Genomic DNA, 72,089 nt, shown 5'->3' with positions numbered 1-72,089 from the left:
GTCTAATGATATGTAAATTGTTCTTTTTAGGAGAAGGCTTCAAGGAACTTGGGATGAATTTTTAACTTTGTTATCTGCATTGAATGAAAAAATATTCAGTTTTCACTCAGCAGCATCCTACAAATTTGTACTCATACTTATCAACAGGTTTTTTATAGATTTAAAACAAGTTCCAGTTTGACAAACTTTTATGGAATATGATAGACATTTTGTTACAAATGAAGAAATGGTCATATTTTACATTTTTACTAGTTGAAAAGGAAAAACACATCGAAAGCGACGAATAAAATTGCTTTATCAGTTCGTGTTGCACAACAGTGGTTAGAGGGATTTAATTCTGTTGTAGTGGATGTGAATGATGTGCCACGTACTGGCAGGCCTGTCGTCGAAAATGTCAATAAAATCATGGAAAATATCGAGATAGACCGTGATGTTAGAAGTCACAGCATCGCCCAGGAGCTGAACATCGATTTAAAAACCGTTTTGAACCATTTGCCGAAAGCTGGATTCAAAAAGTAACTCGAATAGGAGATTAAATGTGTTTCATCAAGAAAACGCTAGACCGCACACAACTTTGATGACGGGTCAGAAGCTCCGGAAGCTCGGAGGGAAGTTCTTAAGTACTGAAGCTTTATTCTGTACCTGGCACCAAGTGAGTACAACCTGTTCCTGTCTATGACCAATGTCCTTGGGTTACAAATTCGGCCTCAATTGAAACATGTGAATATTGGTTGGCTTACCCTTTTTACTCTTGAAAAATTGAAAAAAGTATATAGTATATAACATTAGATATGATCAACCCAGTATTGTGACTTGAGCTTCTAGTATAAGTATTTTTCCCCAGCTCTACTATAAAAAAAATTTGAACTTTTTTCATTTTTCGTAGGGAAAGTTTAAAAAATCAGTAAGGATGAATAATAATTTATGGATGATAGATTTTAAAAGAAAATTGAAAGGGCGATGTTGTCCTTGGAATATATAAATGTTGTAAAAATTAAAATAGTTCGAAAGATTATTTTTTTTTATATAAATTGTATTTACTTTTACTGTAAAAATTCTTATGTAGGGATGTCTTTACTTCAAAAAGCATAAGAAAGTTTATAATGCTACGTGATTCAATTTCGAAATTTATATTTGTTGTATATAGTCATCTGTATATACTTGCACATACATATTAATACAGTTTGTGTGTGTTCTTTATGAGTGTCTACAACGTTGGGCCGAGAAGGGCGTAAGTGCTATTTTTGAACCTAGTCAAACTAAAACACTGTGCCATTTTTTTTTCTTTTTCTGGGGGCTTATTCTATAACCAAAATAAAACAAATATTGAATCTCAAGGAGACTAAGCAGACTAGATAAAGGAATGAGCAATAAATAAAAAAGTGACTGCCGTCTTCAAAACATTGGATTACAGCATATGGAGCGTTGTAGAGAAAGAAGCCTGTCTAACCTCCCACAGGAATGTGGATGATCTGGAGGCTTCCATCAATGCAGCCAGATAAAAATGGATTAGGCCTACACAAAGAAACTTCCTTTGTCCGTATGACCCGTTGCGAGGCTGTTGTGCCAGCTAATTTGAAACTTTTTGAATAAATTATAACTTAATTAAATGATATTTAAGAAATAAAATTTCAAGTTTCTTTCAGTTCTTGTTCCTGAGATACATGATCAAATATTGGTTTACTAACATTTGTTCAGATATATGTTACGCACACGAGTGAATGTACTCAAAAGTGATTATTTAACTACAATCCGGAGTACAATATGACATTGTTTAGTGATGTAAATCCTGTGTATTTTTTTTCTTTTTTCAGGTTGGTTTTTTGGATAGTGTATTCTAAAGAATGAATTTTCTATTCTTTAGTTGTTGTCATTATTATTTAACTCCTGAGTAATGAAATTATTTTTCTGCTAAATTTAATTATATTCAAAACTTGATTAAACATTCGTGTGTACTCATACACCACAGTAAGTAACCTTGACGATTTGTTTTATAGATAAAATTGTAGGTCGTTATCGGACTCATAGTAGAGTTGAGGATCCACCTCGGAGTAATTCTTGCCAATGTCCTTGTTTTTTTCCTTCTCCCTTGTCACAGCTGATTGTAGCTGATACAAAACATTGTTAAGTTGCTTTTTTTTAACATGCTCAAAATAAAGACGATTTTCATCGAAAACAATATTTATCCACCGATAAGTTTTGCTCATGCTGCTCCAAACGAATTTGTATGGGCAAAGTTAGTGAAGAGGAGAGAAGAAGATAGAGGAAGAGGAAGATAGGGTGAAAACTGAGAAAGAGAAAATAAAATTAAAAACAGTTTGAAAACTTAAAGCTAAAGTTCAAAGATAAAAATGTATTTTTGTCTAAGCGTCGGATTCAAAAACTGGATTATCTCATCTCCCCTTCTTCGTTCACTTCTCGTATGAGAACAAAGTTCAAAGTATCATCATAAATTATGTTATAACAAAACATTTTTTTTTTTTTTTCATAGTATTCATTTCTTACTTCAGAGTATTATCTAATAATTGAGTGTGATTATTGTTATTATTAAGATAGTAAATTTATGTATTGCCATATTTTAATAGAAAATAAAGAATTTGTATTTAAAAAAATATATATATATTAAATTGTTTCATTTGTTGTCCAATATAAGGATGAATAGGTACTTAAATTCTGGCTCGTCATGTCCTAAATTATATTAATAAGGATTATAAATTCGATACATCATGGGGTTATATCAAAATACTTCTTGATCCGTTATTTTACAAATGAACGATTTCTATATCATCTTTATGAATGATTCCGATTCGTTTTTAAGTATAATGGAATTACATAAACAATCAACAAAGTTGTTTACTTTTCTTAATGCTTAACTTTTTATTAATTACGGATAGGAAACAAAATATATGAATTTATCAATCATAATTAGTTGTATACAAATTTTAATTTTAATTTTGAAAAATTAAGCACTCACTGTGCTCAGGATTCAATTAATTTCTGGTTGGCTCATATTAGGAAGTTTGAAGTCCCTCCTTTAAAAGATATTTAAAGTAAGCCTCCTTGTCCCTCAGCCTCTTATCTAATTTCAACTGCCTCACTGATAAAAAAGATACTTGCGACAATGACAATTAGCTAGTTTATATTATTTTACTAGTTCAGCCCACATGAGATCACATGGTCTTGAACTGTCTCCAATTCTTAACTGAGTTTGATATACTTCCCATAGGAGTTTAAATATGTTTAAGCCAGTACTCGAGTACAGACTCGTGTTGTTTTTTTAATGGACTCGAGACGGATACTGAGGACTCGAAACTTGACCCAGAAATATGGACTCTACTTCAATTCTATTATAAACAATATTATTCAACAAATCGACAAAAAAAAAAGAGAAATATTTATTCTAAAAGTCACTTAATTGTTTTAGAGTAACCCGCTCAACCCAATTCCTACCTATGCGTACTTTTTGAACGACTCAGGATACAATTCAGTTCTAGTTTTCCATTTAATTGATTTGTAACCGTAATTTTGTCTGCAAACAGAGCCCAAATAAGTCATATTTTCATTAATTATGGAGCAAATTCCGATAACCGATACTTCAAAAAGGGCCGATTCTTGCCAATTTTGATAGTGATTCTGATGGATCGGTACACCCTCATGATACAAAAAAAATTGAAACAAACTATATATTCATTATTAACATTTCAGTGACAAGTACTCTTGAGTAAGTCCTTATTTGGTCAGCCCAGGCCAGTCTTATGACCTTTTCTTCAGTCCTAAGGGCTCTCAGTCCTAGGGAATGATCTCTTAATCTTTTTTTATTTTGATGGTTAATTAAGCCAAATAAGATATGTTTTCAGAGTATTGCAAATATATCTTCAAAAAATATTCATGTTTTCATTATAATGCAATATATTACGGATATTTCTTTAAATAAAACAAGAACGTGAGGAAAAGGCAGGAGCAAGACAAATGGGGGCAGATGAATTAAGAACCTTGTTAATATTAGCTGCATGTTATATGATTTGGAAAGAAAACAAATTACTGCTATCAAGTGAAGAACCTTCCACATTTAAAATAGCATTAGTGTAGAGGAAAAATGATAATCAGGTTTAATTTAATTTAATTTTGTATTTTTAAAACAATTTACACTTAAAATAGACGAGAATTCTTATATCAGAGAGATAATTTAAATCCACGAAGACTTAGTAAATAACAGACAAAAAGAGGACACACAAGAAGCGTTTTTCCTTTTCTAATATTTAAGAATAGTTTTTCCCCTACAAAAATGGCAACCCCATGCTTATAAATGTGTGTTTCTCTGAATGTTTTTTTTTTGGGGGGAAATGTTGACACCTTAAATGCAACCATTTTGTTTGGGTTTCCGACAAAGCAAAAAACGAAAAAGCTCAGAAACTGTGGCAATACATTTTGCAAAAACCCCTAATTGTCAATAAATTAAAATGTAGTAAGGCAATTTATAGAGAGAACTTGAAATGAATATTTTTTCCCTCTCCAGCTAGATATGCTGCGTTTTCTTTAAAAATACCAAGGATAAATTTTTATCCCTAGGAGCATGCTCTTGATATTGTAAAATACAAACTGTCCGCTTTAGCCAATATTTAAAATAATTCTTGGAGGTATGGACGCTTTCATCGAGGGGGAACAATTGATTGATTACTTTGTTACAAACTATTTAGTATGTGATAGTTTTATATAATTTTTTGTCCGTCTTATTGAATTATATTTCTTTTAACTGTATGTCATCTTTTATATGTTAATGTAACGCAATTCCTACTAGCAAATCATAATATAATATTTTCCAAAAAGAAAAAAAAACATTTTGTTATTTTTGTATGAATTTTATTTAAAGATAATAAGGAATCGTCCACAAAGAGGGTAGCGGAATCGCCCAAAATTTTGGTATATCTAACCCATTTGAATTCATAAATACGGCAAGTCAACTGAGTAAATACTTAATTGGTGTACAAATATCTTGCAGGTTACCAAAATATACTTTTGTTTAGTGTTGCACACGCTGGAAACTTTCACATATCTAAATACTAGTAGTGAAAATTATGCCTTCTTAAAATAACTCTAAAATTGGAAACGTTTTTAAATGACCAATTACAGGTTAAAATAGGATGTGCCCTGATTTACTCTGGCCTGGATCGTTTCGGTTCTTTAGACCAAAATATTTGGGAACATTCGAATCCGTATCTAAAATCCAAATTAGACAGATACTTGTCTCGATTTTGTAACCATTTAGGCCAAAATTCAGATCTAAATAAAAGAGGATCAGGATGAAGGGTACATTTTTACTAATGCCTAAACAATTAATATCACAATGGTATTACTTTATGAACATAATTATTGGTTATTATTAGAGTTATTATTATTCTAACATAAGACAAGTCAATACCTCTACTGTATATCGCAACCTCTCCCCTAAAAAAAAAAAAAAAAAAAAAAGGCCAACATCAGTTAATGGTTGGTCAATTCTTTCAACTATGGAATTATTATTGAACAAAACAATAGTTGATTACTGTTCACAGCTTAATAAAAACTAATTCGTATACTACTAATCAATTTTAAAAGTACTGGTTTGAGGAAAAGAAGAAAAAACTTTAAAAACTTACAACCAAATACATCGTATATTTTTGTGTTTGTGAGCACGGTGTTACTTATCTGTCAAAACAATAAAGTAATAATAAACTTTATTATTAGCTCTCGATGTTTTTGTTTCCCTTCTTTAAATCAATATTCTGAACGTTGATCTGAAGAATCATAATTATCTCCTTTTAATCTGTGAAGTATAACAATTCCCAACAATTCTTGCCAACAATTGATCCATTGTTGACAAGAATTGGTTAACTTCCAACTCACGTACGAGATAATCCCATATGGAATACCACGGCGTGCAACTGTTTATGTAGGTCTCACTCCAATCACTAATCAAGATAAATAGAGTGTATGTTCGATGTAGATAATATATTTTTTTATATAACTAGCATGAAGTTTTAATCAATACTTCTATGTATAAGCTTTTTAAGATCTGGAACATCCCTTAGATATTTGTTTATTACCCGTAAAAGTAAAAGTTCCCAAGGCTGGTGTGGAAATAATACAAGTTTACTCTAGTTTACCCTAACCGGGTAGCTCGGATCCGGGTTCAAAACCTGTCTTATCTCTAATTACAGGCACGAGACATATTTTAAGTCATATATTAAAGTTAAATAGAAATAAGATATTGCGAAAAGAAAAGTTTGGGGACTTTATAAGTAGAACTGACTGTTTGAGAAAATTACTTTTTAACTAACATAAGAAAGAAAAAAAAACAATAGGAAAATAAAACTTTTCTTACTATTCTTTCATATTTCTTAAACAACTTTTATTGCACAATTTTTCAATAATAATTGATCCTTATCGTGTTATTCTAGATAAAATGGAGATTTTCATTGCACTGAAATAACGAAAATATTATATAGTATACAGTTGATGTGTCCTGAATTTACTTTAAAGTTTATCTACGGTTGAGGGAGCCATTATTTATTTTAAATATTAGTAGTTGTACCTCTAAAAAAACTTCAATTCAAAAAACTACTGCACTATAGAGTTGTGGGTTTTAAAACCGGAATAAGTTTAGACCTCAATATCTTGATAACCCTAATATCCATATATATGAAAGTGTGCTCATCAAAGTCAACTGACAAAAATGTAAAAGTAACAATACAAAATCTTTGAGATGTCCTCCAAATACAAACACCATGCATACATTATTGTGTGCTACAGAGCTGGGCGCACGCGCAAGGACGCAAATAACTCCATGGATAATGATACTAGAGAGCTTTAATTGATGTTAACAGATCTAGTGTCATGTTAGAATTTTCCATTGGTGCAGTTTGTATCAATCGGATAATTGGAACAGGATTTTTTTCCGGAGAGGCCAATATTTTTAAGACGTCATGCTTTGGGTAAAGAAAATGTGGTCCTTTTAGTTCGCTGAGCCTGAACTCCTTGCACTAAAGTGTGTAAGGTGTCTTTGAGAGAGAGAGTCCAATAAACGTGCACATAACACTTTGAATCCTTGTGGGATTTCATTCTTGAAGTAGTGTGCAACATGAAAGAGAATTTCTTTATCCAAATCCAAGCCTTTAAATTCCACAACCCCCTGAAAATATTATATATATATATATATATCCTATGAACGCTCGTGATATATTCAATACGCAAAATTCCAAAATTCAATTCCGGTACGAAGTTAAAAAAATAAAGAATACAAAAATCCAGATTAAAAAAAGTAAATACATAGTCGAGCTCTACATTGTGACAAAACTTTGACCTCATACAGATCAGTTGTCGAGATAGAAAAACACGATTACTTATCAAGTAGTGTTATGAGAATTTTAAATTTTCAAAATGATTTGAAAACAAATAACTCAAGAATAAACCATAGATTCTAAAGTGCTATAAATTTTGCTATTTAATTTCCCGTCCTATAAATGACATCAATCTAAGTTGGTGCGTTTGTTCCAGATCAAGTAATTGGAATCAACTCTGGGACCTTTTGTAGAAAATTAATTTTTTTCTGCATATATATAAAATGGTTACAAGCGTTTTTATTTCATAAGTTCATATAAATGCTAATATTGACATAGGCTAAAATGGGATGAAATTTCAGTAATGCCGAAGGTTCCAAATGATACTGCAAAGCTCAATACAGTTTTGAAATTTTTTCATTTTTTATTGCTTCACATGTCATCTGAAACCTTAAGTAACGAAAAAGAAAAAAATAATAATTACCTAGAAAATTTCCCGGTTACACTCTGTACATTATGTGTAAAGATGGGATTTGTGTTAGAGCTTGAGGAAAAGGTGGGAGCGAGAAATATGGTTTACTTGAATTAAGACGATTGATAATTTCAGCTAGCTGTCATATGATTTTGGTGGAGAAAATGAATTAATGTTATAGAGAGGTGAACTCTCTACATTTAAAATAGCATTAATGTTCGGAAAATATATACTATAAGCATTTGAAAAGCAATTTACACCAAAGATAGGTGATAATTCCTGTTTTAGAGGGGATGCTAACACCACGACCACCTATAAAATAATGAAAAAAACAGAAGAAAGAGCACATTTATCATCCGTTTCTCCTTTTCTAATCCCTATACGTAACTCTGTATGAGTGTAGCTTTGTATTTGTTTTGTATCGATCGCTGACTTTATTTGATTTTTAACTAAAATGTTAAACGATATATTTACATAAATGCAGTTTGCCCTTTATATTTTTATTTTCATACCCAATGGAAATAAATAAAAAAATATTTTAATACAAGAATTTATTTATTTATTTTCTATTGAGGCTTCAGCCGATATAAAAGATTTTTTTTAAACTTGAAATATGAAAATAAATAATCAATAATCAAATCATCAAATCTTTCTGAGAGTATGACTTATTAGTATTCGTAGAGAATATCCATGATTCATGGTTTGCGAAGCAGTTCATTCAGGAAGCAGCGGTTTTTTTACATATTTTGAAAAACGGTTCACAAGCTTCCCTCAGTTTAGTGGTTTCTAAACAAGTTTGGATCCACAATTCTTTATATCACGAACAGGCATTTTGTATAAAAATATTTTAAGTACATAATTATTACATATATACCTATTCAAAATGAAGAATTAATTTTTAATTTCCTGTTGCGTATTCAAAAATTTTCAATATTATATTTTCAGAAAAGAAAAAGAACAATTTCAGAGCTAGCAAAGATCCAAGTGAACGCTTATCAATAAACGTATTGATGGTTATTTTGAATATGAAATATATGTATACACCTCCCTCATTCTCATTTTGATCGTAAATTTACTTTCTATCAACTTGATTATCGTATCAAATTTCAAATTTATCAATAGCGATGATAATTAAAAAAACAAATTTGTAACAGTAACAGAACTGGATACTTGTTAGTATTTATCGAATTTAGCCTAGCATAATTTGATCTTTATTCTAACTTAAAGCCTTTCTCCGTCTTCCAAAAAGAGAAAAAATAATGGTTCAAAATTAATTGGTAGTTAGCCAATTCTTCTCAGCTATTATTAATTCTTAGAAGTATATTAGTTTGCTGCTTCTTTAACAATGGCTAATTTCAGAAGTTGTTTGTAACCAATTGGTGACTGGGTCTCGTTTTACCAATTCTAAGCACTCACTGGAAGAAGAAAATAAATTGAATTTTTGTCAAGATCATGCTGAAACGTCTTCTCACCTCCTTGTGGTTTGCTGAAAGTTGCCAAAGCTACAAGACATGTTCGAAAGAAGAGTTAAAAAAAGCTACAGAGGGACAATGAATAAAGGGGCTGGTTTGTCTTGATGTATCCAGAAATAGACTAACATTTGAAGATACAGATTCTTATATCGGGATTTCAATTCAATGTTTTCAAAAATAACAGAAAAAGTCCTGGCCTTAATAAAAAAACACGCTTTTCTTCATTCAAGATAGGCTTTATTCATTAAATCCCGTCAAGAGCAACATAATCATAGCACCGCTCTAAGATTTAAATGCCACTTTTATTAAACGCTTTATCTTTAGCCTCAAAACTGTCCTCAGTTTCATCGATAAACTTTTCATTGGAGCGACATTTCTAACCCGCAAGTATTTATTTTTTTAGTTCTATGAACAGGCAGAAGTCACTGTGAGCCAAATTTGGAGAGTAAGGTGGATGCAAAGTAATTCAAACTTCAATTCATAAAGTTGTTCTACTGTTTTGATTGAATTGACAGTACGTTATCCTGTTGAAACAGCATGTTCTTCTTCTTAATGTGAGGTTGTTTTCCCGTCAGTTCGTCTTTCAAAAGCTCTTATAACGCTAAAAAATGTTAACAGTTAACGGTATTTCCCTTCCTAAGTTAGTTTATGAATATTATGACATACGTTTCCCAAAATACCGAGGACAAAACCTTTCCAGCTCACTGTTGTGATTTCGGAGGCTTTGAACAATATTCACCAGTTGCCGTCCACTCAGTTGATGATCGTTTTGATTCTGGATGGGACGGGGACTGTAAGGGATTGTTCCATGTTTCATCCATTTTCACAAACGGATGCAAGAATTTCGGTCTGTTATATTTAAACATGGGCAAACATTGTTCAGTAAGCAAATGGGCTAACCACTTTGAACAGAGCTTTTTCATAGGCATAGGCTCATGCAATTTCAATACACGGCGCTTTTTTTATATCATTACGATGTCAACTAACTCATGCAAATCCACTTTCTGATAAATCAAAACAATTTTGATGTTTTCTGTTGTTATCGCCTCATTTGGAGGTCCACTGCGTTTAGCAATATTAGTGCCTCTACGACCACGTTAAAATTCAGCAAACCAACGTGTAATTATTGTTTCTGATGAAATAAAGTCCCCATAACACATTTTAAGCCATTGCTTAGCTTAAACAGCATTTTTTTCCATCAAGAAGCAGTGTCAAATTTAAATATGAAACTTTTTTCATCACTTGTTTTATAAATAACAAATGTAGCTTCACACTTGATACAATAACTCACAAACTAAATAACAGATTGTCATGAAAATTTTGTCAGCTGTCTTTTGAAAGTGTGTAATAACTGAAAATGAGGCTAATTTAACAAATAGAATGGAATGACGTAGCTCAATGAACAATGAGCACAGAATAAATTATTTCCTTTAACTCAATGTGTTTAAGTTTGCACCCCGGTCATTCCTAGAGAAGGAAATATACATTATGTATATGGACTTCAAACAAGATACATAGGTGAAATGGAGTAATTGTAATACTATGATGTTTACTTATCCTTAATTAGTGCAACTCTATCTGACAAATTCAAGGAATTTTCGATACTATTTTGACCCTTACTGACTTTGTACGACCTTTTCTTGTCTTGTCTTTAGAAGCCTTCATATAGTTATTCACTAGTAATGAATCTTATTGAGTTGATTAGTCTCTGTTAAATTTGAGATGGTGTATTTTTGTCATTATAACGAGCTCCAACTGTTTTCCTTAAAAAGTATATGATAATTGAACATAATTTTTTTTCCACCCCTACTTATAACTTTTGATGGAATTGAAGTCAATGGGGTATGAGTGATGTTTATTTATTGGTAGTTTGTTTACAAATCCAAAAATAATAATTATGCTTATTATTATGAATGAATAGTTTGGATATTTATTCGTTTATTACGATAGCTTGGTACATCTACAACATCTTAAAGATATTTATGCTTAATAAGATTGCAGATTTATGGATTAGGGGCTAAAAAATTCAGTACCATATATCACACCTTCATATCTCCAAATTATCCCTACATAAATAGTTTATTCGAAAAGAGATATGATCCATTCCTTGATCCATTGCACTTCTCTTCAATATTTACAGGGTATAATAACGAAATTTTAAATTTTAGTTTTGGGATTTTTCCGGAATGTATGATGGCAAAATTACACAATGCCTACCTAGTGGAGAAATATACCTAAAAACATTTAACTTAGCAGTCAAACGAGTCATTACCAGAAGATTTATACCCTTTTACATTTTCAAATGCAAGAAACAGTTTGGCAGTTGGTATGATTTTAGTGAATAACGATCTGAATATTAGAAATTCTGAGGTAAATTCAATAAAATGACAGAAATCTACATGAGAAGGGTTGCAGACTCTGATCCCTGTCACATCTCCCAAACGACTCTTCTACGACTATGTTTCCAATTGGCCACCTAACCCCCTAACCTGAATCTGATGGATTATTTTGTCTGGAGCTACCTTAAGTCAAAGGTCATGTGGTGTCCTCACAACACTAAAAAGTACCACATCAACTAAATAATCCTGGAATGCAAGAATTTCGATCGGGTACAAGTTTTCAGGGCTTGCACGGGTTTTTGAACCTAAGTCGAGCCCATTAAAGGGGTCAACGGAGGCTACACTTAGTTCTTATCTCGTGGTATACATTTTATTATTTTTAAATTGGTGCAAATCCCAAAACAGAGCAAGTTAAGACAATTAGATACAGGAAAGAAAATTTTAAATTTTCTCAAGACCAACAAAAATCCGAGTAACGTTTTGCTCTTTCCTTTATGAAAAAGTTTTAAACAATGATACCACTTTAAGTAAGCAGAACAGCTGCACACCCAAACAATGCCTTAGCTTCAGTGAGAAATGTCTTCAGAACAAAAAAAATCCAGTGGCCAGCACAGGCGAAGGGTGCCTTTTCATTTTTGCGGACAGGAAAAAAACAGCTCAACACAGATACTTCTTGGTAAGAAAGTGCTGCTTTAGGCCAGATAAAAATTGGAGGACAACTTTTTTTTTCAATAACAAATAAAGCTCCGTCCCTAAGACCCAGGCCTTCTTGCTAGAATACGTTCAGGACTTTTGGGACATCAACTTTGGGGCCACCCTCCTCTCCAGACGCTATATGTTTGGAATATTCTATAAAGGCAAGTCTGGAGGCGAGGGTGTGTGCTACTCTTCACAGGAGAACAGGTTCGAGTCTGACTACATAGTCAAGGTCAGTAAGGGATTCAGGCAATTATTAGAGCCAGGGGCTCACATACTGAATAAAAGTTGTACCAAGCATTACTTTCAGATGACTTTATTGAATAAATGTCATCACAAAACCTTTTTTTAATTTTTTTTCACCTTAAAAAATAAATAGCACTAAATAAGATCAATGATTTGCTGATCCATTTTTTATTTTTTTAATCTGTATACCACATTGTTTATTATTGTAGACGCTGATAGGTTAAGGTAAAAAAATTATCAAGAAAGACATTTTTTTGTGATGGAATTTTAAGCATTCCTTAGTCAAGATTATCTGCAGTCACTTTTAAAATATGTATATTTGATTAATTATTACGAAATATATGTTATTATTGAAATAAAAATACTTCAAAAAAGAATTTTTATACATTATACGGGGGGGTCCTAAATTATTGTTACATAAAAAATTATACTTTTCTTTCTTTTTTAACATTTATTTACACAGTAAATAATCTATGAAAATTAGAATTATCAAAAAATTTCTGGTAAAGATGCAATTACAAAAATATTAGTTTAAAATTTATGCACCAGATTTAGGCTTACAAATATAAAATATTCATATATCCAACCCAATAACATTATCATCCAAATAATAATAAAAAAAATAAAACAGACTGTATGTAAGCCCGTTTCTCCTTTACTACTCAGAAAAAACATTCATTTTTCTCTACGTTTTGCCCATCCTAAATAATAGGTTTAGGAGAAGGGGGAAAATGGTTGGACATTATACTTCTAATACAACCGAATTATATAATGATGTGGTCATGATATACTTAATTTAAATAAATTTAAGAAAAAAAAGGTGAAATAAATAAATAAATTGTACATTTTCCTATAGAATCACTCTTGAAAACCTCTCTGGTCTTTCTTGACTCATTCTCTCCTTTTGCTCCAAAGCCTTTTGACGAATATCTTCATCTTTGATTTTTTGTCTCTCTTGTGCCTAAAAATATTAATTTTTATATATTATTGAAGAGGTGAAGGATAAGTACTTATACTGCAAAATAAAATTGAATCTTCTGTTACAACGAATACCTCCTTCTTTGTTTCCCTCATATGGGAATAAAAATTATGAGTGATTATTCCATGTATTGGATAAAGTGGGACTAAATGAGAGTACAGGGGCCCCGGTTATTGCTATTTCTGGCAACAAGAAAAATATAGGTTATATGAAATCTGCACTTTAAGGGAAATTTTTCAGTACTAAACCCTGTAAAAATCCCATTTTTTAGCATTCTTCCTCTGATTTTTAGTATGGCTAGGACAATAAAAACATTTGTTCATAATAAATTATCTAAACACCATGCAACAGCATTTTTGCCCGCAGGCTAAAACACACTTTTAATATAGTTATATAAGGTGTAGAACACGAATATGACCATTAGAACTTTCAACCTCAAAAAATTCAACCTCTAAAGCCCCTTTTTTTTTTAAATTCACGTTTTTAGGGCGTAACTACGATTTAGTGCCATATTTCGACATGAAAGAACTAAATAGATGAAAATTGATAGAAACATTTCAGAATTTGAAAAATATCTAATTTATTACATGATTTTGATTACAACTAATAGAAAATGAATATAACCACTAAAAAATCGAGTAAAATGAAGGACATTCCTTAGAAGCTAATATATTTTTTTTATGTGCTCCATATTCTACCTTAAGTTATAGAATATATCCTATATTTGAATTTATTTTTTTTAAATGTAGTTTTTCATTGATTTTTGGTCCATTTAGTTTTCATATTTATTAAAAAACTTAAAAATAATAAACTAGTCAGGTTGCGTAAATATAGATTACAATAATATTCCGGGGGGAAAAATTGAATCTTTTATCAGTTCAAAAAACTATCAATTAAAAAATTTCTTAATAAATATTAAAAACTATATTAACAAAAAATCAATCAAAATTGACCTTTTTTAAATACATTTTTTTTAAATTAAAATGTTAGGTATATTTTATAGTTTCAGCTAGGATACAAAGTACTTGAACAAAAAATAAGAATAATATTACCTTCATTTTAGTCGATTTTTTTATGCAGATATAATTTTTTATTAATTCTAATCAAGATAAAGTAATAAATAAGTCCTTTTTCAAATGCTGAAATATTTGCATCAATTTTTTAGGTACTTTTATTTTCATCTATATAGTTTTTTCATTTTGAAATATGGCACTGAATCGTAGTTATACCGTTAAACTGTGAATTTTTAAAAAGTCTTTTGAGTGCAAATATTTTGAGGTAGAAAGTTTTAATGGTTCTACAGCTTAAATAACAATAATAAATTTGGATATCAGGCAGCAGGCGCCCCATGACCTTCATTATGTTTCATAGTAAAATAATTAATATATGCCAGACAAGATACTTGTAAAATTTAATCTTAATAAGTTATTTACTTGATTTTTTAATTGGCCGTATATTGCTTATAATTGGAATATAAACAATATTTATTCAGCAACCTTTTCAATTGCGAGTTTGTATAATACCAAAAATTTTAAGTCTAGCTATGAAATAAAATACTTATGGAACATTCCCCCCTTTCCCTTATGTAAAATTATACACTTATATTCAGTGATGGGCAAGTTAACTTATCCTTTTAACTAGTGAAGTTAAAGTTAATTATTTTTTTATAACTAGTTGAATTAAAGGTTGCGAAAGGCAAGGGCATCCGCATGGTAGAGGCTTTTACTTTTTAAAAGAAAATTTAATATTTGAAAATTAGTTTAGTTTTTCTAAATTTTGTCCTAAACATTTAATTTTTCTAATTTTATCCCAAAAAATTTAATTTTTCTTACTTTTTCCAAAATAAAATAAATTTTTTTGTGAATAACTGCAGATTTTTGAAATTTTTCTCCTAAAAATTTAATATTTGAATTTTATTTTCAATGGTTCGATTTTTTGTGAACAGCTGTGAATTTTTAAAAAATTTTTGCAAAAAATAAATTATTTTATGTAAATAGACACGGATTTTTATTTTTTTCCAAAAATTTAATCTTTGTGAACAGCTGTAGATGGTTTTTTTTTTGGGGGAATCCAAAGACCAAGACAACCCCCACCCCCCTTCCCATATATAATCCTGCAGACGCCCCTGAAACACGTCAAATCGGATCCTATTAAGTATCATAATTCAAATAAATAGCCTCAACTAAAGTTATAATACGTGGGTATCTTAATTAACTCATCCCACAAGTTTAAGTTTGATTATAAAGTGTATAAGTGACTCAAATATGTTTATTAACTATTGGGTTACGTAAATATGAAGTAAAAAAATCAATTTGTATTTTTTGTCCTTTTAGTGATTTTTGTTTAAGATTATTTTTATACTTAAATCATACCTCATGATGTTTGACAAGTTTAAGAGCAGTGCCTAGACATCGGGCCAAAACCACAGAGTGTGGTAGTTTCTTTTTCTCATCCTTACTTCCATCCTTCCTCTTTTTCTTTTTGTTTTTCTTCTTCTTTGGAGTTTCTTCGGATGTGCCTTTGTCCGGAATAATTATTTGAATTTGGGATATCCCAAAGGCGTCTTCATCCTTCCCGTTATCAGATGTATTCTCTATAATTATGGATAAATATTATTTAGGAATTACATAAAATTATATATAGCAGGGGGTTGAAAAAGAGCATGTCTCCCCCCCACTTGTAAGGGAGATGCGCCTCAGAGTTAGAAAACAGCTCGAGTCTAAAATATTCGATTTTGTTTAAATTTCCATAAAACTAAATAAAGTGACGCAGCTCAATGGACAACATACCCATCATCAATTAATTATTATATGTTCGAAACTCGTCGTTTTTAGAGAAAGAAATATAATCTATGTATACGGACTACTTCAAAGACACTTCTTAAGTCAGATGGAGTAATGGTAATCCTATTGAGTTGGAAAATGTATACTTGCTATAAACAGGGGAACTTAGTACATTTAAAATAACATTCGGGGAGGAAAAATATTATAATTATTTCAATTCATATATACTAATGTTATTATTCATTAGTTAATCAATTTAGAAAAAGAATTCTTCTTTTAGAGATAGAATATAACAAACCCACGACTTATTAAATAATGAAGAAGAAAAAATCAACCGTCTTTTCTTTTCTAATAGGTTATAGGTTTTTTTCTTTACACAGATCCCTTTTTCACTTATACATCAGTACAACTCTCTTGGACCAGTAGGTCATAAGCGTTGTTTATTTATAAATGGTTTTTCATGGTGGCATTTTATTTCCATAAGGGAAAAAACAACACTATATTTATTTTCTTTAGAAATTTCATTAGTTTATATTTCATAATGGAGCGATTTCCACTTATTCAACGATAGCAAATGATCTAAATTTCTCATCGAAATAACCGTTCAGTGGTGAAGCTTATTTTTGGCTCAATGGCTTTGTTAATAAGCAAAATATGCGTTATTATTCAGACAACAGTCTACAAGTCCTTCACGAGACATCATTGCATCCCGAAAAAATTACTGTTTGTTGTAGACTTCATGCTATAGGGATCACTGGGCCATCTTTTTTTTTTTTTTATGATGATAATCGCTACGTTACTGTAAATACAAATTGTTATCGCACCATGATAAAGGGTTTTTGTTTATCGGCCTTGGCAGATAGTTGATTTCAACACAACGGTGCCACATGTCACACAGTAAACCGTGCAACCGATTTATTGCAAAGCAAATTTGGTGAGCGTGTTGTTTCGTGGAATGAACAGTTGATTAACCTCCTCGACTGTGCCATTTAAAGCCTATAGATTATTTTATTGAGGCGTCATGTGAAGTCTTTGGTCTACACCGATAAGCCCGTCACGTTAGACGAGCTCAGAGAAAATATCAAACCCAAAATTTCTGCAATAATGTTCAATTTATTTGAAAAAGTAGTGAAAAATTGGGTTAAGCGATTGGACTTCTGTAAACGTGCTCGTGGTAGTCACATAGATGTATTGTATATGTTTATAATTTGTACTGAAAAAATAAATTTGGAAAAATCTTTAACCGTTTGTATTTATAAAAAAAGTTGAAGAGCTCTTTATTAAATTCTAAGCAAGGCTACAGATAGTGGTGCGGTTTTGCGGCAAAATGTTACAACTCTCTTTATGCTAATAATATAATATTAAATATAGCTGCATATATTACTACAATAGAGAACTCGGTAAAAATTATTCTCAGCGTGCGCCATTTTTTTTAAAACATGCTACAGACTTTTACACTACCTTAGGGATAGTATTTTTTTTTTTTTTTTTAGTTTGCTCATCCCAATTAAAGGAACGTAAATAATACCCATATTATACTTTATAATAGGATGCATTTTTACTAAATTAGTACAATGTACATACAAGTTATTTGGAAGACTTATGAATTCATAAGGAATCAATCCCCTTAGATAAATAAATAACTAGATGTGTGTCCTCGAAGGGTTATAAATACGTAATGAAATCCCTCCGATAATAAATGACTAGATGTGTCCCCATATATGTCCAAACTGGGGTTAATTAGCACTTCACTTTTAGAAAGTGTTGTGTTGACATGAGACGAACTGAGTCAAACCGAACCAAGTCGAGATATTAAGGTTCGACTTTAATTGATAAATTAGACATAATTAATTAGCTGCAAATGCCAACTCCCCACATGTTTCTAAGAATAATTATTCTTTATACGTTCTTTCAGTTTTTATTGATAACACTTGACTTTATTAATAGGTTGAAGATAGAGGTGTTTAAGTTTAATGAGTTGATTAAAGCAGTGGTTCACAATGTATGAGTTAACGAGGTTATTTCCAAAAAGGAAAAATATAGTTCAAATTAAAATTATTTGAGTGACATTGAAACTTAAATAGTGATGAATCTACATATTTTTTTATAAGTCCCCTATGTATCATTTTAAAAAGTATTTTCCATTAAAGCATAACTACACACGTCCCTTTTACTGTCATAGCTAATTATCTGTAGTTTGATATGAAAGATGAGCATATCGAACTTTAATGTGACTAAACACTGCAACAGATTTTGTTTCAAAAACACTTGACGAATTCTGTATTGAATGAGCTAAAGCAGCTTTAGATTTACTTATACCATTTGGTTCAATTTATTTATGTGACAAGACATTTTGTGTAGCAAGTATATCAAAAATAAATACAGAGTGTGGCTACACCTGTAGGAGGATCTTCTAGTTGTTGTGTTTAAAATTAAAAATAGACTAGACTTACTTTGCTCAATGTAGAGTGCATATCTGTCACATTAAGACCTTAATTTTTTTATAAACCTATTTGCACATCCACTTCCCCTAATGTTATTTGTTTCTGCGTCTCAATTTTGATTTTCTTTACCGCAAAAAAGACAATTGATAATAGAAAAATGATTCCAAGTAGTCTGTATTTTGCTGATTTCATATTTACAATATGTTGGATTATTTCATTGTTGTATTTCTTATTTTTTTTCTTATTTTTTTCAATATATGTAGAATTAAAATTTAATTTTTTGATCAATATAGCCAAATAACTTGCATCTGGGTTGAACTTTATAGGGTTAATGTGCCCTTTGCATAAAATGTACCCTAAATTCTATAACCATATCTTAATTAGATGTGAAGGACCATATAGTTAAAGTTTCGAACTCAAAAAAGTTTGGGAACCACTAGATTAAAGGTTAGAAAGGGGAGGGGCACAAAATGCCTAGTGTTAGTCTCTAGGAAGAAGGTGAAACTTCTAAATATATCTTAGAAATTGCATTTTATGACGTGTAAGGGAATAATGGCAAATTTTACCAAAAGACCGTAACATTTTTATCAGTTGGAATCATTAAATCCCTTTGTATAACGCGGTTAGTGAACAGAGTAAAAAATAAAACCCAAAAAATAAAAGATATTTAAATACATGATAAATTGTTGAACAATTTTAATAGCTACATCATTTAAATTTAGTAACATTTTTTAACTATTCAAGCCATTTTTGTATTTTTTTAAATTAATTAAAATGCAAAAAATACCTGTACTAATGCATTGTATCGAGAAAAATATATCTTTCTAATAAAATAACTTTAACAACAAGAGTTTGGGGTTTAAATAAGATATTATTTTTTTATTCTTAGAGTAAAATTATTAAATTTTCATATTAATTAAAAATTTTACGAAATATTCATTAATTTATTCGAATTTTGGGAATCAAATTAGTACGTATCAGTTTTAAAGAGGTTACATTTATTATTTACAATCATACCTACAATATTATAACTTTGTAACTTAAGTCGTACGCCTCAAACCTCACATTGAAAAAAAAAACAAAGAAGAATCCAAAAATCTAAATGAATAACTTCTATTAAAAAAAATGCAGAATGTACTAAAAAATACAATGTAAGCAATACATTTTTAAGATATTATAAGAATTGCATATAGTCTTACTTAATGTCACAAGAGCATACTGCAAGTATTTGTGATAAAATGTAGATTCAAAGGAAAATAAGCTTTATTATTAATTTTGGTGTCCTTAATATCCCAGTTCAATAACGGAGGGTTAACATTACTAGAAAATGTATCAACCTTCTTCATGAAAATCAAATGTGTTCTAAATAGATTAAAAAGGGATTTATGAGAAAATGATTAGGGTCAGCAATATTTCGATCAAAACTGAAATGAAGACTGTAAACCCAAATAAAAAAATCGATAATCCAAAATTTCCTTAGTCCTTCCCCCTTCCCCTCAAATTCATTTCTAAAATAAATAAAAAATGGTGTAGGACTGTATCTAGAACCAATATTACTACAAGACCGTTCCAGATAGAAGTTGGATTAAATTGGTTGATATTATAACAATCTAATATCAGTCTAGGATTTCCAGTCTGAAATCTAACGTGAATGTTCACATAATTATATTTCAATTAGTTTTGTCTAGTTTGGGGTCCCTTTAGGAACACTTCCTCCCCCGCCCCCCTATGGGAGATATACCTCCCAGTTACAGATAGGACAGGACTTGGATCCCGATCCAAAGTACTCTCGTAAGGCTTAAATAAACTTGTATCATCAGAAAATATTCGAGACCCAAACTGGCCTCTGGTAATAAAAACTTTTACAGATCATAAAAAGATCTAAGGTATTTTCTGGATCTTAAAAAGCATATGGTATTACTTAGTCTCAGTTATAAACAAAATATATTTTATCTTGATTAGTGCTTGGAGTGACGTCTACATAAACAATAGCATCATGTGGTTGTTTTACACAGAGTTACCTTTATTGAATCACGCAACCTTTATTCCAAAAAGAAACATAAAAAAGTCCCAGAATAAGTTAAGCAATTCTTCCAACATATGAAATTATTAATCAATTATTTTGAGAATTGTTCACATTTGAAAATTAGCTAATTATAATTCGATCAATCAACATTCTGAAGCAAAAGCATTGACAGCTGACAAAAAAGGACTCACACCCCCAAAATATACGCTGTGTTTGTCTGTCAGCTATAAAATGTTTATTGTTTTTTTTTTCTCTCATCAGGGTTCTTAATATTGATTTGTTGGATACGAATTAGTTCTTATGAAGCTATGAAATGATCAACTCTTATTTAATAAAAATTCTATAAAATTTATTAACAACCAACTGATTTTGTTCCTTTTTCTGTTTCTTTCTAGATGAGAGGTTGCAAGATACTATAAAGGTAAGGTCGCGTCCAAAGTTATTTTCATAATAACAAAAGTTATGTTCTACTAGTAATAACATTGGGTTATTAATTTTTTTTTTTGGCATTAGTAATTAGTAAAAATGTAACCTCAATCCGAAACTTATATTATTAATGTCCAAACTTTGGGGGTATTTTCCAAAAATTGTATAATAGTATCTTTCAAATTTTAGTACATGAAATTTACTCGAATATTTAAGTCTACAAATCCGACCCAGATGCCAAAAAATTTGGATCTGTCCAAAATGCATATCTAAAATACTTGTTAAAGTTGCTTAAATTTGTGTAAGACTTACCCATGATATATACTTTGAAATAGGATGATTTTTTACTCAATTGAGCTATTCTATAGTTATTCGAAAGGTTTATGAATCCATAATGAACTCATTTTCATTAAAAATCCGTCAAAAAATAAATAAATAATAATAATATTTGAGACTGGAATGTAAGGTATTTGTTTTTAATTACGTACCTTTCATATTCCATTTTTCTTATACGGTCAATGATAATTATGAAGAATTGTGTGTAACATAGTCAGACCTTTCCTTTTTTGATACAAAAGTATAAAGCTATAAGATGCATACTTTTTACCATAGGTCATGTGTTTCTTTACAAAGACGTAAGTGGGAAATGCATGTAATATTTCTTACAGTGTTGTCAGGTACTTAAAATTTACCGGAGCCGCTACCTAAAAGTATTTTATTTTAATAGACCATTTTCAGGAACGCCATAAATTGCATGATAATTGAAGGAGACGCCTTTTCGGAGGCTCTAAGTTGATATTGTTGATATTAATGAACAAATTTCCATGTAAATCTCTATAAAAATCCATCAAATGGCTTTGAGAACAAAATGACTGAATATTGTATTTAATTCTACTTCATGGCATTGATAAATATTGATCATCGAATTAAATACAAGCAATATGTACTAAACTGGCTAAATTTGTATAGTTATGGATCAATTAAAGACAAAAAAAGTAGGGAACTAGAAAAAACATTTTATCCTATTGTAGTAGTTACTTTTTATCTCCACTCGGGAAACAAAATTGTATAACGATGTAATAACATATTTTTAATACAAATTATGGCACAAAGATGATATTTTTACTAAATAAATATGAAAAATTTCAAATACATCAAGATGAAACTTCATTGAAAGCTACATGATACCAATAAAAAACAATTATATTTGAATTAAATAAAAGAAATATGTACTAAATATGGTTAGACTTGTAAAACAAATTATTTTTTGATCAATTCGGGAAAAGAAAAATAAGATAATTGAAGAAAAGTATATTATTCAATATTTGACTACACCATCGAAATAAATCTTTTATTACAACTTGAAAAGATTTACTGTCAAAACAAATATGAATGTATGGTTGTGTAAAAATGTTTCGAAATTAAATATAATGAAGCAATTAATTGTAAAATTTAATGAATATTTTAGAGACAAGAAAATTTTAGAAATTTCAAAAAAATATGTAGATTATATTATTTACTTACATCTTATCAATAGATACTAATCAAGTACATTGAATACAAGGGTTGTTTGAAAAATTCCGAGAGGTGGCTCAACTGGCACTTATCGAGGTGATGTTATGGTTGTAGCATCTCTTGGAAGAACCAACATTAACTTTCAGGTAGATGGATCTATTTCTTTCTGCTTAGCATTCGTTTAAAGTGAACAATCGGGCGGAAAGATTATGGCAAATGTCAATTGGATTCGAAAAGGATATTCCTTATTGACTATCTGTAAAATTGTAAAACTATTACAAGTGCATATTATTTATCGTTATTGGAAGGCTTGAAAATCGAGCTTAAAGAAAAAAGCCAACAATTGTCCCACAAAAAAGTAATTTTCCATCACGAAGAAATAGATCGATCAGCCTAAAAGTTGGTGAGTGTTCTTCCAAGAAATACTACTAATAAAAAATTCCTCTATACGCGCCATATGTGCCATTTCTCAGACTTTGCACGTACTTTTTTAAACAACCCTCTTATAAATATAAACATTTAAATTGAGATTAATTTTCATGTCTTTAAGTTATTCATTAATTTCAACAGTTAGTCAAGTAATTGACTTAAATACATTTAATTTTGAAACGTTTTCATGAAACATGACATTGCTTATTTATGTAATATTCTATAAGAAAATTAAAACGAAAAAAAACAACAATCGAAATTGAACTTTTTTTTACAGCAAATCCTCTGAAGTTGTAATATAAAATGTATTCTTGAATTTTGACTATTTCATAAAGTAATTAAACATTTTATGAAAAAAATATTACCCTCCAAATGAGAACCTTCATCTTACTTGATAAATAAACATTTGAGTTTAAAATTAGGTCTCTAGAAAAAAAAGTTATCCCCATAAACACAATTTTGTTATTTGAGACATATTAAAAAAACTATTTGAAAAATATATAGTAACGGCACCAAACTTTTTGAAATCTTTTAAAAAAGATGACTTCAAATGCACAATGCATAATGAATAAAATTCTGAAAAATAATTTAAGGAACTAAAAACTAATTAATAAAACATAATAAAAAACAAACAACAACAAACTATTTATTTGAAATATATTCATTTTTAAACTTTCTAAAATTTCGAACCAATCGACGAAATAGCTTTAAACTTAAATCTGAACAATTATCTTATTAGATCTCCAGCGTTAGTGCATGAAGTTAAACCAAAATTAGGAACCTTGGTAAAAATGGATGAATATCTTGCGGCTGCCGCAATAATTATTGCTCGAAGAGTTTTACTTTAATGGGCTATTCAAATGGTTAATTTTTTTACAATCAACCTTTTTCAGCTTAAAATAGCATGTTATATTACTAGATTTTTTGTATTTCTGCTTTTCGAAGGGAGTCTAGATAACAAGAAAGAGAGACGAATTTCTCCGTAATCATTGGAACAGTCAGTGTGACAAAGTATTTTACAATTTTGAGAGCCGGACAACTTGCAAAAGCTTGAACTGTCGAATTAAACATTTTACCACAATCCTTACAAGAAGTGTTAAAATAAATGCAACATGATGAAATTTGAAATTGAGTCCTAAATTTTTCCCCATCCTTTATGTTCGAGATTGAGACCATAATTATATTTGTCCATTTACATGGTAATTCGAGTAAGTCCGGAAAGTAATCACAGATTATTGTAGGTGGATTCTGCTTCTGTTAGTCCCATCTCCGTTCTTAGGAATCAAAACTATTCGATCTTTTGACAATGATTTTGGAAGTTTACCCCAAAATTTCCATTGATTTTCCAATCTCTACTAAATATGGAATAGCTTCTTCTGTGCAGCGTGTGAAAATCATGCCTTTTAATTCCATCTGGTCTAGAAGCTATCCCTTCCTTAAAAATTTTTTATATAATTTGTCAAAGATTGAAGGGTAGGATAAAATTATTTTAGGGACGTTAATTATCTCGCAACTAACCATTGTTTGCTGACGGGTATGATTTTTTTTTAATATTGCCCGTTGTTCTGTGATTATGTGTCCATCCGAACCCATTTTTTTAATCACAGAAGTAGGATTAGGGTCTACTGGATGAAGATTTTTAATCTTTCACAATAACAATTATCTTTCACAATTTTTTCATTAAAGTCTAACTCTGCTATTTCTGATAGTTGAAATAAGTTTATTGTGTCAGAAGTAATAGTTCTTACAAACATCGAATTATGGTTTAGCATATTCTCCATATCTTCATCAAAGGAAGTATTCTCCTTCCTTTTCTTTCCAATAAAATTATAAGTCGTCCACTGAACCTTTATATGATAAATTATTAGTAAGCGTTTTTGTTTTACTAACAGAGTTAAAACAATTATTTAGATTTGTACGTAGTTTTTTAATGTATTTTTCATCCTCAATCACACATCTTGGGATTCTAAATCGTTTATAATGGCTTTCATATTGCATGTCAATTTCAATCGACTTATGTTCAGACGCCGAACAAGAACGATAAAAGGTTTTTTTTTAGTTTTAATAAGTATAGAGGAGGAAGCCAGTGCCAAATCAATTCGAGAAGTTTTTCGAACTGATCTCCAAGACACATTATCTTTTGGACTTAAAATACGAATAATATCCCTCAAATTGAGTCCGTAAATTAGTTTCTACAGTATATGCAAGTTGGAATATTTTGCACTTGTTTTATCTAAATCCACATTGAAATCTCATATCACCAAAAGAGGGTATGTATCATTTTTACATACGTTGATTGTGGCTTGAAAGAAAGTAGAAAGCATAACATTTGGCCTATAAGTATTAACTAATTAAAATCCACCCTTTTTGGCTGGAATAAAAATCTTGAGCCAATCACCTGCACTCGATAGATTCTTTAATAATGTTGGGTTATCAACTAATTGGATATTAATGTAAGTACCCCCCTCTCACCCCCAGATCCTGTAAAGTAATAGTGATAACTTCGTGGGAGACAAAAAGGACAATTTAATCGACATGACATTGGCATAGCCGTTCTTATATATTTTAAGCATACGATGTCAGGTTTTTGGCGAAGTAAACTTTTCATAAGTGCATGACGGGCGATTTTGTTCTTGCCCCCCTTTGTATTCAAGGAAATGATTTTGCTTATCCCCATGTTTATCTCCAAATTTATCGATGCTTGTCTAAAGTAATCATAGATCTTGGTTTGTTTTTTAAAAGTCATATTGAAAGCTGAATTTATAAATTAAAATAAATCAAAGGTTAATTTTTCTGGATCTTATTGGGCGTTTGCTATTTTAAAGGCGATAACCCTGTACTAGGCTTATTCATTTTTCCTGCAGAAACAGAACGGGTGCGAAATTCCAAAATTGTATTGCCATCCAAATGTGGTTTAGAGAGACTACCAGGGTGACTTCTAATATGTTTTTCTCCACTTTTTTTCATTTCCTCATCCAATAAAGATTGATCAATGAAAACACATCCTTCTTCATTATCGCCTGGGTTACTTCCATTTCCTCTACTATACTCGCCGCTATTCTCAATTTGACTTGAGACATCTTCTCCAACACCATTCTCAACTTGATTTGGGACAACTTCTCCATCATAGGGGGTATCACACAAATCTTTACAAGAACCAAATTTGATTGATTTTTTAATTTCATCAACATTACTAGCTTCCTCTCTAACTTCTTCGTCTTAAAGCTCCCAATATTCTCCTGTACGAGAGTGATCTTCTTTAAATACTCCTTGGAAACAACAACTTCATTGTTCCCATCGATTCTGATTTCATCTACGGGCAATGAAGCCTGTAATATATCCATTACTATTTGGTCAATTGACACTATATCTTGTGATACAGTCTCAATTTTCTTGGTTTTCTTACCTTCATTCTCTTCCCGCGAAACATTATTTGTAATAGTTTGCTTTATAGTATTGGCATAATCCTGAGTTTTAATCTTCGAGTTATTGAACCCAATTTTAGTGTGACCAAGGCAAAAATAATTCTGGCACTGTAGTATCACTCCTTTATATCTAAGTTTTATAAGTCGTCCCCGAAGAGGAACTATCTGTGGGGTTAAGGCTGGATCAGCCATCATTACCACTGTATAGTCACCATCTCTCCAAACTTCCTTATAATTTGTGTATTTCTTCTCACCTGATTCATTCATAGTATTGGTATTCGGGTAGAGCTTCACCACTTCTACAAATTGTTTGAGCCATTCAACTGTGCCTAATTCGTCGATTCTTTTTAAAGAGTTGAACACTTTTTTCTTATTGCTGTGGCTGACTTTATCTATGTCTTTTAATCTCAAATTTAGCTCAACAAAGTTACCGTCGATGCGCCTGGCCTTAAACGGGAGGACTCCTTTCAAGTCCTCTAGTCTTCCTCTTATGACAATCGGAAACTTTGAATAAAAACAGGCCTGGATTAAACCAAAGTTAGGGCTTGCAAGGGCTAACTCATGCTCCTTAAATCCATATAAAATAGCAATATCATAAACATCTACATTTTTAAGACCTTCAATACGAAAGGCTTTCTCTCTTTATTCTCAATCAAGACCACAAACGTCTCCCATCTATACCTCTTATCCAAATCATAAGAAATATTTAAACTCGACTTAATATCTTTCGCTGTATTTGCCACTTTTGAATATCGTATTCGAGGAGCTTCCACGTCGGGTGTCATGAGGAAGTTCACTAATTTAAAATACACACTCTTTTATACAATTATATAGACATATATATATATGTATCACTATTAATATTATGTATATATATATAAAGCAGAATGAGACTCGAACGTACAAGTGTCAACTCTAACAGATGAGCTACTCGGTTGTGCTGTGAATTTATGAAATACAAATAATAATAAAATAGTAAATACGAGGGACGACCCAAACTTCACACTCATTTAATACAAAACTGAATGAGAGTGCGAGCAAAATAAGAAGATCATTAAAGGAATAATATCTACCTTCTAGATTACTGATCTTTGACGGCCTTAACGCCACTCCTAGGCTATCCTATGGGGAAGGTGAAAATCCAACCAAATTCCTTGTACTATTATGTTTCTGATTATGTAAGAAATTCTTCACGACACAAACTATTCACTCAGAATCAAACAAAAACACAAGACCAAAGGATGACACTTCCTCAATCTATAAATACATAAGCATTCATAAATGTTTGATTTTTCGACTGCTGGAATTTTTGTATAATTTTTTTTTTTTATTTACCTTCAATGTTCATATATAGACAACAATTGAAATGTTTAAAGATTTTATATTTTATGGGCTAAATAACAAAAATAAATTAAGGTTTTAGCCGGCAGGTGAAAATGTTGTTGCATAGTGTAATAAAACGAAATGTTAAAAGGATATATTTTTGATAGACAGTAAGGTGAAAGTTATTTTATTTTTAGATCCCATTTTAACATACAATAGTTATCCTTTTTGAGGGCATAAATAAAATTATTTGAAAAATGAGTTTAATTTTAAAATATTCATGAACTATATTCCCATGCCCTTCCTAAATTATTAATTTAATAATCAAGTATTGTATTTCGAAATATATTTGTAGTTCCAAGTTTAAGAAGGGGGCATTGAACCTGAATAATTATATAAATTACAAATTTAAGTTAATTATACAAAATTAAAGAAATAAATATACCCAAATAATTATTAATAACAACAGTAAATTATAAATAAACAAAGCTAAACAAAATATATATCCAAATAATTATTAATAACAACAGTAAATCATAAATACAGAAAGCTAAACAAAATATTTTTCCAAATGATTAACAAATGATAAATATACCAAATGAAACAGTACATATTTTAATGAAATAATAGTACGAGAATTAAATCCATAATTCCATCGATAGGTAATTATACAGTTAGGTCCGAAGATGAGACACCTTATTAAGACTATTAAGTTTGCTATTCCAGCCTTTATTTAGGTTAGTAACATAATATTGCTGATATGAAACGCAGAAGCCATATCGCTACGCCTAAACCTAATACTCCTGTTGTTGAGACCATTTAGGCATTTGTTCTTGTCTCATTTTAGTTTTCATAGCACTATTTCTTTGAGCTTGTGAGTCATTGCTAATGCCAAGGGGTTGCGTAAGTATTATTGATTAAGAATAAATATAATTATGTTTAATGATTAACTATTGAAAAATAAATACTCACTGTAATAAACTATAAATTTCAAAGTTTGATTTCATAAATACCAAATATCTCATACTTTTTACTGTTAGCCTTGATCCCATTTTAGTATAGACGGTTCTCAGCATGCTGAAAGTTCTCTCTTTGTCGCATTATAGAATGGGACTGTTGTTATAAATTGAATCTTCAACACTTGCTAAATATCCCAATTCATCATACCCTGGATTTTCAGATATAAATTTTGTCAATTTATCATGGAATGACTCTAACTTGATATTATATTGTTACAGTTCAATGATGGGCATGCTAACACTTAAAGGTAGTCTTCCTTCTAAAGCAGTGATGGCCTCGGAAATTTGATGGAAGTTGTTATGAATCATTGTCAGCTCTTCTAGTATACGATTATCTTCATAATATATAATCTTCTTCAGTTTAATAACAGAAGGCATTTTTTCATGTAGGCTATTTAAATAGCTTCCACGATTACTACGAAGTGATTTAAATAATAATCTGCTGCTTGTAACCAAATTCTCAAACGTGTAATGACTGGAACTACGGCAAAGGAATTGGGTAGGAAGCATCAAAGCTACATTTTCTCATTCCAGCATTTTTTTTTAAATCGGATATTAATTCATTTGCCCTATTTAATTCCTTACAGGCTAGTTCAGCAACGTTATGGAGCCCATGAGCCACGCAGATAATATATATTAAGGGAGGGTAGTATCGTTGAAGGCCTCGGTTGGCTTTTTTTTTTTGTAATAAGGAACCTCAATTCATGATGAACCCCTTCAGTTTTGTAGCATCAAAGTCAATTACATGTGTTGATTGAATACTCTGTACAACAAAATCAACAATATTGCTGGCTTTAGCAATTTTAATATCATTCACGTTGATGAGATATGGGCGAGCCAGAAAGCATCCTTTGATAGGACCAATCAATAAATCTGTAATTCATGGCTCCTGATTATCTTTAGTTTCATCGATGGCTACTAAAATATCCATCCCTTCAACTTTTTCATTGATTTTGGAAAGAACCAACATCCTCAAATAATTTAACCAGTGGCAGCAGGTGACTATCATTCATGGGGGTGCTGTTATATAAAAACTGGGTGGGTGGTTGTCGAGCAAAGTGAGCCTATTATAGAAATGAGAGGATGTGCAATTTAAGATTTGTAAGTTTAAGGACTATTAATAATCATACCTACTTTATTATTTCTTGTACAACAATATATATCAACAAAAATGTTTATATAATAAATTAATAGGGGGTGCATCAGTTCTACAGTGTTATTGATAAGCTTCTACTGAATATAACTATGGTTAGTATTTCCCCATCAATTTGTTGAATGTAGGATCATTGACTGTAGCTAGGGGTATGTTATAGTGAACAAGCATCTTTATAAAGTCTTACTTGTTATAGTTATATTTATCATATACAATAATCTGATATTTTTTTTGTAAATATCCAAGCTCTGAATTTGGGATAAGAATAATAAGTGGCGTCTTACTCTAGGCAGGGGACTAAACGAATCCTTGATGCGATAACTCTAATATGAAATCTGGTTTTGAACTGGTAAGTAATTTCAAAATTTCTTGGCCTCCACTTCCAGAAATCCAAACATACGGCGACGTGTTTTTATCCATTAGGTGTCTCACAGGTTAAGTACCCCAAGACATGAAAAAAAAAATTGTAGTTGTTGTATTTATTTAGTAAACGGCACGCAGTTTCATTATTTAAACTACGTGCCGTTTAATAAATAAAAACAACAATTTATTTATTTTTCTTTTATGTCCTGGGGTAGAAAATATCTTTGGGTATCTTAACCCTCTATTGACCCACTATATTAGTATTAGAAATAAAGGCAGGAATTTATAAACTTCTTTTTAGAGAGAAAGATGCTTGCAACACTACGATCTATAAAGGAATTATTATCATTTAAAAAAAGAGAAGACGTACCGATTGTTTTTCCTTTTCTAATCGCAATACTTAGTTTTTTTCTTTAAACTCATCAGTCATCCCGAGATTATTTTTTTTCAAACTCTTACTATTCTTCTTTCATTCTTGATCAGGAAACACGTCATATGAAGTGATATAATTATTATTATATTGAGTAGTTCGGAGTGATTTTACTCATCAAAAACGGGGGGTAACAATTAGGATTTCTTGAGAAATAATCATATATACTATTAACGTAAAATTTAAAGTACCTAATATGATATGTTATACGTTGAGTAATCAAAAACTAATGGATAATCAGCCGTAGCAGTAAATTACTAGTAAATTGAAAAGTTAAAGTATTATAACGTATATTTTTCATATCAAGTTAAAAGTATGGGTAAAATTTAAAAGAAAAAGACTGAAAAAAACGATTAACTTTTACAAAAATATTAATTAGAAATTTTAATAGAAGTTATACATACAAAATCAGACAAATTAATGATCACAAATGATACGACATAGAAGTTATTAATATTAAATATTACAAATTATTAGCGAGAAATGCAAATTATATATATATACAAAATAATATGAGACATTTATAAACCGAAATAATCATAATAATTATTTATAGAAATTAAATCTGTATTCATTCTATCATACTTTAAATACACTAAAAATACTTATAATTTTCTTAAATAAATTGCACATCTACTTCTTTAAATCCATGGAGAATACCCATGTATTTACAGGAATAAACGGATGTTAGACAAACACTTTGCACAGCATTTGAGACCATTCAGGCAGATATTCTTCGTTATTCGTAAATCCAGATAAAACTTAACCTACAACTGCATAGTTCAGGACCTGTATTTTTGATGAGACGAAAATACGGAAATTTTTCAGATATGTTCTCAAAGAGATGGGACCAAAGCCAGGTAGAGATAATCCGAGATAGATACTTCTAACTTAATCATCTATCTCAAAAGACCAGACTCAACGATGAAAAACGATACGATAGAGAAGTTATTAATATAAAATCAGTTCCTTTAAAAAGGAGAGTATGATCATCATGTGCGCTATCTAAAGAGAAAAATATGAATTAATTACGTAAAACCCTACACTTATATAAATGAATAATGTAAAACTGAATCAAGTACTGAATTAGTCACAAAATTAAATATATTCATAGAATACAATATACAAATAAACAAAGGATTTACAAATTAATAAACAATTTGCCTCATTTTTAAGCTTTGCTCACATTACTTCCCACTAAGACATTGGAGGTACCTTCAAAATTTATATTTTGCTCTCTTAAAAGTGTAGCTTACAATTACAATGTTTTATTACAATTTCACCCCATGCCTCAGAAAAATTTGTCCAGATTGATGAAGTTATCTCATGAATAGCAATCCAGCTTTTCTAATGTACTGGTTCTGGTTTTATAGCTTTAATTTACATTCTCTGGATAGTTGGAGTAGCCCAAAGAAGAAATTACTCCTTCCAACAAGACAGTTCACCGGCACACAAGGCCAAAAAAATGCAAGATTTCTTGGCCGCCTAATGTCCTCACTTTTGGAAAATATTTTGCATTTTTGCTCATAATGGTGAATCCAAGTTTCATATAGAGTAATTAATCAATGCCAAAACTTGGATTTATTGCCCTAAAATGTACCAACAGAGAGATGCTCGCTTTGTCCATTTTCACAAGTTGCTCAACTCTTTCATAATGGTGGCCTTAGGGAGTCCATGTTCGGGTGAGATGCCCCTTTAGTCTCCCTCTCCAGCCATGTTGTCGGCGCAGAACTTCTGGCATTTGACCGATGTGTGTCAGGGTGCACCATCCTGGGTCCAAACATAGCTGTCCTTTGGGTAGGTGGCCTTAAGCCATAGCAGTATGGCGAACCTCAGCACCTTGTAGTAGGCCTCCTCAACGATTTTCTCCCCAGCCTTAAAAAAGATGGGAGGCATCTTCTTGCTGTCGGAGGCCACGAACTCCAGGACGATTGTTTGGGCCGAATGTTTTGTACGGAACACCCCCTTGACCTTTTCTAGTGATCCCCCAAGCCAAAAGTCGTTCCGACGGTTGTAGACCTGGTCCACGGTGAAAATCTTCTTGTCTCGTCAACAGGTGGCGTGGGATCCTTGTGTAAGAGGAAACCCCTAAGTCCTCCTTCACAGCCCTCCTGATTGTCCCCTCGTCCACGTCAAACTCGTTAGAGAGGCGATTCATGGAGTTTGTGTGGTCATCCTTGATCTTCTTCTTCAGGTCCCTCAGAAACTCAGAATCCTTTTTTCGAGTTGTGTCCCCCACTTCCTTCTTTCCTTGAGAGGTATCTTGGCCACTTTCAAAATGAGGTTCCTGGAGCACTTCACAATGTCCATAACCTCTGTCACCTCAATTTTGGCATCCCGAAGGTCTAAAATCCTCTACCTTTTTGCTTCTTGCTCACTCATGATGAAAGATTTGAGAAATGTTTATTTTTGTTTACTTATGCAGGAAGCACAGGAGATTTGGAATGTGAAGGGGAAAATCACAAAGCCTCTCCATTTTTGTTACATAATTAGCATTTATTAACGTACCACGTTTTCTTTCAAGCCCTGTACTTATTTTATTATGTATTATTTAAACAATCTGCAGAAAAGGTAGGTGAGAATGATTACTTGAGAGGCAAAATTTAACACTACGACAATCTATTAAATAACGAACAAAAAATAAGAAGGAGCACACGCACAACCGTATTTTTATTTCTGATCCTTAAATGTAACTTTTTCATAACAAACAATTCAATTCTAATTATAACTTATTACTTCGTTTATTTGTCATACATAATATATTAGGAATTAGCAATGACGTATCAAGTAGAATAAAGGAATTGACAGCTGACGACAAAATACAAATGGTATTTTTGTGTTAGCAAGGTAACACTGTAAATATGATTTGACAATAATAGTAAAAGAGATCATATCTGCATTTTAAGCTAAAGTTTTGTTATTATTAGTTTTTACCTGTCGGCTTACCGTTGGGCAGTCAAGTTTTTTCTTGCCGCCCTTTAAGTTTAAAGATGACTGTTGACACAACTACTGTCCTCTCCAGTTGTAAAATTTAAGTACCATTGATTCTCTGATGACATATCTAATGGACACTTGAATCATAATGTACCTTAAAAACTTCTCTGAGATCGTTTGGACCATTCCTATTTTATGTAATCGAAATATATAATCATATAAAATGTAAAATTAGTACACACACAAAATGATGATATAACTTTCAAGTAGTCTCATATTACATTATATTTTTTACTCATTTCTCCTTTAAATTACGCCTGTCTAGACTATCAAAATTAAACAATCATTATAACATGACATGCTTAAAATTCCTCATCATTTTTTTAAATATAATGTAACAGTCTCAGTATTATAAAAAGAATTTTACTTACGAACATCAACTTTTTATGATTCCATACGGAACTCTAATGATTCAAATTAATTTTCATCTTCGAGTGATGAGCTGAATGATTCATGTTCTGAATACGAAGTAAATAATGATGAAAGTGAACATCTATTTTCTGATTAAAGTGATGCAGATATTGACAAAACATTAGATAAAACAGTGGAAGAAACCAGAAAATATGGAAATGACCAAAATGTTACATAGAGTAAAGTAGTGAGCTCCAGTCGCCCTTTTTTGTTCATTGGGACCGAAAATTTATCTATTGATTTGGAAAAATATAACAATAATATTGAACTATATAATATACTCAATCTGATAGTGATAAGATAGTTGATATCATAGTGACAAAAACAAAATGATATAAATGAAAGTACATCATAAACATTACTTTGGGTAGAAGTTCAAGAATGAATACTCGGAAGCCAACTCACCGTGTAGAAATAAAAAAAGTTTGTAGTTATCGTTATGTCTATGGGAATGATCAGTATACCTGAAATTCAATAATATTGGTAAAAAAATAAGCAGGACCAATATGATTTCATTTCATCCAGCATGACGCGCGACAGATTCCAACTCCTATTGAAATTTCTACACTTCTCGAATGATGCATTGAAAGTAACTGGAGATAGATTTTTCAAAGTGAAGCCTTCGCCAGATGATTTGCTTACAAATTATAAGAAAATATACTCCGGGATCAAGTGTTGTCATTGATGAGTCTCAACCAAACCAAAGTTATGGAATGTCAACTAATCTCCTTGCATGCGGCCGTACGCATGCGGTTATGGTGATAACTTTTATTCCTCCATGGCATTAGTTCATCACCTTCTAGTAAATAAAAACTAATTCTGTGGAACCCTGAGAAAGGATAGGAAATGCATTCCTAAGGAAGTCACGAAGGCGAATGTCAAGAAGGGAACAATGTTGTTAAAACAGAACAGAAAAGGAGTAAAAGTCTGCCATTCGAAAGATAAACAAAACGTTATCATGATTTCTTCATTCCTGAATATTCAGGTAATTTGATGATTAAAGGCAAGAGAAATCAATAGGGTGATATTATAAAGAAGCCAGTGGAGATAATAGATTATAATATTACAAAAAAAGGGAGTGGACATGTTAGATCAAAGGGCATCATATCAAACTACTCTTAGAAAAACAAAAAATGGGATCGTAAGCTTGCATTTGAATGTTTGTGTGGGACAACCATTGTCAATGCCAGGGTCTATCCAATGAACTCATCACTAAGAAAATGAAAATCTGTTTATACAAAGATAACGTGTTGAAGAATCTCATGTAAGGAAATGATCTCTGAAAAAGAATGAACGAACAAAGCTAGAAGTTCTTCAAAAATTTAACACCTTCTATTTTGCCTGTGATGGTCATCCTTTATTTTGCATCCCGTGTTTCAATTTGAAGCATAATCAATTAATTCAAAATTTGTTATTTTTTATTCGATATGGACGAAAAAATATTTAAATTATGGTTATATACTTAGAAATTTGATCTATTATAGTGAAGGTCTCGGAAATATTATTTTATTGTTATATTCAAAATGTGTATTTAATTTTTTATCATTTTCCAAGGAAATAATTAAAGATTGTTTCCTATTCATGGAATTTTGAGATATAATTATATTGATTATTTTCATTCACATGTATACTCAATATTTTTTGAAATGTAATGGTCAAAAAATTAAAATTTCTCCGTTAGTACTATCTCTTTTTAAGTTACATAATTTTTTTTTAAATGACCCACCGTTAATTCATCCACACTGTATTTGATACCCGCTGACCCACTGGTGTGTCACCTTGCACGCAATGACTTAAAAAAAAACAATTTTGTTAGGAGCCAAACTTGACTGACCTTGGTAATAAATCAATCATCTTTGATTTTTTTTTAATGATGTTTAAAAACGCATGGTCGACCATAACTTTTGAAGAAATTGAGATACATCATTCAAAACAATATTCCTTTTTAAGGGAAAATATTTTAGACGAAGGTTGATGCCTTGTCTCTATCTACGAATATAAAAAATAACTGTTGTGTTATTTGCATGGAAGTTTGATATCCTTTAACAATATAGCATCATTTTTCTACGATATTTATTTTTTATCTGTTCTCTTACTTCATTCAAAGTTTCCTTTATGATCAATTGCCCAACTTGCAAGAAAGGTCTGAAGGTTTTTTTTTTAACTAAAATATTTATTTGTTCATTATAAAAGTTAGGCCATATGTACAGGGCAGGGCAGCAAAACGTGGACTCGATAAATTGATTAATAAAAACATCAATAATTTTATATTTTCAATAATAGAGAAAAAAATTATGTTAACAAAACATGTTTTTTCACTTATAGTGGCCAAATTCATTATCAATTACAGCCTTTACACATTGCCAGAAGGCAATGAAGGAGTTGATGACAAACTCATCTGACAATTTGTCCCATGCAGCCACTATGAAGGACTTCAGTATGTCCAAATTTGTGTGTGAGGTCCGATTGGTTTCGCTCTCCAAATTGACCTATTTAGAAAAGTCCGGTTGATTCAAATCTGGTGAGGAAGGGGGCCATATCTCTTTGGCAAAAAATTGTGGCACTTGGTGGACGTGGGAGAGGGGCGCCGTCCTGAATCAGCACGTTGTTACCCTCCGGGTAGTTAGTCTTCATCCATGGCAATATGGTGTACCTAAGCACCTTATAGTAGACCTCTGGGTGATTTTCTGTCCAGCCTTGAAAAATAGCCGAGGCATCTTCTTTCCATCAGAGACCGCTAAGGACTATTGTTAGGGCCGTATATTTGTTATGGTAAACCTCTTGGACCTCTTCTTTTGTTTCTACGAGCCAGCAATCGTTCCAGTGGTTGTGAAATTGATCAACTGTGAAAATCTTCTTGTCCGAGCAAATTTTCTCAATTTGCCTTGATCCATGTAAGGATTTCCTTGTACCTCTCGAGCCTTCTGTCTTTCTGTCAGAAGGAGATGTGGGATCCTTGTGAAACAAACTATGGTCCTATGAGCCACAGATAAGTCGTTGGCGAGGCAATTCATCGACTGAGTAGGATCTTCCAATAAATTTTTCCACAAACTTATCAATAACTTTGTGTCCCACTTAAAATTATGCTCTCCAATTTCCTGTCATCTTGGAGAGTGTTTTTTTTTTTTTTTTTTTTTTTTTTTTTTTCATCTTGCCCAACTTAAAACCAGTCTCATAGAACACTTAACAATGTTCATAATCTTCATCATATCAACTTCAGCATCTAGGAGATCTGAGGGGCGCTACCTTTTTTCTTGTTGCTCGCTCATGATGATGAAATGACTAAATAATTAGTAAAGTTTGTTAATGTAAAGAGGATCGTGGAAACAGAATATAAAAAAATGATCACTAAACCTTTCCATAGTAATGAGAAAATAAATAATAATTAACAGTCGAGGTTTTACTATCCTACCTATACATTGATTCATTTTGTTCATTGAAACCTATAAAAGACTTTTTACCCTTTATAACTTTGGATATAAAGATTAGAAGGTTCAAATGCATAATGATTCATAAAAAATAATGATAATAGTAAAAAATAAAGAATAACTGCCTTTGTTATATCTTCATTATCGCCTATTGTACATACTTAAATTCCTTAGCCTTCACAAGAATTTATTCATTATGAAGAATAAACATACATGGTCATGTACTGAGTGATCCATTAAAATCTGTATATTTTGAATTTTGAACTTCAACAAGATATAATTTCAACAAAAATAATGCCATAAACAGATGTGTGTCTGAGCTCTCTTAATCATTAATGTAGCCCCTTCAAGACAATGATAGTTTCCAGGCGGCAGCAGAAGGTCTGTCATCCGCTGCAGATAAAGTTCTCTGTCAGGCTCCCCAGTGCTCACTAACAGTGGCCTTGAGGGCCTCGGCGTTTGGATGACGAACATTGCAGTCCTTCCCCTCGACATGCATACAAAAGGTATAGTCAAGGGGGTTGGTGTTAGGCTGTAGGGGCAAAAGTGTCAAATAGGAGTTTAAAAGAACTTAAAAGACACATTCATTAGAGTCTTGCAACGGAGGAGATGGGTTTCTTTCATTGCTGGTGTCAAAAATGTCCTCTCCAACCTCACAAGGCTATTTCAAACCACTTTTTTTAAAGCTATCCGGAAATTATAGAGAGTTCTCCCTCTCCAACGTTTCAGACTTGTTGACAGCTTAGACAGTAGTCCTGGAAACACCCAACTGCTTGGAGTGCGTGAGTGGAAATTCGTTGATTACGTTCAAATATCATTTTCTCGATTTGGTACTAAGCTAGAGGGCTCAAGTTTTCAATGTTTTGTAATTCATTGTTTATGCTTTAATAAATCGAAATCTGAATTAATTTTAATCGATCAACTTTGATTAATTTTTGAATTATTAAGTGTTCAGGTTTCAATGGACCACCCGGTACAAGCAACAAAAGTTCACGACTTGACTTTTGGAAATAAACAAAGGTACAGTGCATATCCCTTTCAGTTATTCATCATGAGTTGACTTCAGTAACACAGTATTTTGTTGTCAAATTATTATTTTACTATTATCAGTACTCTAAATGTTGATTGGGCGAATTCGTATCCGCTCTTGTGAAGCATAGAACAAGAATCAACATTTATTGAATAATAATTTATTTTATAGTTGGGAAAAATTGGTCGATTACCAAATGATTTTCGTCTTTTTCTATTACATTTCCTTAGAAAGGTTAGGAGATAATATGAACTAAAAAAGATTATTAAATAGGATTTTTACTGATAATTGATATAAATCAAGTATCTTCGTTTACAATTCCTGTCATTTCATACTCAGTGATTAATTCTAATATTTAATGTTATTAAAATTATTAATATAATTTGTAGTATCAGTAATCATTATTATATAGATAACAATTAACGGTTAGTAACTAGAAAAATGCAACAAGCTAGATAGCATTTTTCATTTCCCTTATAACAGTCTAGGTCGGGAGTGGGTAAAATAACTCAACGTGGTTATGAAAAGTCACCTCTTTATTCATAAATTCTTCCTCACGTATTCTTAGAAAAATGTCAAAGATAGGGGAAAGTCCCTATATCATTATAACATGTATTTAGAGTCTTTGGTGTCGAGTCTCAAGTCTTTGCTCCCAAATCCAAGCTCTTTATTATTTTATCGAGTTAATTTACTTTTATTAGTCAATTCCATTTTAACATTCAAATCCATCTTAATCTGAGTGAAATAAGAATTTTTATTCGTGAATAAATTTGTTGTATGCCCCAAGATGAATGACTAAAGAAACGATCCAATCTATAATAGAGAGGGGTCAGTATACAGGGTACACGGAAAGTTTAGTTCAATGTTTATGAATTTCTCTGATCAGGAGTTGAATAATATTGACAATAGCTAAGGCAAATAAATTTCATTACCAATTCCCAAAACACTGGCGACCCTAAAAGTAAACCGGACTTTTATCACGAACAATAAGTCACAAATCAAAATGTCAAACTCATTACATATTAGTAGTTGAAACATTCGCTAATATTTTAGATTTTTCCATAATTATTTATTGTCTTTTATAACAATTTGACTTAATAGTTATCAGCAATGAAGAAAAATAAAGTACAAGACAAGTAATGAGTTACTCATTTTTGCAATAATGTGCAAAATCCTTTTACAGCTTTACATCATTTGTCTAAAAATACATACTGTTTTAATGATCTAAAAACATCCATTACATATACATATTTACTTATGAGTCTTTGTGACAAATATTTTTCAATTATCTGCTTTCTAAATCAATACACAGATGGCACCTTTTACTAACATAATTTTAATGTTCATTCAGACAAAAAAAATTTTTAAAGTAAGGGGGAATATTGTCACTGATGAAAATCCGGTTGAATTTTTTATCTGGGTCATTTTTTTGGAATTGGTAGTTTGAAGAATGAATTCTCTTTTCATAAGCAGATGTCATTATTATTTAATTTCAAAGTATGTGATTTGCTTTGGTAAGCCATCTAGCCTCGTGCAAGGTTCCTGGTGATTTAAGAGGTAAGTAGGAACCTGGAGGAATTTTTCCAGACTAAATTGTCAATACAATGTCGTAAAGGTAGCGTTGATCATTGCTTAAATCTGCCAAAATATCTTCTTTAATTTTTTAACTTTTCCTACAACAGCCCTGATATTGACGACTGTCATTTTTTGTAAATCTTCATTTACTGATTTTGTAATTGAGCCACTATAAATACTTGGTCCTTGCTGGCCACCATCAATTTGTTTGAATGCCTCCTTCTATGTCAATTTATTCATTTGAAGTGGGCACACCAGCCATTGAAGGGGTCCTTGGAGGGAAAGTTCAAGCCTCCATACAATGCCAGACCAAACTCCTGCATTCATGTTGCAACCATCACATATGGTAGCAACTATAGATTCTAAGCTTACATGATCTTCTAGAACTGATAGTATTTCTCTAGCTTGATCCTCTGCTTTCCCACTTCTTGGTGAAACATGGTCAATTTTGGTGTTCTTAAATGGGGTGGGGGGAATACCAACATTAATTTGTTTGTATAATTTTAAAAATTTCAAAAAAAGAATAAGAAAGGTTTATTCTTGTTAATGTAAATTTTAATTTTAAACCATGAATGTTACAATTCCCCACCCTTATATGTTTTATAATAACAAAAATTTTAACACTTTTATGTTAGAGTACCTTATAAATTACTATATGCTCCTCTTTTTCTGTGCAAAATACATTTTTTGGTAGGAAGCTGCCATTGCTTCCCTCTTGATGTTCAACCCTTTTAACCATTTTGGTAAGGTCGACCTTGCCATCAAAACCGATGCATTTGATTATCATTGATTCTTCTTTAGAAGATTTTGCATGAAATTTTCTGAACTTCTGTCTTCCCCTTTTAACTTTTTACCTATCTAGTATAGCAGCTACTGCTGTATCTGACAACCGAAATCTGTCCTCCATTATTGCAAGATTATGGTAATTCTCCTTATTATGGTCAGATTTTTTGAATTGCCTCCCAGATTCTTCTTCAATGTCCAAGTTCTCGTCAGCATTTTCAGGCATAGGGAAATCTTCCACATCTTAAAAATTTGTGAAGGACTGATTATAAGAATTTTGGTCCATTAACCGTTTCTCGTCGTTATTTTCACGCTCAATTTGACATTCTCTCCTGCTGGCAGTATCCAAATTCTTTCTAATTTATTTGTCATTCTAACACAATTAATAGATCCTAACATCCCCAACCTGTTTTTTTGATCAATATATGCCTACCACTCTTGGGGATATTTTCTTTGGCATTTGCATTTATCTCTTGGAATTTTATTATCATAACATTGACATGAAACGATACCAAACATTTCCTCACATTAATTAACGAACTTTTTGACGAAAGGATTATCAGTTTTCAACCCATTTTTAGAAATGCTGTCAAATTTTTACTGGGCTGACCAGAAAGGAAATGCAGAGTTAAACTTCTTGTAGCCATTGTTGTTTCTGTTTGAATACTACTTCGTGAAAAATAACTTGCATCGCATTTATAATTAAGTACTCTTGAACAATGGTTCGATTTGAAATTGTTGTATAAAATAAACATGTTAATAAGTCTATTTTTCAAAACACAAAGAGGTCATAATAAAGAATACTAAATTTGGGTTTCTTTATTCCAAATATACAAAGTAAATTTACTTTGCAAACATTTAGCATTGATGCTATCTACATTATTATATACTAACTTATATAGAATTAAAAAAAAAGATTTGGGCAGAATTTTGTCCTTTTCATAAGTAATTTTTATTGTTTTCGTCTATTTTTGTACTAAATTCGGGGGCAGCAACGTTTATCTCACTGTAAAAGTAAGGGATTTAACTTTGACAAAAAATTATATATCATACAATATCATTTTTTAAAGCACATGAAGCTTTTTTAAAAATAAGAAAAAAAAAAAATTTCATACTTTTTTTATACTTCATACAGAAAAACCTTTCCGAAAAAAAAGGGGGGGGGGTAAATTTTTTATCCGGTATTTTTTTTGTAAAACGGATTTTTATTTGCTTTTCAGAACATTTGAGGGTCCAAATGCGTGATAGCTCAATTTCGGGTTTCCGTGATAACCCCTAGTGAATACTCTAGATGCCACTTTTAAAAATGACGTTACTATGTCTTTTTCCCCGTGACGCATGTCATTTTGTCTTCCCTTTGCTTATTGACCTCCGCCAATTTATTTACATGAGATTATTTGGTTCTAAGATTTCTACTTTAGCTCCAATATTGATTTGAATTTAATTTGATTCAGAAGGAATCAATAAGAAGCGGTTAAATAATAAAAACTATGATATTTATATAATAACCTCCACAACGAAGCTGAATAGAGGTTATATATTTGCCCATGCTTGTTTGTTATTCCCCAGGATTACGGCTAAAGCTACGGATTAAATTTGATCAAACTTTGTACAATGATTATATATAGTTACAGTAAGACACCACTAAATTTTGAAAGGTCAAGAGCAATGTAATACAAAATGTAAAATATACATAATCGACCATAACTTTGGAACATATTTATATTCATAATTCAACATGAATTTAGGTGGAGTTTTTGTACTCTACAGTGTGTCGATACTAGTTCCCTTGTTATTCAATTTAAAAGGTACATTCAGGGAGATTTCGTCGTTATATATATATAATAATTTATGAAACTATCAGCACCTCTTGTGCAGAGTAATCTCGTAGCCATCCAAATTTGTATATACAGGGCCCACAGAAAGTCCTGTTAAATTAACTGTCTATAATGTAACTATATATAAGGTTGCAATATATCATGTTTGAACTCTAGTTGCGTCGAAACAAGATCAAAACAAACAGTTTTGTTAACCCCAATAGAAGTGAAGAGTGAGGCTTTAATTAAGGAGTACCTAAAGGACAAATCTCAACCAGCCATCTTGAGGTACCTGAAGATCCTGGAAGTCGACCCCATGCTCATCAAGAGAGCCATTGAGATGCACAAGGACACTCAATCTATAAAGAACATACCCAGATAGGCAGACCAAGGTCAAAAAGCACGCCCGGAGTCGTCAAGGCAAGGATTGCAAGAAATCCCAGGAGGTACCTTACTAAGATGGCCCAGGATAATAACATGGGAGCCCAAACAATGAGATACCTTTTCCGCGATAAACTTGGGATGTATCCCCACAAATTGAAAAGGCAACATTACCTATCAAGCATGGTCAAGGCTAAAAGACTTGAGGGAAGCAATGTCATTCTTCAGAAGCTTTATGAAAAGATTTTCATTGTGGAACAGGCTTTTAACCCTCAAAACGATCGGATTCTGATGAAAAAAGATGAGTTAGGTGACCATGTAGTCAACAAAGTGTAGAAACCACAGTCTCTGATTCCCGTGAATGGGAAAGGGAAGTCCCACTTGGCGTTTATTTGTTTTGCGAGACGGGGTGCTGATCAACACCAAGGTGGTGATCAGCAACATCCTGGAGAAAGGTTCCTGGGCCCAACAGCACTTCCAGAATAAGTCATACACCTTTTAACGGGATTATGCCCCCCCACTCATCCAGAGAGACACAGCAGTGGAGTGAGACCAATTTGAGTGGCTTATAGGATAAGCCAGTCTGGACCCCTCCAGCTCCATGAATTACACCATGTGGTCCATTCTTGAGAGCAGAGCCAGTGTGATCCCCACAAATAATTTGGACAACCTGAAGGCCAAACTGGTGGCTACCCGGAACTCCATCCTCGTAGACATGGTGCGTGCAACATACAATTCCTTTCCAGAGAGACTTGTGGCTGAAATCAAGGGTAAGGGTGACTATTTCGAATTATAGTTATGTCACATATTTTTGGAACTTGTGTTGACCTTTGTCTATCATTATTTGCAAATTGTGTATTAGTTATATCATTAGTACTTTAATAAATATTGAACTAAAATTTCCGTGTACCCTGTATACTGATCCCTCTCTGTTATAGATTTGATATCCTTTTCGACTACATTCAATTGTATTCAAAACCTGACCAAACGTCCATGTGTGCTCATAAAAACGAAGAGTAAACTTTATACATTTATTGCAGAGTTATTATAATTATATATATCCCTTTAATTGGTTATATGGAGTTGGACTGATTAAGTATGAGTAAGCATTAGAGTAATACATTTACTCCATCTAACCTATAAATATTTTGTTGAAATCCCTTACATAAAGTATATTTCTTTTTCTAGGAATCACCTGGGCACAAGCCTACACAAATAAACTCCAAGAGAATAACTTTTCCTGAGCGCCTTGGCCATGAACTAAGACGATTCCAATAATTTAAAGTCCTTTTTGGACTTAGAGTAGAATTGAGGATAGTAATCAGAGTAATTTTGGCGCATGTCCATGTTTATTTCCTTCTCTTCCTCCTCTTTTGTTACAGCTGATTGTAGCTGATATTATGAAATGTCATAAGAGACAAACGGTTCTACTCTAAAAATTGTTCAAATTGTAATGATTTTCGACATCATTTTTTTTAGCACGGAAAGGAATTAACTTATTTTAATTTAATTAATAATTTATTACTATTGTTAATTTTTTTTCCTATCCGTAATTAATAAAAAGTTTATCATTAAAAAAAGTAAACAATTTTATTATTTTTTTTTAAAATTCCTTAATACATAATAAGGAATTGGTATTGGAATCAGCCATATAGATGGTATTTTAATCGGTTGAAAAATTGGTATCGATAGATGCCTAATTGTAATACCAAAAGAACAATTTTGGAATTAAATAACAGTGGGGTCCGCAAAGGATGGGAAAAGGGACTGAAAAAAATGACGCATTTTTGCATTGTATTAAAAAAATTTCATATTTAAAATTTAATTTAATTTTTCCATTTGTTTTTCCAAAAAACAAAACCTTGCATAAAAATGGAATATTTTGAAGTTATTTTCCAAAAAATTTACTGTTAGTGAACAGCAGTAGATTTTAAATTTGTTTCCAAAAAATAGTACATATTTAATTTTTCCAAAAACTTGAATGTATATTTTTTTTATATTGAATAACTGTGAATTTTGGAAATTTCTCTCCTAAAAATTTAATCTTTTAATTTTTTTTCCAAAAAACTTTAACATTAGTGAACAAACGTTGTAAAAAATCTAATACATTTTTTTTTTTTTTCAAAAAATGTATTTTATTATAACATCTATAGATTTTAGAAAAAAAAATTATGAATAATTGTGAATTTATGTAAAAGAAATTAATATTTGCCTTTTTTTGTATTTTATTTAGTTTTTAAAAATTCATTTTTCTATTTTTTTCCAAAAAAAATCCAAAAACTAAGCCTTCTCCCTTCCACCCCCGCCCTGAAAAATATATATTTTTGCGTGCGCCCCTAATTAAGGATATAGTAACTTGTACAATCTGTCGATGCAGATTACAACAATATAACTTCTTTTTCACAAAAGCAAATAAATAAAAAAAATTGATCAGAAAACGTTTATATTTATTTTGTAATTATAGTACAAATATAAAGTTAAAGTTTTCAAAATTCTTTTAGAATTTTTTTTTTTTTTTTTTGTTTACTCTTTAAATAATTTTTCATTACGAGGTTTTACAAGGATTTTATACAAACAGATGCAAATTTTAATTGGCCAAACATCTTATTTTATAAATTGTATAATATTTAGTGTTAAATAATTAGTTATTGGTGACTTTGCAAAGATTTTGCATGTGTTGGTTTTTCCAGAATAAATCCTGTTCAAATGACTGGATTGGAACAAATTGCAATAGGTTGAGCTTCAACCTAGCGAGTTAATCGATCTATACCTGTGAGGATATATCGAAAAGGTTCATACGAACTTTGAAAAAGGTGGAAGAGGTCCAACAATATAAGTACGTACGGTTTCAAATCTACCTGTAGAATAAAAGTTACGATACTCAGTCTTCTGATGTCGAGGAATTTTTCTTTCTGACAACCTATACATCCAGATACCCAAATCTTGAAATCAGTACTTAAGGTTTGCCAAAAATAACGAGATTTGAGAATAATACTTGAAGCTTTTACACTAGGATATGATAGTTCATGAAATTGATCAAATGATTTTTTACGAAGAGACAAGGGAACAAATGGACGAGGCATACATGTTGATTTCTCACAGATAAGATCACAGATCCTTTAGATAATTTGACTTTTTCATTAAAGTATTGAATGAAAGTTTCATCTTCTTCAAAGGATTTAATCTACAACCATCTGATGTAGTGCAGCTGCCACATTAGAGGCGTCGTTTACTAGATGAAATATATTGAAACGAGGATTAAAGAAAGGAAGCGATTCACTTTTTTCAGAGCATCTTTCATACCATTGAAGGAAAATCGACTTTCTTCAGACCAAAATAAAGGAGTTTTCATATTTGAGTGTCTCATTAATTCGTTCATAGGATTAGTAATAGCTGCAAAATTAGGAACGAGATGCCTATAATAACCAACTATGCCAAGAAATCTTCTTAAGTCTTCAGGATCAATAAGCAACTTAAATTCATCAATCTCAGATACTTTTTTTATCGACTGGACAAATTTCATTAGTGGAGATAGACACAACTAAAAATTCGATAGATGATAAAAAAAAATTCACATTTCTTTGGAGTAATTCGAAGTTTGAATTCAGATAGAATTTTTATTACTTTGGATAAATGTTCTTTGTGTTGTTCTTCTGAATCACTGAAAATCAATATATATCCAAATAAATGAAAACAAAGCTTAGATGACTTAATATTTTGTTCATAAAACGTTGAAATGATGCACTAGCATAGGAAGACAAAATGGCATAAAATTATAATCAAAAAGGCCAAATGGGGTGATAATTGCAGTTTTAAACTTATGTTCTTCTTTTACTGGGATATTATAATAAGCACTACATAAGTGAATTTTACTAAAAATAACTGCACCATAACGCTGGACAGATATATCGTGCATACGTGGTAAGCGATAGTTATCAAGGATCGTCTTAGAATTGAATGCTCGATAATCGCCCACCGTACGCCATTCTCCAGGATCTTTCTTAGTAACAAAGTGAAGAGGAGTAGCCCAAGATGAATTTGAAGGACTGAACACTCCAGATTAGAGTAGTGAATCCAACAAAGATCGACGAATTTTCATTTTCACAGGAGAAAGTATCCTTGCTTGGAAAGATAGTGGAGGAGAGTCACCAGTATCAATATGATGATAAACATCAGAAGGAATTATTGCAACGTCATGAGCTTGTTCAAGTGAGATAATGGGAAGAAATTTGATCAAAAGCTCTTTAATGTTTTCATGATTGCCTTCAGATTAATTTTTACTGAATGGATGTCTTCTCTCAAGGTCAACATTCCCGTTCTACAGATATCTATTTGGGATCTTTTATTTCCCTTTAACTACAGTTATTAATAAATTTATAATAAGGTAAGAAATCCATACCGATTATCGGATACTCCACTTCAGCTATTAATAATGTCTAAGGATATTTTCTAGGAAGAGTGCGAATTGAAATTGAAGTTGCACATTCACCTACTACATCAATTTTAATTCCATTTGTAGAGGCCAATTTCACAGGCAAAGGATTAAACTAGAACTAGTTCAGCAGCAGCAGGTATTTGGTCGCCGTATAAACCGGGTTTTTTTTGGTTTTTTTTTAGTAGAGCGAATAGGTGAAGTAGAGCTCGAAGAAGGTTCCAACTGTATATTATCTTTCTTAGAGAAACAACACCGAGGTTTGCAAGAAAGAGCGTTCGGGCCATAAAAAATATGGGAACGCAAACTTTAGGTATTTGATCTTGGTGAAAAGGAACTAGAGTCATAGAGCGAGGACGTTGTGGAGTCTCGCGACTATGAAATCGATTTTTGTTTTTAGATAATACGCTTAAAACCGATTTAACAACATTTCGTATAATTGATCAGCCAATTGACCAGAACTTCCAAAGAGTTTTGACTAGGAGATGCTACTAGCATGGGTGCGATTTCAGAAGGATATATGCACCGTTGAACTTATCATGAATGATGTCTTCAGAAACTTCAATTTGTTTTGCATTATCTCTAAGGTCCTTTAAGTATAAGAGGGACGACCAACAAGTTGTTTTGAAGCGATAACTCCATTGAAAAGTTGCGATTTGGATTTTTCAAAAGCGGAAATCATAGCTTCTTTTAATTAATTATACGCACAGGAATCTCTTATTGACTCACTAACTTGAGAAATCGCACTTGAAGGTAATCCTGTTAGAGCGTAGTAAAATTTAGTAGTATTTGACACTACTCTTTGTAAATGCAATTGTCCATCCAAAATTTTGATGAATATAGACGGATCATTTGAATTAAATTCGGGAGCTTGTACTGCAACTCTCACATTAATTTCTAGTTATGGAAGTGTAGATGAAGTTTCTTGATAGTCCATAATTAAATAAAAAAATTCTTGGACATTAATTCAGGAAAAATTTATCCCACCGCTGCCACCAATTGTGGGTTAAAGGAAGTAAGAATAAATTATAGACTTTTTCTTTAACACCACATAAAAATATAATCTTTTTATCTTAATTTTTATTTTTACCATAAAAACTAATTAATATTAATTACTTGACTTTGTCTTGACGTTTTTTAAAATTATATAATTATTCTTCCGGGCGACGCCAAAAAACTTATTATCTCTCAAGCCCCCAGATATCTGGCCTGATCAGAATGAAACATGGGCATAGGTACATAACTCAGAATTCTGAACAACTTTTTATGTTCACCCAGTGCCTGTACAATAATAATATAAATTTCATTAGGACATCTGCATGGCTAGTTATGATAATTCGCTGTATTTTTTGCACATCTGTTTTTATGGAGTTATTAAACTAAAGAGTAAATTTTTCTTCTCTCAGCTGCTGTCATTACCATTTAACTTCTGAAGATTGTCCTTCGTTTTCTATTACATACAAGCTATCTATATACGGGTAAGTAGCAAAACTTGTACTCGAGAGATGGATTTAGAAATGCTTCGATAATTTTATATTTTCAATAATAAGTAAAAAAGTAATGTTATTAAAACATGTAGACATGGTTTTTGCAGAACTTTTTCCCCTCAATATGGACAACTTCATTATCAGTCACAGCCTTTACACGCTGCCAGAAGGTCATGCAGGAGTTGATGACAAACTCATCTGACAAGTTGTCCCATAAAGCCACTATGGAGGAAGTCAGTGAGTCCACATTTGTGTGTAAGGTGCTGTTGGTTTCCCTCTCCAAATTGCTCAATCAAGTGGGCACAAATCTGGTGAGATACGGTCCCTTATATCTTTCGACCAAGATGTTATATGTACATAACTTTTTAACTTCGGCGGACCTATGAGAGGGGGGTACTGCCCTGTCAAACGAAGTTACTCTCCGGATAGTTGCAAGATGGTGTACCTAAGCACCTTATAGTAGGTCTCTTGCCCGATATTCAGTCAAGCCTTGAAAAAGAACGGAAGCATCTTCTTTCCATCAAAGACCACCACGCCAAGGACCATTGTTTGGTTGGATATTTGGTGTGGTGAACCCCTTGGACCTTGGTTTTTGTTTCTTTTGTTTTAAATTATGATTTCCACTACCATGAGGTCTTCTCCATAAATTTTCATCTTGGCCAACTTAAAAACCATTACATAGAACACTAAACAATGTTTGCAATCTTCATCTTATCAACTCCAGCATCTAAGATATCTGAGATGCTCTGCGTTTTTTCTTGTTGCTCACTCATGATGATGAAATGACTAAATGGTTATTGTAGTTTGATTAAGTAAAAAGGATGGCGAAACAGAATATCAAAAAATAGTCACTAAACGTTTCATAATAAGAAATAATTAGAAAATAAATATTGATTAACAGTCCACGTTTTGCTGCCCTTTCCGGTATCTAAATGTTGATTTAAGAAATAACAATGTAGTCGTATTAGTGAAGTATGCAACAGTGAATATAGCATCAACAATGTAACATTGTTTTACATTTTTTTTTTCCAAAGTCCTCTTGTGATAAAATTTTCTCTGTCTCCAAAATTTAATTCTGCATACTTTATTATTGAATCTCTTTCTATCATTGATAGTTCCCTTTTCCAAATTTAATCTTTTTTGTTCAAGATGGGCAAGCCTTTGAAAAACCAAAAGTAGAACCATTTCAAATAAAAAATATTTATTATTCATATTCAAAGCTTTTTTTACAGTATTGATTAGATTTTTCAAAAAGCTTTCTGTTGAATCATCAACTTAGTACTTTTCTGTTGATAAACGATTCAATTGATACTAATACAAATATATTCTATACAAAGGTACATTTTAATATTATATAGAAACAGATTTAAACTTGCTATGTGACAACCTCACTTCACCTCCCCCCTCTCAGACGACAAATACCATAATATATTAACATAACAAACACATAATATTAATACACTTCACAAAACATTAATGTACAACACTGATGGATAATACTGATACTATTTAAGTCGTTTTTAAGGACATTCTGATTGATAAGTTTTTAAGAAGCATCTAATACGTATAATTTTTATTTCTACGTCAACAAAGTAGTATCTTCCATCTTCCCGAGTATTTGTAATTACTATACGTGTGCCGCACATCTTTGTCTTCGTATTTTGGATCCTATCGTAATTTCCAGGAATCAAAGAGTTTCGATTTGTAGAGGTACGATCGTAGTATTTTTGGATGAGATGTCTTTCTCTCTCTTCTTCCACCTCATCCTCTCAAAGTCAAAAGAACCTTAGTTTTTGTGAATAGCCAAATACCCATTGGGCTAGACTGAGTCCGTCAGATCTGGGTGTATTTCTCTATTCTAGGTGTGATGAATTAAATGAAGCCCATCAAAAGATATATTGAGTATCATCTTTATGGATTTGACGGCAGACTTTGCATGCCCGTTGCATTGGGCTGAGTATGGGTATTAAGCTCAAATTTAATGTCTTAATCTTTGCACAAGTCTCCGAATCCGTCCGGAATTGTGGCCCACCGTCCGTTCGAATATGTATTGGAAGCGCCCAATCTTCAAACAACGTTGACATGATATCAATGACTGAGTTAGTTCAAGTCTTTCGTAACTGACTTATGAGTGGCCACCTAAATAATGGTCCACAACGACGATATTTATTTTCCCGCTGACTTAAATTAGGTCGGAAGACGCGGATTTGACGCTGAAGATTGTTTGAGTAATTCTAGAGGTAATGAAGGGCCTATCTCTTGGTATGAATTATAGCCTAATATTAACTACCTAATTTCATTTGACATTACAAGCCAAAAATATAAATCATTAGCTCTTTCACTAGTTCTTAAGAATGTCTTGGTGAGATGTGTGTAGTTATTTGAGGATGTCTTAACGCCTTGAGGAGGGAACCACAATACGATGACCGTTATAAATGGATCAGTTAGTGATTTCATCTAAGCTGAGAAGATCCCACTCTATGGAGAAACATTTTATGGATGGAAATGAGGGAGTTGTTCTGAATTCATATTCAAGAGTTGATTTCACAGCTTGATATCATCTTGGTAGGCATCAATTAAATTTTCCATATTAAAACTCCTGGTTTTGAAGCAATGATGCACATATGTCCCCATATTTATCATTTTCATGATTAAACAATGGAAAACGTGATAAGGTATCGGCTATTTGGTGTTCTTTCCCTGAAACCCATTAAATGACAAAACTGTCTCCTCCCAGTTACTGCAAAGTACATTGGATCCTTCAATTTTCAATTAAGTCAATAGTAAAACCACGAAACATTCCTATGAGAGGTTTATGGTCTGTAATTAGTATAAACTGATTTACCAATAAGAAATTTCTACATTTTAGGATAGCCCATTGGCCAGGGCTTTTAATTTGCAAAAATGTATATTTCGCGTCAGGGTCGTTCAAAAATCGTGAACCACACTGAATTAATCACTGTGGCTTTGTACAAGAACAAAACCAATTCCTCGATGACGTGAAGTATGCATCAGAAGTGTAATGGAAAGGTTTGTATTTAAGTGAGCGAGAACAGTCCCTTTTGGATAGGTGAGAATCCGTTTTATTTTTTCAAAGGCATTTTGGCGCGTAGACACTGAAAATTAATATTTTTCTTTACTAAGACGCGAAGCAGTTGTGTAGCATGTGATAAATCTGGAAGAAATATACTTAGTTAATTAGCAAGGCCAAGGAATGATCTAAGATGAGTTAAATTGCTCGGTTAAGGAAATGGGACGATAGTTCTGACTTTTTCTGGTTCTAGTGATATGCCGTTGGATAAGACAATATATCCTACATCCTTCACAGATTCAACTATTTGAATTTTGGGCTTTGATAGTGTGATATTATTCTCCTTACATGCACAAGGACTAATTAGGTTCTATTAAGAAGTTCTTCATGTTTGGAAGCGTATATGAGGATGTCATCGACGATCTTCTTTAAACCTTCCAAAACTTCTAATGCTCTGTCGCTCCTCAAACAAAATTCACCTCCGGAAGCGTTCAGTCCACATCTATTGCATTTACGTTTAAAGATGATGATGCTTCTAACTTTTGTTGGTGTTGTTGTCGATCTTTATAAGTAGACAGAGCTGCAACAGTTCTTGTTTTTCATCGTTTAGTTTTTCCTCCATAGAGAAAGCCAACTTCCTGGTAATAAATATCTGCATAAGCTTTTCATGGTTTGGCTCACTTTTACAGAGAATCTCTTCGCATAAACGTCTATTTTTTTGTATCCGTGATAAAGCATAGGTAGCACAAATAGTCTTAATCTATACTACTGAGCTCTACTTTTTATATATCCCTGTTGCTCTGCTTGCTCGTTTGTTCCATCTTATTTGTAGAATAGTAGTGCTCGTAACTTGTCCGCCATGACCTGAATTCCACCAGTGTCGAGTCTTTCGTGAGTCTCTCTTTCTTCAAATCATTATTTATTTTTAAAGTGTTCACTTCCTGGACGGGAGGGGGGTCTCTTTTGTTTGTTTTTATGGTAGTTTTGGACAGTTTTAGGATCGATAGTCCTAAATTTTCGACTGTTTCAGTGACCAATTCATGAATAATCTCCTCTTGGCCTCCTCTTCCTCCCATTGCATTTCAGTGTTGAATCTACTCTCCATTTCTTGTAAGGAATCCTCGACTTTGGACATGATGATTTGAACTTTCTTCATCATACCCTTGGTTCTTTCCTCCAATGTAAACGACTCCCACTCCTCCCATAAAGTTCCCAAATACTGTAACTTGACAAATTAGATTTGCATTCATTCTCTATTAAGGCAATTTAATTAGTCACAGCGCCATGTTGAGTTAACAACTTCAGACGTTTCTATTGATACTATATTCTACACAATGGTGCATTTTAATATTATATAGACGGAGCTTTAATCTTTCTTTGTGATTACATCACACTTTCAACCCATACAAAATTTCAGAGACTTTTTTTTTGTAAACAAATATTTGTTTGTGACAATCTTATGTTTAGAGGAAAAGTATACATATTTTAAAAAAAAATTTAAACGCAGAGCACATGCTATTTCACCATTTACTGTTCCAGGATCATAATTATTTTTGTTTATTATTTGAATTTTTTCATGAGTAGAACCTAAGAAGAAATGGTATGTCCTGTGCATGTATAACAAATTGAGCTAATTATTAGTTCTATAATGTTTGTCAATTGTTATAATTAATAAATATAATACGACTATAGTCACATGCCAAATGGATTTAAATTATAGACAAAAGTACTCCAGATGTGCATATAAGCAATTATACTTCATAGAAGGCGCTTTGATATTTAGGACACATTGGAAGAACCAATAAATGGGACTTACATAACACCCCAAATTAAGGACTAATACAATTAAAACAGAATCAAGTTTTCTAGGAGAAAAATGGTAAAAATATTGCACGCAACAACTCTCCAAACATTTTGCAATATAATTCATATTATGAATATTTTTTTCTCAGAATAGCATTTATATATTTTAGAGGAAATTACGTAATCTTTAAAATATTATAGATCATACAAAGCTGTATTGTTAAATGCTTTCACGATAATTGAGGAAGAAGTCATTTATTTTTAGGAAAAATTGACTATTTTCAAAACTTTGAGGCCGTTGAGCTACAGCTAAATGTTTTTCAATTTCGCTGAATCTATGCCGATTGTAATTTTTTATCAATAGGAACGGATTTTGAGCTGGCAATCCAGATATTTCAACAAAATAAAAATAAGAAACACCTTAGTGCACATCCGTCACATTATCATTTAAATGCATATTTGCACATCCACAACCTGTAATGTTATTTATTTGTGAGTTTCTATTTTAACTTTATTTGCCGCAAAAAAGAGAATTGATTTTATATAAATAATTCCAAGCAGTACATTTATCACTGATTTCATATTTACAATAAATCCAATTATCTCTTTGTTGTATTTCTCATATTTTCAATATATATAGAATTAAAATCTTAATTATTGATCAATATAGTCAAATAAATAATATTATATCTATCTGCATAAAATGCACTCCAAATTCGATATTCATCTCTCAATGAGAAGTGTAGGGGTTGCACATTGTTTAACCACATATTTTAAGGGTTAAACTCTAAAAAATTTGAGAATCACTCCCCTAGCTCATCAAAGTATATTTTTTTCTCAATCTGTTATAATAATTTTTTTATTGCGAGAGGTGCTACGTGAAATTCTGCTCATGAAAACGGACAATATGACAAAGGATTTGTTGGAGTGTTAACCTTCTGTACTATTAAATCGAAAGTTTGTATGTTCATCGACGCCTAATAACTCCGGGTAATGCCAGGTACTACTACTCGTATATTTATCAGTCTGGTTTTGGTATTATCACACATAGAATCCGAAACGGTCGAAGAGATCCGTCACAAATTTAGCAAGTAAACGTATAAAATAACCAAGCATATTATCTTTTCGCCCTCTGAGGTCATTCAGAGGCTGTTTTTTACATAAATAAATTCTCATTTCCTTCTCTTTTTTAATATCTATCTCCTTCTCTCTATCTCTCCCATTCTTCTTTGTACAGGTGTGCGCGTCTAAAACTGAACACTCCTTAAAATTTTACGCTATCCACATATTTGTGATTTTATTGAGTTGAAACCGGTTTATACTTCAAGGCAAGGGTCTAGAATAGTTATAAATAAGGGTGATAATTTTGGTAAGAATAGAAAAGCGTGTGGGAGGAGAGAAGAAATACTTATGGCATCATTGATTAAATAATATACATCTTCTTCTATCAATAAAGAACGTTATCATTCCCGCTTTTATTATTCAATATTAATATAATATTAGATGGTGATAGTCGATAGAGAACTGAATAAAAAGCCTAAAATAACGTCACCTCATATCAAGAGCAGGGATATTCATCTAAAAAATCAAGTTAATGATGAATACATCAAGTCAAAATTTAACTTTGATCTCACAAAGATGCTTATTGCATGTATTATAACCTTATCCATAGCTAATCATCTACGTTCAAAAAATTTGTGGAGAAATACACAGGTAAATTCTTCCCATCCCAAGGAACCATCATTAAATTAATGGAGGATGTTGGTACTGATGTCATTTATAGAAATACATATAAAAATGTTTTGAGTCATCCACACCAATTGACGATCAAGTTATCAGTAAAAAGTATAAAATATTTCCCAAATTCGAAATGGAACTCTGAATTTTGTACTATCTAACAGTAAGTATTCAATTTTTTTTTTAAATCTAACCATAAAATATGATTCTATTTTAGCTAAACATATCAAGAATTATGATACACAACTCACTCATTAAATGGCTAAAACAACTGCTTAAATGGTCACAATAACGGGGGTAGTAGCTTTGGATGGTTCGCAACTAGTTTGTCTGAGACTAGTTTTTTCGCTTAAAAACTTGGGTATGATTATTAGGTTTTCCAATATTACATAGTCAATAAATATTACTTTTTTATCCCATAAGGCTTAGCTATGCTTGATAGGCTCCAAGAAATGGTGTTCAGAAAACTCATAAAAGGCAAAAACAACTGTTTAAATGATCACAACAACGGGGGTAGTTACATTGGGTGTATCATTATAATTAGCAATTGTGTATATCCTTTATGATAATAGTATGTTGTTATATAAACATAAATAACGGGGGGGAAATCTTTATTTAATGCTCTTAATAAGGAGTAATATCGTCGGACATTACTACATAATTAGCTTTTGCTATAAATCTTTTAGATGGATTTATTTCTATCATTTTTTTAATAGTATATTTATTGTGTAATTTTATGATTTTGACATTTACATTATTAATAATAATTAGTTAGATCTCATCGGTAAAGATATATCTATCCTGTGCACAATTGTATATAGCAACTTCCACATGAAGAAGAGGAGTGATTATCTTTTTTGATTAAACTCCACGTCTCGCTTGTGTTTTGCAACCTAAACTTATGACATATTTAACTGGATTCCGATGTCAGAACCAGAAAATATTATTTGGATCAATCTATTATTTCAATATTCTGTATATATAATTTATTGTTATTAGTTATATGATTCCAATTGTTTAATTTTGTATATTTAACATAAATGTATGACGGTATATTTTTTAGTATGTAGATTATATTTAATTAAAACCTTCCTTTTTTAAACTTTGAACTCTACTTTGTCGTTCAATTAGCTATTATTCTGAGAATAAGGTTGATAATGAATTACAATTTCATGGAGTGTGACGTTTTCAAATCTAATTTAACGGATAATAACGTCGAAGTCAATTATACGTAGTATATCTTCATTAAACATTTTGTTAATAAATACTTTTGTTATACCCTCAAAAATCATAATAAAGCAGGCAGATGATAATCACATCAGTATATTAAACAATGATACCATATGTCTTTTTTCCCCCTTCTCCTTGCACGCGTTTTTCTCTACAATATTATCAACTTTAGTTATAAACAAAACTCCAGCAAATCTAAATAGCAAAGTGAAACAACAGCCAATAATATGGAAAGACGTCGAGTCGTAATTTTGGAACCTTCTGCGCGGGGAAAAACTCCCACTGAAATTTTGGCCAGGTTCTTAACTGCAACCGCACCACTGTTCACAGCGTGGTAGCCAAAGGGACTCCTGAGGCAACCACAAGATCTAAGTGAAGGCCTCGAAGGTCGGACGAAATGGTTGCTGCCGTGAAAAAGTCTGTCGAGGACAAGAGAGGCATGGCCACCGTGAGCAGCCTCTCCAGGGATACCAACGTGAGCAGAAAGACCATGGACCAGCTAGTTAAGAAAGATCTTGCCCTTCAGGTTTACAAGAGAATCCCTCGACAAGCCCTCAAGCCTGTAGACAAGGAAAAACTCCTCGCAAGGCTGAAGTCTGCCCTCCAGATTGCCTGAGCCAACCTCGACCAGAGCTTCATCGCCAAGTCATGCAGCACGTTCTGGTCCAGGCTGGAGTTGGTAGTGGAGAACGTGGGCGGCCATATTGAATAGACATGTGTCTAAGACTCGCGTCTTTCATGTTAAATAAATTAATTCGTCGACCACTTTAAAAATTACCGAATTATTTAACTATTTTTAAAAATTCCAGAGTGTTCAGTTTTAGACGCGCTCGCATGTATTTTTTCTTCAATCTTCATTCTTTGTATCTATTACATTCTATTCAGCAATGCAACACAGCACCATCTCCCATTATTGTATATAAAAGCTAAAAAAATCATTTGAATACAATAAACTTTTTGTATATTATTAGATCAAACTCTTGTTGATTCTTTCCTTAATAAAAATGAGAGCAAAGCAATTACCCATTTTGGACATTCTGATTAATAGACCTATTAAAGGAAAAAAATGTTAGAATAAATAAAAATTAAGTCGTAACACAAAATATTTTTGAATATAGGAAATTTGAGAGTTTTATTATGATTTCAAAATATTATACAAAAGTAGATTAACTACAAATTCATATTACTAAAAAATAACAAATTCAGAAAAAAGTAATGAGATAGGGAGGCCGAATCCAAATTGAGCTTTCCCTATTACTTCTTAAAAAATAGGTACATATAATTATGTTTTTAGTTGGACTATGTTCCCCCAGGAGCCTTGTCTCATGAGGTGGTCCTTGATAGACTCATTTAAGTAAATTATAATACATATTAATCAAAAACATTTGAGAATGTAATGAATAAGTTTGCCAAAAACTTAAGTTAGAGGGTGGGTGTGCGGATAGGAATTCATATGTAAGTTACTTGTTACAATAATTCATTTGTTTACAACAAACCTTCAATTCTCAACATTCTCAGATTCAACACCTATGTTGATTAATTACGTGTTATTATTAAATTATTTTTATACTTATATAATTTACATTTAAAAATTTTTTAAAGCTATTTATACTTAAGATTCTGAGTAAAATTATATTATCAAAGATGGAATTAAACGTAGGATGATTAAATATTTACCGAGAAATTGGATGATAATGTATAAATAAAAGTTAGACCTGTGTACTTTTATTTATCTTAAGATTTAAATTGATAACCCCACACTTTTGTAGCTCGGGGAACTCCTTCCCGGTTAATTTGATCGGCTTACTGCAACATTTGCAACATCCCTCGGAGGTCTCGCTACCCTCCGCCGCTGTCATCTCATCTGAGCTTCACTTGCCACTTTGCCTTCTAGATCTACACACACTGATACATGTTTGAAAAATATCAAGATATCTAATAAAGTTTATGTAAATCATTCGTTGCATGCAAACGTATTTCTTTCTTGCTATATTGATAGTGTTCACCTATAAACGAGTAAGTGTTTTGTAAGGTAGGGTTTATTTGTATATATATATATGTAAGACAACACTGGATTGTGATTGGAGGAACATTGAAAGGTATTCTCTTCACTCCTATTGCATTAGCGTGTATTGAGACTCCCGTCTATAACAATAGAATATAGTTATCTGATAGAAAATATTACAGTACACTTATTATTAATTAATCAACGTTCCGCCCCAACGAGAAAAGGGGAAGTAAAGCAGTCGAAGGTGCTCTAACATTTGGTTCTTCAAGCTGGATATCTTCAAAGCGAATGTGGGCATCGATCCTATTAACGGTAATCGCTGGATATTAAATACTTTGAAACCGTACGGAACAATCAAGTCGTCAACGCAACCTTTCATATTTAATTTATAATTCGTTATATTTCAATTTCAATTACATTATATATTAGTCTTGTTAAATTTAAGTTTAATAGTTGCTTTAAAGACCTTTGACTTGTTTTTTCCGATCATTATTTGGTGTTTATCGTACATTTATATATATATTAGTGTTCTGTTTAAAGTTAATTTAACGTATAAAAATGCCTAAAGGGGCTGAGGTAATATATCATCAAAATTAGGGATAGTTTTGCAACTATTAAATCTGACATAAAGGTGAGCCTAGAGTCAGGTAATTTAGATCTTCAGGACCTTCAAGAATCGGAGTCCTTATTACAGACAAAATATCAAAGGGCAATTAATTATTTTGACCAATTGTCTTCCGAAATATCTGAAGAGAAACACTTAGTTATTTTAGATGCTCATGATGAGGTTGAAAATGAGTTTTCAAAATTGAGTAGGAGACTTAGATCATTTAAAATAGAGAAGCTAAGTGAAGAAGCTGAGGATAAGAAGAAGGAACAAAATGATGAGATGAGTAGGCTGAAAGAGATGATGGAACTTAAGATTAAGGTTTGCACTGTTGGTTGTGCGCTTAAATTAGAGAACTGTGGTTCTGATCACAGGTTGCCTCCCTTACCAAAGTTGACTCTTTCCTTATTTGATGGTAAGGTGGAAGAATTTTCAAGCTGGTTAGAGACATTTCAAAGTATAATTGGTAATCAAGACATTTCTTCTGTTTCAAAATTCACATATCTACGTTCCGCATTAAAGGGCTCAGCTTTGTTACGAATTTCAGGCTTTCTATCTGCAATGACAATTATGATAAAACTTTGAAAGTACTCACAGATTCTTATGGTAGGGGTCGTGTAGTGATTTCAAAACTTATACATCAACTTATTAACATCGCAAGTGTCAAGGATAGCTCTAAAGATCTACACAAATTTCATGACGACATCTTGCTTATACAAAGATCTCTAAAGGGCAACGATGTTTGTATTGATAATAAAGACACAAGAAAATTCATTCTGCCAATTTTGGAAAATAAAATCTCGGGGTCTTTAAGAGACAAATGGGAGAATTTTGTTGAAAATAACTCTGAGAAGGAGGTTACTATTGGAGAATATTTACGTCAAGTAATGATCTCGGCGAGGGTCGCTGAACATAAAGATACAAAAATGGATGGTGATTCCAAGTATTTTAAGTAAAGAGTAGTGGCACAGGTTACTGTTTGTGAACACTGTCCAAGTAATTCACATAGGTTAGGTACGTGTCAGGCTTTTAAAGAAAAGTCGATAGATGAACGCAAGCGGCAAGCATATGAAGAAGGTGCTTGTTTCAATAGTCTTAGTTTGGGACATTCACAGAGTCAATGTCAATCACATAGGTGTTCAAGGTGCAATGGGAGGCATCATTATTTGTTACATAGGGATGTGATAAAAGGCAAAGGGCTGAATTTAAAGTCGAGACAGTTTATTCCTCTAGAAAATAATCAAAATGTTGGACACTGTTCTGATGAGAAAGTGGCAGCTATGTTAATGACAGCTCGAACTATTGCATCACATAAGGGGTCTAAAGTTGGGGTTCGTGTTATATTTGATGAAGGCTCCCAAGTAAGTCTAATTTCATACAGTGTCATCAAGGCTCTTGGCTTGAAGGGTCAAGAACTTCATTTATCTATAAGTGGTGTAGATAACATGACTGGTGGAAGCAGTAAATATTATCGACACGAACTCACTTTGATGTCCTAAAGAGTTCCATAGTCCCGGAATATATGAAAGCTTGTCTTGACTTACTTACATTCCACGCAGTGCACCCAAGCGTGATGAAAATATCTCCCAGTAAAGAAGACCCCCAACAATATCCGATATTTCAGGTACATTTCCGTTAAAAAAGTTAAAGCTTGTAAGCCTTACAAAAACTCCCATACACATATCATCACTTTTACACTTATTTCTGAAATCATCTTTCTACAAGTTCATCCACATCTTTCTATTGGGGTATATGGTCTCCCTTCCTCTTAATTGGGGTGAATGTGTATTCTCCAAGTTGATTTTGAACCAAAATTATCAAGGGGTGAGTAGACTCAGTTTTTAACTCATAGTCTATCGTCCTCAAATTAAGATCAGCATTCACATTAGGAGGTATTTTTATTTTGAGAAGCTCAAACTCATGGAGCAATGCTGCCCTTCCTACCTCGAGCCAATACATCTTTCTTGTCTCTTTGGTATGCCTTGAATCTCTCTCCATGGTGAATATTTAAATTATTTTTCCCCATGAGCATTATTCTTTGCCACAGAAAAATAGGCAAGGTGCACTTCTTTTGCCATGATAGCAATAAGATGCTCCATTGTGTCCCAGGACTCGCTTCAGCACTACTAGGTATGCACCAATAAAATGAGACTTTTTGCTATTGGTCCTTAGGTGTCGCCAGTTAGACATTATAAACCGGTCCAAAAATATAAATTATTTCGACATGTGTCAACAATATTTAATTCATTGTTGGTATAGTTTTATTCAACAACGCACTTTTTTCGCTCGTAAATATGTCTAATTTTGTGCTTACAAACTACGATGTGCGGACATCACTGATTTTCTGTTACCAATTGAAGAAAAACGCTTCTCAAGCTTCTATGCCCATTGCCTTACAAAAAATCACAAACACATATCAATACTTACCAGGGTCTTTTTTCATGATAGAAATATCATTTACATTGAATAATTATATAGAAGAAGAACAAGTGCCTATTGAGGGATATTTGGATGAACATGTAGAAGATGTAGTATATGCTATAATTGGAAAAGAATATGGATTGAAAGGTACCTTACATTTGCAAGGTGATATACACTTTAAATCATCATATTTAAGGGGTTCATCTGGAATTTTGAGATTTTGGAGAGAATTACCGGGATTTGTAAGGGCACATTATAGAAGATTCTAGAGGATCGGATTATGGTAATAAGGAATGCTACGAAAAGGATGGTATTTCTATTGACTAGAGACACCCTGGTGAACCACAAATGGCAGTAGATGATAAATTTGCTGAGATTGTATATTACATGAAGGAAGGAAGATGAAACACCTGCTGGAAAATTATCCACAAATAACTCTAAAATATCAATTTCAAATTTTAATGATAATTGATACAAATTATAAAAAAAAATTGAAAGTCCTATAACAGAGTTAAGAGATTGGCAAAAAGTGGTTATAAATAAGCTAAAAATCAAGGTGACAGAAAGATATTATTTGTTATTGATTAAGAAGAAAAGAAGTATCTGGTATATAATCATAAAGTATGGGTATGTACTGTTGGTAAAGTTCAAGACTTAATGGCGGCTTAAGACACAGAAGAGGAAATATCGATATTTGATATGACGTAAATTAGGAAAGTTTTTAAAATCGATAGATGGATGACACAGACAAAAAGCTCTGTCATAAAAAAGGTTGAAACATAACAAGTTTGAACCTCTAGATGACTTTATCACGAAGTTAAAGAAACAATCGATCTTTTTTATATTACATTGTATTAGTTGTAAGGTATCTCATGAGGATGCAATGATCCTTGGCACGCTATAAAACACATCGTTTAATAAACTCCGGCATGCCAAATTTGAAAAAGTCCTCAAGTTCACAATTGAACAAAAACATGAAGAAATTAGAAGACAAGGTTAAAAAGGATGCGAGTGCGGAAAGTAATGTTCAAGTAATAACAAATTTTATACAGAATTGGGATTCGTCCCTATCCAAAAAAGTATTTTTTTATTTTTTGCAAACATCAGATCTCTGGTATCGCTGAGAAATACTTTGAGTTTGTTTAATAGTTCAACATGATGGGACTGTGAAGTTTCCTCCTGACCGGTAATAGAGCAAAAATTATCGCTAAAAAAATTTTAAGTATACTTTTATCCCAACAGTCACCTTTCCTCCGCCTAAAAAAATATAATACAACTTAATACTTTATAAATAAATTTAAGATGGATCCAGAAAACCTGCACATTCTTTTTTGAATTTTCAAATTAGAAATTGTCCAGGTAAAATTTGCCTTAAGAAATTAAGAGAATGTACGCAAGTAATTCTCTTTCCAAAATTAAAAGAGTGCTTGGAAGAGCCAGCGTTGTACTTAGTGTAATGTATTATGAGTATTACCTGTGTATGTGCATGTGACTATATACTCTTTTTCCCTTTTTATTATTATGAGTGATTACTCTCTAGTCTTCCTTCGTTCTGATAACGTGTAATAAATTGTAACTACGATCCTCATGATATATCTAACGTAATCATTCCAATCTCTTGTTCCTTGATACCGTGGGCGGTTGGGGACAACTCTGGATATTATATTAATTAAATCTTCTTGCCCAGGTGCATGCAAATTAGTTGTAATCCACAACACTTAGTCTCAGTATTTTCCACCTCTTCCTTCATGGCGTATGGGGAAGCCATCTTTCGATTATCCAGTAGAATTGGCCAAACCCTTATTTGCAAAAACGGTAAACACTTCACAAGACGAAGGATCTATGGCTGACTCTATTTTAAAAGCATCAAAAGCACTCAAAGTGCTAAATGAATAATAGAAAAGTCAAAGAGTAGACATGTTTGAGTTTTCTTTGATATATACTTTCTTTGGAGCCATTTCCCCTACTATGTAAGCGAATTGGAAAGGTTTTTTCTTCATTTTTTCGTTGAACATTATTTATAAGACAAAAATATATTTAAATATATTTTAGTATGTATATTATATTCATATGGATATCATGTAATCAATATTTTAAGTATTATCGACTAATAAATACATATTTTCACATTAATGGCAACTTTATGCCCTATAAGCCATATTTGACCATACCTGTCTGTGTGCCTCATATACCAAATTTGATACAAATTATGATTATGGTCCGTATAATGTAATAGCCAATAATATGTAATTTTGGCTTCGTCGATTCTCTTCCTGTAACTTTGATGTCAAAGATGAACACCGCTCTGGAATTCCAATTATCGAATACATCGATAAAATTATGAAAATAGTTAAAACCTACAGTCATGTAAACACTCTTTTAATTGCCCAAGAAGCAAAAACTTTGCACAAAAACTGTATGGAAACACTTAAATAAGGCTGGATTACAAAAGAAGCTCGATGTATGAGTGCCATACAAGTTTACTCAGACAAACGTCATGGACATAAATCCATCTGCAAAATCCCTGGTTAATCACAACAAAATCAATACATTTATGAAGCGGGTGTCACTTGTGATAAAAAGTGGGTCACTTACGATAACATCAAGCAAAACGGTCCTGGACCAATAGCATTGAGCCGGTGCAAACGGTGGCCATGCCAGGATTAATGGCCAGGATAATTTTGCTATGTGTTTGGTGGGATTGGCAGGGAATCATATACTTTGAGCTGATTCCCTATGGTCAAACACTTAATTGGGAGTTGTACTGTCAACAATTGGACTGTCTGAAGGAAGCCAAAAAAAAAGATATATATATATATATATATCTTTCGCCAATAGGAGAGGAATTGTGTTCCATAAGGACAACACCAGGCCACACACATCGATATCGACGTCAGAATCCCTAGAAGCTTGGTTGGGAGGTTCAAATGCATAAACCTTTTTATGCATCGGACCTGGCACGAAGTGATAACTACATGTTCCTCTCCATCGCGAATGATTTTGATAGTAAAAAATTATCATCAAAAGAAGCTTAAGAAAATCGACTCTCCCAGTTTTTGCCAATAGGGACGAGGTTTTCTATTAAAGAGGCATTATGAATTATTATGAAGTTATTATACCTGCATAATTGACATCATGTTAAAGAACAAAACTGTCCTAATTTTACATAAATCAGATCATTCTTACTAGGCTAAATATAACATTGAAATTTTGAAAAAATAATAGATTTTTTTTATTAGTCATTATATATACAGTAAAATTCAAAATCTAATTCGAAAATAATTTGTGTCATAGAGGATTCAATAATTATAGAAGAGTGGTTAATAATTTCACCATGGGCAATTTTCCTAGTATCTTGTCTTAGTGCTTGGAGTAATAAAAATCAATTCAGAAGAAGAGACGAATATGGAAAGGAAAAACTGATAAATTCCATTCGAAGTAATAGGTTGAGAGGGAATTGTAGTATTGATTAGAAAAAAGTTCGGGGATTTATGCGTACAAATTAATAATAATTACTTAATAATCTTTCAACTGAAGATCTGTTCAAAGCCTTGAGAGACGATCTCATTTATCGTCTTTCGGTATCCAAGCAGCAACAACTACAACAACTCCCAGTAATAGATAATTAGGAGTCAAAAAATCTTCTAAACTTCTACGTAGGATACATCATCCGGTGGACAATATTTTTAACACATCATTTGTTCAACGTTTACTTACCACAGTCGTGACAATTGTCTTGACGTCGACAGATAACTTTGAGGAGGACAAAGTGATGGAATTATCAACATCTAGCACTTCTACTGTTAGTACATCTCTATCTTCAGAGTTCCAACGACTTAAAAAGAAAATTAAAGGGTTGGAGTAAGTTATCCACTCACTTACAATGAAGAAACGCAACTGGAGAAATAGAAGCCAATCAATTCATTGCGATGCAAAATCTAAAATTTTTAGTACGAAACTTTGGTTCAAAAGCAAGAAAATGTAAAAGCCCGTGCTCTTGGACGGGAAACGGAGTGATAAAATGACAAAAGTATTAATTTCATCCCAAGACTTGTGACTTCCATTTAAACGTCAACTATGTCTTTCAAGCAATTCCATTATCTCTTCTGATGTATATACGCGTACAGCACTGCCCGTTAACTCTAATTCAAGTACTGCAATACCTGCTTAGAATAGTTGATCGGTTTACTTGATGGCTGGAAGCACATCCAATTGAAGATATAACTGTTGGCACAGTCGCGAATACCTTTGTTGAGGGGTGATATGACTATAGTCTCCAGAAAAGATAACGAGAGATTACTGACGAAAATTTGAATTTATCCTATCTTGCTATTTCTATAGGCGTCCTCGGTCACTCGTTTGTTGAAATCCGCAGGGCATCAACTTATTTTTTATTATTGTCATTATTATTTCTATGTAGTGCAAAGATGTAGTTTGCTTCCTGTACGAGTAAATTGAAGTGTAATTAGCCCATATCTTTCCGACGTCAGTTTAAACTGACGGCCCTTTTCATGAGTAGTAAGTTCAACTTTCTTGTAAATTCAACTGATTTAGTTGATAGATATAGTCTATTAACATATATGAATGTATGTTTTTAGTAATAAAAAAAAATGAATGGGAAAAATTACTAATTATAAAATCCTTTATTGAATTGTTCCTTTGTCTATGTTTCAACAGCCACAGAACTCTTGTAAGTTGATATATTTTATAAATAGTGCAAAAAAATTAATTTAATTTACCATATTCTATCAGTATTAAAAGGAAAAATATCCGTTTTCATATTTCGTTTCTATAAAAATCCAAATTTTTAAACTCCGGTTTAAACTGACCCTGGGAACAAACTCCAATAAATGTTAATGAATGTAACAGTGACGTTGAATCTGGCGATGAAGAAGCTCCAAGTATTGTTAGCCTAAGTGGAAAAGTTTTTTTTTTTTTACTAGTGCAGAGGTGTTTTTCTTTACTCCAGTGTAAAAATATACTAGTGTTGGTCGTGGAGTGAATTGAAAAGGATTTCTTACATCATTGGATACGTAAGATTATCGTACAATAGTGAATTGCTTTCATATACGAGACAAACTATATTCAGGGCCCTACGAAGCCAAGATCCTAAGGCATAGGAGTAGGATATAGGATATTGTATTATTCATAAAGAAGGCAAGCTCGCCTTCATAGAGGGTCTTGACTCGTACGCGTGTTTCTTCTTTCCTTCTCCTTTTCTGTATTAAATTTACCTGTGTTTAATCATCTCCTGCACATCAATTCTCTTAATTGAATGAAATCAAAACCTACGGATCGCCCTCCTGAGAAGGACTTGAGTGAAGTAATACATAAAGCAACTGGGGCAGAGGATGCGGCGCAGGGAGCGAGTAGTAGAAAGAATATGGAAAGAGAAGTAACAAGTAAAGACGTTGTAACCCGTCTTGCGAACACGGAAAACAATAACAAAAAAGTTAAAAGGTTTTATTCATACACGACAAATAAGTCTAACGTCAGTTTAAAAACGATGAATACTTGCCCTTCCTGGAACAATATTGTTATCGACTGGAAGGACATCAAAGGAATAACTGTTAAGAACCCCAGATGTTCGACAATACATGAAAATATTAGTAGGGCTACGTTTAAAAGAAGAGGAAATATTAAGAATCAACGACTGTAAGAGTGGCGCAGGGTTCATTATCATCACACTGAAAGAGACGATAAACGTCATATCTAGATTCGAACACATTAAAGAACCTACTAAAATTGAAGAAGATATATTCTTTATTATAAGAGGCCTTAATAAACTACGTGCAATTCAAGATCCAATCGAAGTAGTAATCAAAAACGGATCAGTAACCAACCTAAGTATTTTGAAAGAAATTATGGAAAAATTTGGAACTCTAGTTGGAAAAATCGAACCCGTCCCACATTGTCTGGTACCCAAATGCAAAGAAGAAGAGGAGCTAACTACAAAATTCAACAAATTTCTTTCAGGGAGACTGAAGTTTAAAATAAAACCCTCAAGGACGCTACCATCAATTGTACCTGTAGGGGGGAAAAAAGTAGAGTTGCTCGCTAAATTCCAACAAATACAATGCTAAAAATGCCTAAAGTATGGTCACATAAGAAGTAAATGCTCTGCCCTTAATAAAACAACATTCAAAGAATATGAAACCGAATTTAGACGGGAGATTGGTCTCCCGATAAGAATTGAAAGTGTAATGGATTGTGATATTTTAGAGGAAGAAGAAGACATTAACATAACAGGAGAGGAATCGAACGCTGCCCGTCTGGTCGAAAATGATGAAGCCCAAAGAGAAGATGAACACATTGACGAAACAAGAGAGGAAACGAACGCCGCCCGTCTGGTCGAAAGTGACGAGGCCCAAAAAGAAGAAGAAGTGCATCCACTATCTGGTGGAGGATTGTCACTGAATGAAAATCAAAAAGGAGAAAAAGAAAATGATTACTCGACTGAACAACAGGCCACACATAGAGGGACTGAAAGTTCTACTTTACCTTTCTCACCTAATGCCGACCAAAAGATTGAAACGGACACAGCAAATAATACTCCACTCAGGGACGACTGGAAAATGGTACTACGGAAGAAACCAGAAGTCCCAACCAAGAAACCTCTAATAACAAAGAAGCACGCGAAGAAATCATTCTCATCTCCTCGGGAAAACTCTTTAGAAAAAAATCAAGAGAAAATAACACTCCTGAAAAATAAAATGCAGTCAACAATGGAGATACATGCTTTTCTGTGTACCGACGACTTTGTAATTGCAAATATTCATATTTTTATCAACTATGCATTGTAACTTTGAAAAAAAAAAATACACCTCCCAGACTTGTTGAATTCAAAGAAAATTTAGGAATCAATCGCTTAATTTCTCTCAATATCCGTGGAGGAAAATCGCGTAAAGTCAGACACGCTCTAATGAAAAGACTAATGACCTTAAATCCGGATATTATCTGTCTGCAAGACATTAAGAGCCTAGTTTCCTCTTCATGTGGAAAAAAGTGTACTTCTTGCCTCCCTAGTTGTTTTAGCTATTTCTACACTGACTCTGGTGTAAAACGTGGAGTCCTTACTCTTGTTTCAAGATTGTTAAATGTTCCAATTTGTGTTCAAGAATTTTACGGAAAAAGTGAATGGCATAAGATCTTAATTACTTCGGCAACATCAGAATTTTTCTTAATCAACGCGTATGGTCCTAGTAAGAGAGAGTCGACTTTTTTTCAAGCTATTATTCATTCCCATAAGGGAAATCCTTGCCCCCTTGCTATTGTTGGTGATATAAATGTGGATTTAAATAAGATTAGTAGTCTAAACTTGAAAATTTTAAAGAAGTTAATGTTGGAGATGAATATGGTTGATCTATTAAGGAAAATTTCACCGAATGAAAAGATTTCATGGAGAACAGGAAACAAAACTTCAAGAATAGATTTAGTTTTGGCTTCATCTAGTTTTATTAATAAAACAACGAACGCAAAATACCTCCCAGAGCCCTCATCTGACCACAAGATCATACAATGGGATTTCAAGCATGAATATAAAATGAAACAATTCAAAATGCCTCGCTGGATCTTGGGAGGATGAAGATTTTCAACAAAGTCTTCAACGTAGGCTGACAGTAAATTTTGATCGCGTATTATCTGCTTCTAGGATAGCTTTGCGACTTAGTAATACTATTCAAGTGACTACCAAAAAATTTATCAAACGAAGAAAAGAAGCAAGCAGAAAATTCAATGACAACTTGGATGCTATTCTGACACAAGGTTCTCCTTTTGTCAGGGCATATGCGGCAGATACAATCAATACTTTTAGAATTCATGATATAGTTGATGAAGAGAAGAATAGGAAAATTGAATGGGAATGTAATTTCAGTCTTCGACTTAAAAAACTAGGAAGAAAATTTGGTCATCCAACCACAGGGGTTAAGCTTATAATGGTGGATGGAAAAAGACTGGTAAAAAAAGAGGATATCTTGAACTATTTTCATGAGTGCTTTCAGAATATTGTAGGAGGGGATAGAAAAACTTCCCCCGTGCAAGGAGACACAAGGGAACAATCTTCTCAGAAGACATTATTGGAAATTTTATAGAAAATAAATTTAAATCCGATAAGGCCTGTGGACCTGATGGAATAATTAGAAAAGTTTATGTCGTGCCAAAGAAGGAAATTGTGCCTTATTTAACGTGTATTGCTAAATCTATGGAGAAACACGGCCGTCTTCCAAAAGTGTTGACTAAGGGAAGAATTGCTCTTATTCCAAAAAAGGTAACGGAACGGACTTTAGTCATTGGAGGCCCATAACTGTGCTTAATGAAGCATATAGAATTATTGTTGGAGTTTTAGGCAAACAAATTGAGCCAATTTTAAACATGAAGTGCGGTCCAGAGCAAAAAGGTTTTCTTCGTGGGAGGAGAATCACTGATGTTTCTTGGAACATTCAGGCGGCACTAGAATCGGTAAATGGACGTAAAATGTATGGGGCGGTTATAGCTATTGATTTTTCAAAAGCTTTTGACTCTATCAGACACGTTTTTATTATGAAGACTGTTAAGAAAATCTTGCCTAAGAAATTTTATAATCCGATTAGGGCTCTACTTTTGAATGGAGCTTCAACAATATCTATAGGTGGGTTGGAGAGTAAACCAATTGAATTGAAAAGAAGTTGCCGACAGGGATGCCCGGTTTCTCCTTTACTTTTTGTTGCGGCAATTGAAGAACTCAATAATATTATCAAAAGGAAATATGGCGGATTTGGTATTCAACTAGGATCGAGCAGGAAAATAATTGATATGTATGCAGATGATGTGACTCTTATGGTAGAGGCTAAATCGGAGAGGCAACTGATTAGAAGGATCGAGATTCTCTTGGGTTGCTTAGAGAAGTTTGAGATAAAGTCTGGCCTTGCAGTCAATAAGTATAAAACGGCAATACTACCAATTGGTAAGTGGACTTCGATATCTTACACCGAAGTTCGAGGTTACGCAATAAGAGATACTTTAGAAATTCTTGGGATTAAGTGGGACAGACACGGAGTAACGTTAAGAAACTGGACTTCCCTTAACAGTTTGATCTATAAAAAATTAGCGGAATGGAGAAATTTTAACTTACAAACAAGGATTGACTTATATAACACACAAGTAATTCCATGGATCTTGTATAAAGCTACTTCGTCTCCGATAATCGGAGAGCATTCGATTAAGGAGGAAAAAAGTTGGCTTGAAAAGTTATTTTATAAAACATACATTCCGTCATTAAAAAGAAGCAAAGAACAAATTGGAGGTGGACTTGCCACGATTTCTACTATCTTGCCTAAAATTTACAAGAAGATTTTTCTTAATTTAATTGTGAACCCAGATGTTGGTTGGAAGTCTTGTATTTCCTCGAGTAGGATTTGGAAGTGGATTTTGTTTGGAACGAAAATGATAAATTCGCAAGTGGTCCAATTCTCTTCTTTTATTGGGGCAGCTCATAGAATTTTGTGGTTAAACGATGTGGTTTTTGACTCGAACTCGACAATAGACGTAATACATAAGAACAGGGGAAAGAGGTATTTCTTTAAAAACCATGAAAATCCAATAAGCATGGAAAGGGAAGCGTTGGATAATAACGTAATTTCAATTCATGATGTAAAATGTGATAATATTTTCTCGAAAGGGAAGTTTTTTTCCTTTGCAAAGGACAGCAGCAACACACTGTATGCTGACTCCTTGGCCTATGAAAATGGGTTCGTTTAAAAAAGTATCAACTGAAGCCATCACGGTTTGTGGAAAATATCTCCGTATTCTTAGTTTGAAGGACGATTGGACAAGTCATATAATGAATTCGACTAAAGGAATTGCCGATGGCAGGAAATTCACTGCCCAATTTCAAGTGGCTACGGGCTGTATAATTTTTAACGATTATTGTAAAGACTGTGGCAAGATGTTTAATTCTGTTATTCATGCTTTTGCTGAGTGTCCTTTTTGCTGTTATTGAGGAAGTTTGTTGAATGGAACTTGGAAGGTCATATAAACACCGCACCAAACCATATCTCGGCCATAATTCTTTTTGGGCTTCC

General features: G+C 32.4%; 1 protein-coding gene and 1 long non-coding RNA gene across 3 annotated transcripts; both read right to left on the bottom strand.

The window, feature by feature from the left end:
- Positions 1-13,378: 13,378 nt before the first annotated feature.
- Positions 13,379-21,710, bottom strand: LOC121127157 (uncharacterized). 2 transcript variants are annotated; one of them, XM_040722514.2, is made up of 3 exons: positions 21,688-21,710; positions 15,893-16,113; positions 13,379-13,502 (listed from the first exon to the last, which is right to left on the bottom strand). In XM_040722514.2, exons 1-3 carry the CDS (start codon positions 21,692-21,694, stop codon positions 13,392-13,394), a joined length of 339 nt encoding a protein of 112 aa, XP_040578448.1. In that variant the 5' UTR covers positions 21,695-21,710; the 3' UTR covers positions 13,379-13,391. The 2 variants fall into 2 exon arrangements, with proteins under 2 accessions (XP_040578448.1, XP_040578456.1); XM_040722522.2 differs by lacking the exon at positions 21,688-21,710 and adding an exon at positions 21,512-21,618.
- A 9,407-nt stretch (positions 21,711-31,117) lies between these two features.
- LOC139906223 (uncharacterized) lies at positions 31,118-36,923 on the bottom strand. The gene is made up of 2 exons (XR_011781586.1): positions 32,819-36,923; positions 31,118-32,755 (listed from the first exon to the last, which is right to left on the bottom strand). It is a non-coding gene; the product is annotated as an uncharacterized lncRNA (long non-coding RNA).
- Positions 36,924-72,089: the final 35,166 nt, after the last annotated feature.

Source organism: Lepeophtheirus salmonis, chromosome 1 (genome assembly GCF_016086655.4).
Source record: "Lepeophtheirus salmonis chromosome 1, UVic_Lsal_1.4, whole genome shotgun sequence".
In the NCBI taxonomy this organism is placed as follows: Eukaryota; Metazoa; Arthropoda; class Copepoda; order Siphonostomatoida; family Caligidae; genus Lepeophtheirus; species Lepeophtheirus salmonis.
This window is presented reverse-complemented; position numbering and strand designations above follow the sequence as displayed.

What these genes read in the sequence shown, in the direction of transcription:
- LOC121127157 (XM_040722514.2), bottom strand. An exon ending in AACTTGTCAAACATCATGAG is followed by an intron (nt 13,503 to 15,892) that starts GTATGATTTAAG and finishes TAATATTTTTAG; the next exon opens with GCACAAGAGAGACAAAAAAT.